The sequence below is a fragment of the Micromys minutus genome, assembly GCF_963924665.1.
Source record: "Micromys minutus genome assembly, chromosome: 12".
In the NCBI taxonomy this organism is placed as follows: domain Eukaryota; kingdom Metazoa; phylum Chordata; class Mammalia; order Rodentia; family Muridae; genus Micromys; species Micromys minutus.
The window spans coordinates 15507428-15579516 of record NC_137981.1 but is presented as its reverse complement, the minus strand read 5'-3'; the positions used below and the strand labels follow the sequence as shown (position 1 = coordinate 15579516).

Sequence of the window (72089 nt, the reverse complement as noted above, 5' to 3'; positions counted from 1 at the left end):
CTGCGGATGTCCATGTTTTGCCTATTTAAGCAACATTGTAGTGCCATTACTCAAGGAAGTTGAATGAGGTGAACATAGATTTTTAAATGTAACAAATAACTTTTTTATGTTCCCCTCCTCTTTCCCCTTCCCCTTCCCCCTTTGGAAAAGTGTCAGGAACTAGGTGTTCAGGATGAGCCACTGAGAGGATTAAGAGGGTGGACTGTACAGAGCTGGGCTTCTTTGTGCTTCGTCATAAGGCATGCTGCTGACCAGGCGATGTTAGCACCCCTTTTACAAGAAAACCTCGTGGAAGAGACAGGTGGCAACTTTGCATACAGGACCACAGAGGTGACACTCTGAGGATCCTGGCCATGAGGTTGGATACCTCATCTTGCTGAAAAGACACTGGACCTAAATGGCGCAGTATGACTTTATTCCTGCTTGGCTAAATTTCTCAACGCCACAGTCAGCTAAGTCATCTACAACCACCTTTGATAAACACGGAGAGCACCTATCCCGTGGAGAAGGTAGATTTGGAATAAACCGTCGTCGACATAATTCCTCTGATGGCTTTTTTAACAGCGGATCTCTACGGACTACAGGAGACCGTACCAACCCTCCCTATTCCAACATGATTCTGTTAACCCTAGTGTCGCTAAGGGAGCATATGCTGGAACCTCTGGGAATCTATCTGGTTGGCATGGCTCTTCCCGAGGTCACGATGGTATGAGCCAACGTAGTGGAGGTAGTACAGGAAACCACCGACACTGGAATGGCGGCTTCCATTCCCGGAAAGGCTCTGTCTTTCAAGAAAAAACACCAACTGAGATTAGGGAAAAAGAAAGAGGATAAAATAAAAAAGTTACAGTTCAAAGGGGAAGACTTCCCTTATTTGAATCCAGAAACTGGCAAACAGAATCAGCCATGCAGACTTATTGGGACCCCTTCTGGAGTGTGGGAAAATCCACCTAGTGCCAAGCAACCCTCAAAGATGCTAGTTGTCAAAAAAATTTCCAAAGAGGATTCTGCTGCTGCCTTTTCTGCTGCATTCACCTCCTCAGGATCCCACCATGCCAATGGGAACAAAGTGTCAACTATGGTCCCAAGTGTCTATAAGAACTTGGTTCCTAAGCCTGCACTACCTCCCTCTAAACCCAGCGCATGGAAAGCTAACAGAATGGAACACAAATCTGGATCCCTTTTCTCTAGCCGGGAGTCTGTTTTACCAATCAAGTTTCTGTTACTAAACCAGTGGTACTAGCTGCTGGTGCAGTTCTCAACTCTCCCAAAGAGAGCCCTTCCAGTACTACCCATCCGATGGAGATCAGCTCCTCTCGCCTGACCAAACTGACCAGACGAACCACGGACAGGAAGAGCGAGTTCCTGAAGACTCTGAAGGATGAACGCAATGGAGACTGCTCAGAACGTAGAGACTCTGACAAGCTGGAGGGGCTAAGATTGGAGGGCAGCCACATACCCAAACCAAAGGAAAGTGGAGAACAAGGTTGTCTTCAGAACGGTCTTTCTCTGCCCATGGTAGAGGAAGGGGAGGTCCTGTGACACTGTCTGGAAGCAGAGCACAGATTATTAAAAGCAATGGGATGGCAGGAATATCCTGAAAATGATGCGAGTTGCCTCCCACTCACAGAGGATGAACTCAAGGAGTCCCACACGAGAACAGAGCAGCTACGAAGAAATGGGTTTGGAAGGAGTGGCTTCTTCCAAAGCCGTAGTTCCAGCCTGTTCTCCCCATGGAGAAGCGCTTGCACTGCCGAGGGTGAGGACTCCGACACGGAAACAAGCAGCAGCGAGACGTCAGATGACGACGCCTGGAAGTAGAAATACGAATGTTCACGGTTGACCTGCCCCGCTGAGCTCAGCCTTGTGTTTAGAGAATATAAAGTGTTCTTTTCCTTATGTTGTTGAATACTTCGTGCACAAGGGAAACAATCATATCCCAAAGAGAGAGCAATTGTCTTGCTTAGCTTTTGTTGTTCTTCCGTTTTCTGCTTAATAGACATTTGTGTGGTGGGATTTTTTAAGCACACACACAGTAGCTGTTGGGCTGTGCACAAGTGGGAGCTGTCCCGGCAAAGATGCAGGGAGGAGATGCTGCTCTGCTCAACGGCTTCTACTCCAGCCCTTGGGCACTCAGCCCTGTGCTCAAGCAATCCTTGTCAAAGACAAAGTGACTATTGAAGCTATAATTGTATTAAATTAATGCTAATCATTTGGATATTTTATTTTATTTTTGGCTGCTGGGGTAACTTTGCCCTGAACCGAGCATATGTGGTTGGTTTTGTTTTGGGGTTTTTTGTTTTGTTTTGTTTTTTTGTTTTTTTTTCCTTTTTGGGTACAGCTGTAAAATATTTGGATATAGGAAATGTTATTCTTGCAGCCTTGATATTCAGGGTGGATTGTAAAATATGAATTTTTGTGAGATTTCAAAGATTAAGATTATTTTGATAACATTATTTACAGATTTAAAAGATGTGGGTACCACAAGTCTGTTGAGGGAGAAAAACTACTGCATAAAATAACTAACATGGAATAAATATTTTGCATCAGTTAAAAAAAAAAAAAGAAAGGTCTCAGGTAGGCGGAGGGTGTTAACGAGCACTGAGAAGGGCTGTTGGGGAGCTAGGGTGTTTATTGAGTTATTAACCTCATGGATACACAGACATATCCACAACTATTTGGAGGGACTTGGAGAGAGCTCAGACTTTAGCAGGCAAATCAGAAACATGGCTGGGGCTATGAGGACGGGATTCAGGTTCTGTGTGACAGAAATAAGAGTTACTTCTTATACTGTTCTGAGAGTGAGTGTTTTACAACACAAGACTGTAGCTAAGGTCTGTGATCAGGCAGAAGGCAGGGACAGGGTAGAGGGTAGCCATTAACATGAGTTCACTTCTGAGATCCTGTTATGTCCAGACTTACTAACAGTGCCTCAGTTGGGTGCCTGTTGGTACGCATCAGAAAGAAAAGCTGCTTCTGGTAAGTGTTGTAGAAACATTTAATCCCAACCTGGGATTTCTACCTCACCTTTGACCATTTAGTCTCCAGATACGGGTGCGTGTGCGCACGCGCGCGCACACACACACACACACACACACACACACACACACACACACAACTTTTATGTTTATTTATTTATTTTTGAAAGGTCAAATTCTTATTGTCCTTGTAACCCAATTGGCTCAAAACTGGCTCACTTGATGCTTTCTCTTGTCGCCTCCCAGTTCAGAATGCTTGCATCTCTTAATAGCCAGCATCTTCTTAGGTCTGCAGTTGGGCTCAACGCACTCCAGTCTCAGCACGATTTTCTTTGTCGTTTTAGCCTTTTTTGTGGAAAATGGACTTAGTCTGCCCACCATAACCACTCTGTTTTCTGCCATAATGCCGCTTTCCCTGGGCAGACAGAGAGTCCTTGCTCTTCTTGTACTGTGTCCCCTTGTGGGGTTGGTGTTTTCACATTTCTTGCAGAACGTCTGGTGGTTCTTAGGAACATTCACCATGTTTGCAGGAGCACTATTGGCTCAGAAAGAGGATAGAACAACAACAGAAGTTTATAGGTGGTCAACTTTATAATAAGCCTTAATCAGCACAAGAGCTGGACACATATCTATCCTCTTATTGTCTATTTCCCAGCCAATGATCCCATTATATACTATGCCATCTTTTGTTTGGGCTGCTCTCCAGTAGCCAAACTACATGGTCATTATTTTATTACTCTCCAAATCCAAGGCAGCTTCCTCCTCTGTCTTCTCCCCTCCTAGCATACAAACAAAACAGACATGCTGACCAATGGGATGTAACAGAAAAATGAACCTGCTGGTACCTAACTTTTGACGAAAGTGCTAAAACATGTATTTAGGGAAATGAAAAGATGCCACATCCAGTAAAGGTGAATTCATGAATTCTCTTCTGACCCAACGCCTGGAACTGTAAAATGTCTCTTTTGTCCAGCTGTTGGCTGTCGGCATCTTTATTCATGAATCAGAAATAACTTGGGGATAAGGTCACATAGCATCACTTAGGACTTGCCTTTGGGGCAACCAGGTCTTGGGGGCCTACACTAAGCATTACAATACAACAGACCAAACCTCCAAAGGTATGTATTGTGGCTTTAGCAGCAGCTGAATTTTTAACACTTCATTCTTAGATCTAGAGAAGCCACAATTCAACAGGAAGTAACAAGACAGAGATTTTCAATGTCTCTAACCCTAATCCCTAGGCCCTTCAAACTTCTGTTCTTATTGTATACAAACTTTTCAAAAGGCCTGAAAAAGTTAGAGAACCAAGGCTTCCTATGAAAGCAGTTTTTAAGCCCAGACCACAAGGTCAACTGCAACTCCTGCTGCCCAGGAAGTAGGGGAAAAGGCTGCCTGACAAATGTCACAAAATATGAATTCCACACTAACCAAACATGTATTTATTTATAGTCTATTAGTCCTTAGCCTAATATTTGATGCCATCTTTATCATAAAAGTAAGCCACATATTCCTAATCTCAGTGTATTAATGACTTGTCGATTAGTGTGATAAAACACCATGACCAAAGTAACTTACAGAAGGAAGGTTTCCTTTGGAACTCACAGTTCAGAGGGGCAGAGTCCACGTTGCCAGAGTGGAGGTACCAGGCAGTATGTAGCTGAAACACCTTGAATCATACACAGGAAGCAGAGGACAAACTGGGGATGTTATGTGGCTTTTGTGAGAGGGAGAGACTACAGAGGTTCCTATATCTTGTCTTGCTGAGGCCATTTCAGATTTAACTAGAATTTGATCTCCCTGATGGGGGATTCTGTGGAAAACTACCCAGCTCCATTCTAGGAACCCAAGATCAAAATGCCCTAGGCAACTTATCTGTTAAATTGCCTGACTGCACTTAACCCCTTCCAGCTAACTACTTAGCTTCTGTTAAACTGCTTTGCTTCTGGCAACCTCCTTTGACTCTGCTGACCAAGATGCCAGCACATGGTTTCTGTTTTCAAAAACCCTGTGCTCTAGACACTCCAAGATATACTTAGGATCTGAACACCCAAGATGGCTGGAATAAAGACTTTGGATTGGCTATAGTGTCTCATCTTTTGTGGGGTCCCCATAATATTTTGAAACCCCAAAGCCTGCTCACAGAGACACACTTCCTCTAAAGAAGTTACTGTAAGAAAAAGATGACGGGGCACCACCAATGAAAGGAAAAGTCACTGAAAGTCACAGGACACCAATGTTGTGAAAAGATGACGATCCGAGTCACAGCACCAATGTTAGGGGAAGGATGAAGAGAGTGGGGGGGCATATGGCCCATGGAGGTGCGGTGAGGCCTGGGGGCAAGGGAGATGCCTCTGGGGGGTTCATGTTGGGAATCCCTTCCCTGAGGGACCAGCCACACAATGGTATAGTACAGAATAGAGAGTTTATTCAGATCGATCATGGGAGAGTTAAGAGAGGCAGAGAGAGAGAGAGAGAGAGAGAGAGAGAGAGAGAGAGAGAGAGAGAGAGAGAGAGAGAAGAGGAGTAGAGGCTGGCCATGAGCACGTGGGAGAGAGGGGGGAAGGGAAAGGGAAGAGGAGGGGTAGGGTGGGAGAGCAAGGCTGCAAGAGCACAAGAGCAAGAGAGAGAGGAGGGGTCAAGCAGCTCCTTTTATAGTGTCAGGTCACTGGGGCGGAGCATACCTTGCCACTGCTGGGTAATTGAGGGGTTGGGTATACCTGGCTGTTGCTAGGTAACTGAGGTGTGGGGTTACAGAATCCCAGGAGTAACCCCCTTTAAGTTTTTTAAATAGCCACTAACCAGGGGTCAAGGATTAAAATGTTTAAGACAATTCAGTGTTGTTTTGTTCCAACTACTACACTTAGATAATCTGTTTCTGTAGGGGAACAATTTCAAAATCATGTTAGATTTCTTATAATATTCTAAAGACTAACTTTCTGGTCAGAAGGACCTATGGTCATTAACACTCGAGATGTATTTGTGTTCTATTGCTGTGATCAATGCCATGACCAAAAGCTAGTTGTAGAGGAAAATGTCTATTTCAGCTCAACTTCCAGGTCATATGTAGTGTGTCATTCTGGGATCTCATGGCAAGAATTAGTTCGGAGACCACGTAGGCATTCTGCTTCCTGGCTTTCTCCTGATGGTTTGGTTAATGTGCCACCACCTACTACCTGCCAAGTGGTGGCACCACCCACAGCGAACGGGTCTCTCCCACATTGTCGATTGTCCTAAAGTTGTTCATATTTTAATGTTAATTCCATTTCCTGAAGAAGGGCTGTCTAGTCACAAACTCATGAGGTGACTTTATCTGAACCTCCCCATTTTAATTAGTAAAATAAAAGAAAGCCAGTGACTGGGCGGGGTAAGGGAAGTGGAGGAGAGGTCAGAGGACAAGAGGGAGGTTCCAACATGGAGGTCCAGAAGATGAGCTAGATCCAGGTGGGCTTAATTGGCTTTAAATAGCTATGAACATGAAGGATTTTATAGGTCTTTTATCTCATATAGAAGGGCAGTTTGCATCTTTGTCTATTTGATGCAATCTGGTTGTGTAGAGGGCTTGTGAATTGAGAATTAAACTCATAAACTTGTTTGAAAAGCTATCAGGCTATAGAGCTGTGTTTGTGAAGGACAAAGGCAATAGGGAAGGCAGAGGAAAACGCCAAGGGAAGGGAGTTGTGCGAATTGAGTGAGACCCATGTGGCAGCTCGGACCAGGCGACAGAGGTGCTTGGGGCTCCGTACTAGAATCTAGCCCGTGGAGTGGTACTGTAGGGTCGATAAAGAGATAAACCTTTTAAATTTATTTTTTAATATTTACTGCAACACCACATAAAGACAACGCCCCAAGATTTGCAGACATGCCAGTCTGACAGAGGTATTTTTCTCAGTGAAAGTCCTCTTTCCTCAAATGCCTCTTGGCTTGTGTTATGTTGACAAGAAACTAACCAGCACAGTAATTTAGTCACTTTTATTAAAGGACAGTCCACAACACAGCCTGTTTCCTGGGATTAGGGAAAGCACAAGAAATCAAAGGAGCAAAGCCTGCAATATTACATGTATGACATACTTTGTGCGTCTCTGTCCCGTTGTCCGATATTCGTGCTTACATCATTCCATGGGTGGTGTTTTTCTCGGAGAGAGAAGAATAACAATGATGTAATGCCCAGCTGGTTGCTACTGTTACAATCTAAAAGTAGAAGGATGGGGAAGAAGACTTCTACCATCATTTACTTAGCAGACGAAATGATACCAGTTCCCCGATCTCAAACAGGCTAATCCTGTTGTTCAGTAAGCATGAAAACTCCCAGTTTTCTGGAAAGATCTTGGCAGTGTGCAGAGAACATACAATGAAATTCTGCGCTCTTACACTTTCACCATGTTTGCTCTCTGTTACGCGATGCCAATTTTGATATCGGAACTTACTTCACTGACTTACTATGTAGTGTGTCTGAATGTCCTGGTGATACAGGATCAAAGAGGACTAGTGCAAGCAGTGCAGCAGGAAAGAGCTGTCCACTAGGTGGCGCAGCATCTCTGCTCCTGCAAACTCACAAATGGACTTTTTGGTTGCCTTCTGTAAGAGCAGCCTGCAGTCTGTCAGCAGCCTTCTGTGCAGACAGCTGAAGAAGCCTCAGGGCCTTGGAGGACAGAGGAGGTGAATTGATCACAGAGGCATCCTGCCTGGCTGAAGGCACCGTCCGGAGAGAGAGCCATGAAGACAGTGACTGGACCTTTGTTCCTGTGCTTGTGGCTGCAGCTGAACTGTGAGTGAGCTTTTGGGAAACAAGATGTTAGTCAGTGTTCGTTATCCGTCTGTGCAGCAGACTGTTCTTCTCGAGATTGTCTGAAATCACTGTTTAAAAACAACAGGTAAAGTCTGGAGAACAGTGACCGATGGTCTTCTGTTTCCTCTTGCACAGGCGTGAGCCGAGGCGAGCAGGTGGAGCAGCGCCCGTCTCACCTGAGTGTCCGGGAGGGAGACGGCGCCATCATCATCTGCACCTACACAGACTCTAACAATTATTACTTCTTCTGGTACAAGCAAGAGTCGGGGGCAGGGCTCCAGTTGCTCATGAGTGTTTTCTCCAGTGTGGACAGAAAAGAAGAACAAGGACTCGTTGTCCTACTCAACAAGAAAGACAAACGACTCTCCCTGAACATCACAGCTGCCCGTCTTGGGGACTCAGCCACGTACTTCTGTGCAGTCAGGGCACAGTGCTCCCCAGACACCTGCTGCCTGCACACAAAGCCTGCGTGGGGATGGGAAGAAGCAACTTAAAAAATGCTTCAGATAGATTCTTCCACTTTGTATTTTTAGTATATGAGCATTCTAAAATACCTTGAAAGTTAGCTTCAATTGGGCCTGAGAACATTTTGAAGGACTTTTTTTTTTTTTTTTTTTTTTTTTTTTTTTTTTTACTGAGAATGATTTCTTTTATAAAATACAAACTTTTGTCATTTTATGTGTATGAGTATTTTGCCTGCATATGTCTGTCACTTGTGTGTCTAGTGCTGGCTGAGGCCAGAATAGGAAAGAGCATCCCTTGGAACCGGAGTTATAGATGGTCGTAAGATGCCATGTGGGCTCTGGGAATCAGACCTGGGTCTTCTAGAAGAGCAGCCAGTGCTCTTAAACCTTAGCCGTCTTTTATTCTTTAATGATATTTCTGTTAAATATTTTTATTCTCTTTTGAAGGCCAAATGATTAGAATACAACAAATGATAAGCTGCCACGTGTTCCGTGACAACAGCGGCTAAATAAGTGTTTTTGAGACAGGGTCTCACTGTGTAGCCATCTTTGGCCTAGAACTTGTTATGTAGACCATACTGGCCTCAAACTTAGAGATATCCACCTGCCTCTGCCTCCCAAGTGTTGGAATTAAAGTTATGTCTTACCTGGCTAGGTACTTTTATAAAATTAAAAAATGTTATTTTGGATAATTTTGAGCATGTGTACAATGTGTCCATTCCCCCATTCTTGCTCCCCCAATGCCTAACACATGTTCTTCCTACCTTCATGTCTTCTCTTGTTATTTGGTTATCTTCTCTGCCAGTTTCTGTTGTCTGCTGGGACAGTGACTGATGCTGACTAGATCTTTTGCAGGTGACCATAATTCAGTGATTTCACAAGTGCAGTGGCCAGGACATGTCAAGAAGACAATACTTCAGAGCACTTCCCCATGTCCTCTGGCTCTTACATGCTTTCTGCTCTTTCCTCTTAGATGTTCTCTGAGCCTTGGGCAGCCATTGATATAGATGTTAACTTCAGGAATGAGAACTCTCGGCACTGACCAGCTAATGGTATCTGCATTCATTTCTGTTTATTGCAGAAGGTGCTTTGCTCAAGTCTAAGAGCAGCACCAACTTATGGATATAAACATAAACATAAATATTTAGAAGGAAGTTTGACTTGTCGATTCAGTTAAACAAAAGTAGTAGATTACCCACCCTTGAGGGATATGACCAGGTTTAAAAAAATAGGCAGGAATTCTCTGCTGTAAAGCAAATCTCAAATCTAGTTAGAAAGTGGTTGGTTACCCCCAGTGTTCACTCCACTATTGCACCATGAACACTTTTGACTGGCAAGTTGATAGTGTAACGTTTAAGGTTTACTGTTGGGTCGTGCATACACACTACAGATGACTTTTCTCCCCCAGCAGCCGTCATAGGCAGCAGAACGGAACTTACCAAGTCAGTTCCAGCTTGATTTCTTTTTGCTTCGCAGCTGAAGTGTATTGTGTCTTCAGCAATGGTATCTCACTATAAAGATATGGTGGGTGTGACAGTATTATTATTTATTTTCACCTTTGTGGGACTTTGTGTCAGGCTGGGTGCCGAAGGCCCCACATGGAGATCTCTGGTCAGGGACAGGAGTGGCTTCCACTGCCTCCGCTGCTGGATCTGACCCATCCCCGTTTCTGCCACTGCAGTGAATCACTGGGCGGGGCAACGCTGAGCCAGTGGTAGACTCCAGCACAGGACGCAGGAAGCTTCGGGAGAGAAAATCTCTTCCCAAACGGTGGTGTTACAGCTCTTATGACAGAAGCTCTCAGATGACGGAATGATTCTTGCACATCTTTACTTTGGATCCTATATACAGGTTTTGGGATGGTTCAGAGTCTGACAACAGGTGCTTCCTATTGGCTTGGCCTAAGGGCTTGGGAAGACCTAGTCTACATATTTGAGGGGTGGTCCTTCTGCTTCTGTCCTGAGTGTGGTTATGACCTCACCTGTGGAGCAGGGACTTTGGGGCATGACTTATGCCACTTTATGGGGGGAGAGTGCTGTGGGCCGTGTGAAGAACCTGGTTTCTTGGGAAACTAGAAAGCACCTGCCGTCTCCTCTTAAGTTCCTGGGGCTTCACTTATCTTCACGGAGAATCTCCTTGGTGGCTTAATTGTCCGACGACCTTTATACAAACTGCAGTCATTGGGAAGAGTAACTACAGGTCAGTTAATGCTTTCACCAGATTACCACACAGGCAAGTTTGTGGGAGCACTTTCTTGATTAATGATTGATTTTGGAGTGACCGACCCACTTTGGCTGGTACCAACCATGGGAAGGTGGTCCTGAGTTGTTTGTATAAAGAAGCAAGTGAGCCACAGTGAACAAGCCAGTAAGTAAATTTCCTTTCATGGGCGGCCTCTAATTGATTCCTGACACCACGTTCCTGTTTTTAGTTTCTGTCCTGAAACCTTTTTGTGTTTATTGTAGCAATATAAAGCAAACCAGCACAGAGGACAACCAAGAGAAATGGTAATAGCCCATATTTTTATTCATGGAGGTTCTCTAGTGCTTATTCGACTCATAACTTTAAGGAGGTACCTACCATTTAGTACTGAGATTTTCAATGAATAGCTCATGTCTTGAGAGAAAGCGTTGTCTATTCATGAAGAGTATCTGTGGCTAAACTACTTTAAAAAGTATGTTTTAAGTTTAATGTTATAGTTTGAATGATAAATGTCCCCATAAAGAAAGTCTAGCTGGAGCAATTATATAACTTGGGGAGACTTTGAGGTTGTATCACCTACCCTCACATTCTGCACCCCCCTTCTGTGTATGGATGAAAATGTGATCAGCTAACATCCTGTTCTCACCTCACACACTCTCTGATGATTGCCACGCTCTTCTTGTCAGGATGGACTCAGTCACTCTGGGACTTTAAGGCAGAATAGACTCGTTCATCCTTATGCTAGGTTGGATCCAGTGTTTTATTATAACCACAGAAAAATGACTCGTAAAAATAGTAATTTTCTACAGTTATCTTTTATACATCCTTGTTCATTCCAAGTTATTTTGTTTTGAAGTTGTTGTGAATAGGATGGTTTTCCTGATTTCTTTCTCAGTAGAAATGTTCGTCATTATTATATAAGAAGGCTAATGACTTTTGTCTATTAATTATGTATTTTACTATTTTACTGAAAATGTTTTAAAGTTTTAATGTTTGAGAGTTTTTAGTGGACTCATTAGGACTTACACACACACACACATATACATACTTATGTCCAGAGATATCAACTTCTTCCTCTCTTAGTTGTATTTCTTTTGTCTTATTTGTCTTGTTGCTGTAGCTAAGTATCTCAGTGCTGTATTGAATAAGAATAAAGAAAGTAGATGTCTTTGTCCTGTTCTTGATTTTCCCACAAAGGATTTGAATTTTTTGCCTATTTAACATAAGTTGACTGTAGATTTGTCATATGTAACCAGTGCTATGTAGAGATATGCTCTTTCAATTGCAAATTTCTTCAGGATGTTTTAAGAATAAAGGATGTTGGATTTTTGTCAAGTTTTTTCGTGATTAGTGAGATAATATGATTTCTATCCTTGAATCTATATAATTTATAACATTTATTGATTTATGTATATTGAACTTCCAGTAATATTGTAAAATAAAACTAACTTGATCATGGTGATTGATTTTTTATGTGTTTTTACTTCAGTTTACAAGCTTTTTAACTAAAAATTTTTGTATCTTGGTTTATTAAAAAATTATCTGACATCTTTATTTCTTATATATATCTTTTTGGTTATCATTTTTATTTGTTATTATCTCTTTTTACTTATTATTTTAAGTAACCTTTAGATTTAAATATGTTTTGATTGTATTTTCCTCACTTCAAAGTTCCTTCAAATACTCTCCTCTTTACCCACCCAATTATAAATCCTTTCTTAAAATACAAACCAAAACCCAATACAACAACAAAACGCCTAAAACCTAGAAAATAAATTACTTGAAAAGAAAAACAAAACAAATCAAAATCAAAATCAAGACAAAGCAACAATGTAACAAAATATTCCAAACATAGGAAACAACTCATTTAAAAAGCAAGGAACAAAAATCACTCCGTAACCCCACAAAAACTCTGACAAAATTAAAGCGCGTGCGCATACACACACACACACACACACACACACACACACACACCCCATGTATATTACATTATTTATTGATCAAATACTACTGAACATGAGATCTTCCCTGGAATGTTTGATATACCCAGTGTCATCCCATTGGAGAAAACTAATTTTTCTTCTCCCCATAGGTATAATTGATAATTCTGTTGTTAACCTTTACCCTAGTGGCTACATTTACATCGATAATTCATTCATTACTTTAAAAAATATAACGACATAAAATATAATAAGACAAAACAAAACCTATCACACTGAAATGAGACAAGACAGACTAACAGAAGAAAAAGAGCTCAAGAAAGAGCAGAAGAGTTAGAGACCCATTCATTCTCACACTAAGAAATGCCATGTAAACTGGAAGCCGTACTGTCTACCCAAAGAGCTTGTGCAGACCCATGCAGGGCCCTGTGTATGCTGCCTCAGTTTCCAAGAGTTAATTGGAGAGCCTTGTTTCTTGGTATCTCCCTGGCTCTTAAATTCTGCCTCTTTTTCCATGGGGATTTTTTGAACTCTGAGGGGAATGATTTGGTGGAGACTTCCTATTTAGGGCTGAACATTCTAAGACTTCTCATTCATTGTGTGATGTCTGTTGTGGGTCTTTATGTTTGTCTCCAGATGCTGCAGGAGAAAGTTTCTCTCATAGCAAGACATCATTATTTCATTAGGAGCTATTTAATTATGACATTTTCTTTCCTTTTTCCTTCCCTCCTTCCTTTTCTCCTTCTTCATACCCCTTTACTCTCTCTCTTTTTTTTTTTTAAGTTTAGTATTATTTGTTTTTTTTTTCTTTTGGTCCCTGAGCTATCTAGTCTCAAGTTCATGGTTATGCAAATAGTGTGATGTTTGGGTTTCATCTCCTGGAGTGTGCCTCCTGTCAAATCAGATATTGGTTGGTTACTTTTACAAGCATTGTGCCACCATTGCCCTAGAATATTTTGCAAGAAGTACACCATCATAGATAAAAGATTTGTGGCTGGCTTTGTGTTCATTTTTCTTTTTTGATAGCATGCAGAGTACTTTATCATAATAAAAAGGATGAAACATAGTGGGGAAGGCTATATGTAGGTCCCAGATGCACAGCTCAATAGTCAATGAATTGTGTTGTCTTCAGAAATAGAACCTTGCCAACAGTTTGTTAAGAGCAACATAGAGTCTTGGCAATAGCCTGGGCTGTTTAGGGGATTCCAACGGGGTCCCTGTGGCCAACAACTTAATTAGATGAAACCTAAATCCCACAGTGGAGCATCGTTTGGTGACAAGATATAGTCATCTGTGTCTTTGTCTTTCCCACTATTTGGTAATTTCATTTAGATTGCCTTAGTGTATGTACTTATTTTAGGATGTTTCTATTTTATGTTTCCATGCTATCCCTCAAATGCTCATAAATTTTAGCTATGCCTCTCCACATTCCCTTCTAATACTCCCTCTCCATTCTCTATCCCCTTTGTTTCTCTCATTCCAAACCCTTTCAATCCTTAAGTTTCGATTCTATTTTCTTTTCCTAGTGGGATCTGTCTGTTTCCTTTAGGCCATTATTCTCTCTATATATAGCCTCTGGGGTTCTATGGGTTTTAGCTTGGTTATTATTGCCTTAAAAGCTAATACCCCCATGTAAATAAAAATATACCAATATTTGTCTTTCCGAGTGTCGGCTACCTCACTCAGGATAATTTTTTCTAGTACCACATTTTCGTTATTCATTTTTCTACTGAGGCCTATTTGGGTTGTTTCCAGTTTCTGGTTATTATGGAAGAGCTTCAGTGCTAGTACTGAAGGGAGATTTGAACAATGAGAATTGTTGTAGATTTAATAGCAAAAGGAAAAGATGGCCAGATGTACAGTCATACAGCAATTCATGGAATAGAGTCAATGGTTTGACAAAAGTATATTTAAGGCTCAAATTTTTTTTTAGATAGAATTTCTCTGTGTAGCTCCAGCTGTTCTGATACTTGCTCTGTTAACTGCTTGGGCTTGGACTTGGAGATCACCTGCTTCTGTGTCTTGAGTCCTTGAAGTAAAGGTATGTGGGTGTGTGCCACCACACCAGATATGACTGAGAATATTAATAATTAAGAAGTAAAGTTGGAAAAATAGGGAGTTAAATATAAAAGAGAAAGTATATATTACAGGTATAAAAGCCAATAGATAAAATATACAAGATGCAGAGGATGGAAGTCCCATGGTAAAGCCCATGCACAAGAGATACAAAATAAATCAAAACAACTAAACAATTGAAACACAAACCATAAATAAAATATATAAAAATAAATGAAGAGAAACATAAGGAACCATAATCTTAGCATTTCTTGAGATGCCGAGATGAATGAATGTTGCTTGTTTTTACCCTTGAAACATTGTCAACATTTCACTGAAAGAAAAAAGTTGGGTTTCATAATAATAATATTAATAATAAAAATAATAGCAATAATAATAATATCATCATCGTCATCATTATTATAAACAAATGGCTTAACTAAAGACATTCATGTCTCAATTCCAAAACACAAGTTACATTAAGAAGTCTTGGATGAGATGAATACCCCCAACCACCCCTTTGGACACCACTGCAAGGAGACATCCAATGATGGAGAGATGGGAGTGATGGAGGAGAAGAGTGATGTGTGCACTTGGAGGACAGAACTGGAGCAATGACAGGGGTAACTGGAGAGAGATAAAGGGCTGAGGTTGATGGGGGATCATCTTGTTGCCCCATGGGGTTGATGGGATGGTATGTAGCAGCCTGAAGCTTAAGCGGATGCAGACTCTGCCCTAGAACAAGCTTCTACAGGGTCTCCCTAGGTCTGGGCAGTAATAGAGATGTGAGAATAGGAATAGTCCACTTTCTTGATTAGATTTCTCTGAAGAACCACCATGTCCCATGATACTGCTGAGGGCTGTGTGTGGGCCAGTGGTTGCGATGTGGCCAGGGTTCAGGTTGATGTCTGAGGACCATGTTGTTATCTGCTAATATGGGGATACTCATGGGTTGCACTGTGGCCTGAGTCCATGTTAATATTCATCAGCTGTGCTGCCACAGGAGGCTGTTCTTATCTGGGTGGTCTGTGCTTCCACCTGGGGCCATGGGATGTTCAGGCCCAAGCTGCTGCTCAGGGCTGGGGCTGGGTCCATGTCTTACTACAGCCACAACTGTGTTGGTGGCTGTGGCCTGTGCTACCACCAAAGGCCACATGGATGCCCGTGGTCTGTGCTACAACCTGAAACTTTATGTTGATGTCCATGCTCAATGCTGCTAGTCGAACGCATACTGATGTGGTGGGCCTGTGTTGCCGCCTGGGGCCATGAGATGTTCAGACACATCATGGCTTCTAGGGTCACTTTTCAGTCTGTGGTTGATGTGTGTGTCTCATGTTGTTCCCAAATGCTTGGCAGATATTTGTGGTCTATGCTGCAACCGGGAGTCATGATGCTGTCCATGATCCCAGGTGCATCAGAGGGCCTTATCTGGTTCTGCAAGCCCTGTTTGTAGTACGTGCTGATGTCAGAACCTACATGTACGACCATGATCTGTGCTCCCATAGTCCATAAAGAGCAAACTTTACTGCATCCTCCAAAGCCTGTAAAAACCAAAATATTAATAACTTAGACAGGAAGTCATTGGAAAGAACTCTCAAAATGTGTTGTGGTGTCGACTTCTACAGCACATGTCTTCCAGCAGGGATGTGGGAGTGGAAGGACTGATCTCTATTTAGGAGCAGGCCACACCCCAGTGAGTATATAGAGAAAACAAATTATAATTTTTCCCCCTGTAGAGAAGGTCACAAGGACAGAAAAGGACTGAAAAGCAAATGTGACTGGATGTATGATGTAAAACACTCAAAGTATAAATAGAAATATTATGTTGGAAAAAAAGTAAAAACACATAGAACCTAAAAAACAAACAAAAACTTAAAAGCAAAAACACAACAAAACAAAACAAAAACAAAAATTTGGGTGATGTTTCCTCCAAAAATTATCAATTCCACACTATTGGCCATCAGTGACACTAATTTATATAACATTGTAGAGAAATAATACAAAATAATGAATATCTATTAATTTATCGATAATGAATATTTTATTCCAGATAAATCAAAAAAGACACAAACACGCAAACAAAAACTTTTGGATGAATTCTGAGAGAGGAAAGACAGCTGAGTGGAGTAACAAATGCTGGGCATAAAATTTGAACCCAATAAAGAAGTAAAATTACTAAGGAACACCAACCTGAAACTCTGGAAATTAAAAAAATCCATATGGCACATAAAAACTTAGTGGAAATCACTAATACCATGAGGAGGACAGAATATCAGAACCTGAAGGAAAACCGAAAAATTGGAATGAAGATAAAAGTTTAAAAATACATGAACAATCTTTAAGGCATCAAAAATGGCCAAATCTATGCAGTATGGGCATAGAAGGAGAAGCATTCCATACTAAAGGCATAGGAACTATTTTCAATAAAATTACTGCAGAAAATTTGTCAATCTAGGAAAATAGACTTTGTCCACATAGAAGAGGTTTTTTTAAGAACGCAAATAGACAAAAACAGAAAAGAAGCTTCTTTATGTTCTATTATATTTTAAACACTAAATATATGGAAAGAAAATATGGTGAAATCTGAAGGAAAACCAAGTCAAATATAGAGGGAGAAGATTCTGAATACTAGTGGATTTCTCAACAGAAGGATCTGAAGCCAGGAGAGCTGCCAACCAAGACTGCCATCAAAGCGGGGTGTTATAATAGGGCGAGCAAGAAAACCTCTCTATAAAATAAACAATCTAAAGGAATTTATGACCATTGATTGAGCTCCACAAAGGAGACACAGAATGAATTATTTAAACCAAAGAGAAAGATAAACACAAGCAGAGATTGAGGAATGGGATAAACCACACTATAATAGTAGCTGAGTAAACTAATAGGAAAATATAAAACATTACAAAACTTACAAAATGACATATATAATTCATACCTTTCAGTAAAACCTTTGAATTATTAATCAGCTCAACTCAACTATTCCTTAAAAATATCCAGACCAGGAGATGGTAATAAACAATAGGATCCGTATGTTTGTCAGCACCAAAAATCTCAAGGTCAAATAAGTCACCCCTTAAGGGGGAAAGGATGGAAAACAAGGTGTTTCAAAGAAATGGGACAAAAACACAAATCAAAATAAAAACCAAAACCAAGCATATGTTGCTGTTCTAATATCTGATAAAATAGACCTCAAACTAATATAGGTAAGAAGCGATAAAGAGTTATTTTATACAGCTTAGTGGAACTTAGCATGAGAAGGATCTTCCAGCGCTTTCATGGAACCAGAGAGCACTGTGTTTCTGTGGGACTGGAGAGTACTGTGTGGCAAGGCCTCTGGTCCCAAGGTTCTCAGAGGTCAGTACAGTGTCTGCCTCATTTAGGGTCTGACCATCTGAATGAGGACATTTTTCCTGTTCCTGGGAGCACATGGCTCTCAGCTTATGCCCTTCTCTGATCCTGTTTGTTTCATTCAGATCTGTGTATCTCAGGCTTCTTTATTAAACTGCAAACAGTGTCTCCTGTTTTTACATATGTTCTTACTATTCACTTTCAGTAAAACTTTAGTAAATGCTTTTGAATTTATTTTGAACTGAATTACAGAAACCTAGTAAGTAGCACATGATAAGAACTATCAGCTAATTTAGAAGTTTAATCTACACGATGCATCACTTTTAAAAATGGTTCACCTTTAACCAACACTCCATCTAGACCATTATGTCTTCTGATCATCTTGCATTTCCTTAAAGGAACTAAAGGGGGGAAAGCAGTTGCTTTTCTGTGATTTGTGGAATTAGATGGTCAGAAGTCACTTTTGCTAATACTGTTGGTCCACTAGGGGGCGCTGCAGGTTTCCCAGAAGTGACTTTTTGAAATGCCTAAAGCAATTAAAGAGCAATTCAGCAGGGCAGGAGGTATGGGATGAGGAACAGTTAGAGGATGGAAATGGAGGGAGATAACGACTGGACTGTAAAAAAAAGAAAGAAAGAAAGAAAGAAAGAAAGAAAGAAAGAAAGAAAGAAAGAAAGAAAGAAAGAAAGAAAGAAAGACTAGAGAGCATGAGAATCTGTCAGGTCACAGGCAGCAAAGTTTATTCCTGTTTGTTAGCTTTGCTCATCTATAGTACTATTAAACTCATAGAGCCCAGAAATCCACAGTGAGGACTATTCTGTGTGGAGACATAAGGAAATAGAATTTTACTGGTCAACTTGAGGACTGAAGTTCAATAGGAAACATCTCTGCTGCATTGCTTCAGTTTTTAAAATTTTATGGTGGAAATTCCCAACATTCACTGAGCCAGAAATTATTATAAAACTGGTGATAGCCAAAGTTTTAGCTATCTTCTCATGGACTAGCAGAAACAAGATCAAGCAGCCGAGAGGAGGAAAAGTAATAGAGAACAAACATAAAAGGAGAAATACAGAGACCACAGAACTTGTGTGAGCCTACAGGGTGCAGGGAAGGGACTGGAGAAGAAGGAGAGAGGTAGGAAATGAATCAGAGTGAATGTGGTGTGCATAACCTGCTTGTTTTGACAAGTGATTGTTTTATAGAAGATATTTTCTTTGCAGATGGTGATCCGTTGATTTCAAGAAATCTTAGGCACACCTCAGCACACATTGCACTCTATCAAAGACTTTTACAAGAATTTTTATATGACTGATTTCTCAAATACTATTGAATTAAGGAATTTAAGAAGTGGTTCAGCTACTGACTGTCCATCCATCCATCCATCTATCCATCCATCCATCCATCCATCCATCCATCCATCCATCCATCCATCCATCTATCCATTTATCCATTCATCCATCCATCCATCCAACCAACCAATTAACCATCCATCCAACCAACTAGCCATCCAGCCAACCAGCCAGCCAGCCAGCCAGCCAGCCAGCCAGCCAGCCAGCCAGCCAGCCAGCCAGCCAGCCAACCAACCAACCAACCAACCAACCAACCAACCAACCAACACCCTCTTTACTTTTCATGCAGTTGGTGTCATGGCTTTCTCCTTCTCTGCATGGTTTCCATTCACAGCTAGGGGAGCAGTTATTGTGAAACCTCGCTGAGCTGCTGTGGGTGTGGTTTTCCATCAAGATGAAAAAGCTCAGATGTTATTGGTGCCTGGTAAGTGAGAGAAATAAAGAGTCTGCTGCCTGTTGGAAGTAAGCTACACACTTCCCGGAGCTGGGGTGAAGGCACATTAGCAGTTTGTTAGGATCCATGGCGAGGAGCCTGGGAACTGTTCTGGGGCTGCTGTGGGTGTGGCTTTGCTGTGAGTTGTGGTTTTCCCACATGGGGTTAGAGGTGCTTTAGAGAGACCAGTGGGATGGACAGAAGACAAAGCTGACCTCATGGGTATCTCCTGGGCTATTAGACAGGGGCAGAAACTAAAAATAATTGTTCTTCATATGGTTTTTCTTTTTTTCCCTCTGAGCAGGGGTGAGAGGAATGCAGGTGGAACAGAATCCTCCAGTCCTGAGTCTTCATGAGGGAACTGGCTCTGGTCTGAGATGCAATTTTTCTACCACCGTGAGAAGTGTCCAGTGGTTTCGACAGACTCTCACGGGAAGCCTCATCAATCTTTTTTACCTGGCTCTGGGAATGAAGGAGGATGGGAGGCTAAAGTCAACATTTGATTCTCAGGAGCGCTACAGCACCCTGCACATCAGGGATGTCCAGTTGGAGGACTCGGGCACTTACTTCTGTGCTGCTGAGGCACAGTGCTCCCATCAAGGCTAGAGCCTGGCCCCAAACTGCAGCTGGGTGTGCAGCTAAGGCCCCACCTCTGTGAGACAAGCAGCAGCCTTCCCACAGCTGTGGGCTTCCAAGTTTATGCTGTACCTCTGTCACCTCTGCTAACACCAGACAGTTCAGGGTGTGGTTTCACGTCACTGTACCTTTTCCCTCACAGATTCCCATTGTCAAGAACAAATTCTTATGAGGACAGTTGCAAATTAGAAAGACAACAAAGTTCAAAGTACTGTCGGATCTGTTGGCACCATATTAACTGCTCTTAACTTAATGTTTAACAAAAGGCTTTAAAGAGACATGTTGTTCATCAAACAGAAAAAGAGATGACACAATGTTTCAGTCAACGGAAGATCTTTTGATTATGTAGAAGAATGAGGCTGTTAGTAGTTCTTTGGGAATTTCATATGTCGCACTCTGATCATGTTTACTTCTCTGGCAATTCTTACCAGGCCCACCCCTCTTTACTCACCCAGCTTCTCTCCCTTTGATTTTGGAGAAAGAGAGAACCTTCACGTACAGCTTGTGCCGTCTATACCCCTTAAGGCCTTCTCCGAAGAGCTGTTGAGGCCATAACTGTAAAGATAAGATTGCCCTTTTCCTAGCGGCTATCAGATGCCAGTATCTTCTTGGTTATATGTAGAACTGCCCACCCCCCCCCCCACATGCTGGAAGTTTGTGTCGCTTGAGCTCTTGTAGGTTTATTTATTTCTTTCAAATAACCTTAGTTTTATTTAAATAACCTTCAGTGAGAACACAGTAGTCTAATCAACTGTTTTCTCATCCTCCAATTCACCTCACAAGGAGGTGTGCAGACTGCCTCTCAATGGAAGCTGCCCTGGCCTCTGTCCCGGGCCAGCTGCTGGACCTGGAGCATCCACAGTGGAGTGGGGCTCTTGATTGCCTCATCCATGGACTCTATGAGGCATACAGCTTCCCACACAAACACCTGGATATTATCAGTGATGTCTTCGTTGTTGATGTCTACTCCATACCACATTTCCCCCTGTGCATGTCGAGCCCACAGCTTGTTGAAGGTGTTTGTGGCATCAAAGCCAACGCTGTCACAAAGCTGCCATGGAATAATCTCCAGAACCTTGACATATGCCCCAATCTATAGCCGCTGTTTCCCTGGAATGGTCATTGAGTAAATTCGCAGGTATTTGGAAAGCTCCATCTCAATGGCTCCACTGCCAGACCCCATAGTTATTCTTGATGGCCCTCCTCACAATCCTGTTGGCATCATGTAGAGATGCCTCTGTCTCCTTCATAAACTGCAAAGCTCCACCACAGAGGATAATGGTACATGTCTAGGCCTTAGGGCAGCGAGTAAAGAAATTGTATCTCTCTCCTCCAATTTGGGTCTCTTCAAACACAGGGCAGCAGCCCAGCACTTCTGGAATTAGAGCATCCACACTAGTCTTTATTGAGCCTCCACAAGCCCTCACTGGCTCTTCAGATCCTCCTAAGCCATGCAGCCAGCACAGAATATGTCCCTATCAGCAAACTACTGGTGACCACATCCCAAATAGAGAGGTTAGACAAAGTCATCATGGAGTAACTGGTTTGGGCATCATCTTGGAAGCAGCTTCCGGTACCAGAAACTCGTCTGTGTTCATGTAGGTCTTGTGGATGCTATTCCAACTACATTGAGTTAATGTAAGTTAATTTTCCTTCTAATTGAAGATTCAATAATAAAATGAACAACTAAAATTCTGAATTTCATGCGAATTATGATAGTTTGAATGAAAGTTGCCCTCATAGGCATGCTTTATCCCTCATTGATGAACTGCTTGGGAAACATTGCAATATTTGTGGATTTGTTGGATGAAGTGTTGGATGTATGTCACTGGAAGTAGGCTTTGAGGTTTAAAAAGCCCACACCAGGCCCAGTGTCACTTTCTCTGTCTACTGATCCGGATGGAAAAGTTTCACCAGCACCATGCTGCTCACTAACATGTTCCTGGCCATGGTGATAATGAACTAATTCTCTAAATCTCTAGGCACGTTCCAATTTAAATTTTGTTTATAAATTGCTTTAGTTATGGTATCTCTTCACAGCCAAAACAGTAACTAAGACACAAATCATAAAGCCACTTTTACTTTATCAGATCTCCACACCTTACAAAAGAAAGTTTGAGGAAGTATTTAATCACTATTAGGCAAGTCCACCACTATAAAAGTTAGTGTTTATAACAAAAGAAGACTTACACAAAACTCAGGTGTATGAGTAGCTAACTCATTTAAAAAATGTTCCCCTGTAATCATCAAGCTTTGATTTAAGAAAGTGTGTGTCAGCAGCTAACTCACTAGATGTGTCTGCTGATATCTTCATAGTGCACAACACAGCCATAAGAGCTCATGTCAGCTTTGTCCTTTCTAAAAACCAGAAACTGTCAAAAATTCAGTTTAAAGTTTTACATTTATAAAGAGCATCTGACATCATCCAATTGTACAACTTGTAAAGAAAGTTGCTAGAGGATAACATTTGATACACCAGTGAGTAGTTGCACAGAGCCAAGCAGGACAGTTAAAGGATGAACACACTGCTGCATCAAATCCCAAGATACAGCAACAGAGCAATGCCACTTACTTTTTATTACAATTTTATTATTTTTGAATTTTATGCAATATATCTGATTCTAGTCTTTCTTCTCCCTCATACCCTTCCAGGTCCACTTCACCTCATGCCCAACTCAATGTTCTCTCAACTAACCCTCAAAACCAAGATAATTAAGAAGACAAAACAACGCCCATGACAACAGCACACAGAAAAGCATTCCCATTGGTCTAGTAATTCTGAACTTGAAGCCTGCCTTGAATGTGGGGATATCCCCATTGTCACTCCATTGGAGAAAACTGATTTTCCTCTCCCATCAGTTATCAGAGCAGAAGGCTTCTTGGTTAAGGGTGGGACTTTATGTGCACTTGCCCTTTGCTGTGCTGGGGTTTTGTATGGCTTCAGTTTTTTCAGGTCTTGTGCACGATGTTACAGTCTCTGAGAGTTTGTATGTACACCAGCAACATCTTCAGAGATCACTGCTCAAAGACAAGGGAGAAGTTGTCAGAATTGAAATGATCTCACACTGGCAGTGCTGGCCTGTAATATCAGCACTTGGGAAACTGAAGCAGAGCAATCACAAGTCAAGGGCCAGCCTAGGAGTCATAACAAGAATTGCGTTAATTCAGTGAGATGGAATGTGTTAGCCCCTCCAAAAACAAGTAAAAGGCAAGAGGCCATGAGAAGGGTTCTGCTGCACCCTAACTTGATGCTATCTGAATGTGTTCTCACATTGTTAAGCCTTTCTGCAATGTTCTCTGTAGGGCTTGTGTTATCCATGTATTAGCTGGGGCTAGGCACACCGTGGTCAGTTGTTCTAGGCACACCATTGTCAGCTGTTCTAGGCACACTGTGGTCAGTTGTTCTAGGCACACCATTGTCAGCTGTTCTAGGCACATTGTGTTCAGTTATCCTAGGCACACAGTGTTTGTTCTAGGCACACATTGTCAGCTGTTCTGGGCACACCATGGTCAGTTGTTCTAGGCACACCATTGTCAGCTGTTCTAGGCACACCGTGGTCAGTTGTTCTAGGCACACTGTGGTCAGTCATTCTCTGCAGCATGACTAGGAGTGTTTTTCTTTTATGGTCTTCTGCTGCTGTGAAAAAGACTTTTACAGAGGAGGCACACTTATGAAAACATAAAGATAAGTATTTAAAATGCAGTTAGGAATTGTACTGGCTTAGGAAAATGGCAACGGGAGATTCTTATATACAGTTCATGACCTCTTTCTTTATCCATGGGTATCTGGTTAAGTTGACAATAGCAGGAATGGATTTCTTCCCATTGAGTCTGATAAAAGTCCAATTCAATGATTGTTGGTTTCCTCCAAGATAATAAGTGCCATTATTGAAGACTTGGGTTGTTGGTCATTGTTGTGGTTTATGGGTTTGACAGCTGATAGGACTAATGATACCTTTTGCCCTTGGCAGCTTTCTGAATATCTTTGGATACTACGAAAACTAGGTCTCAGGAAAAAGATTTCTAGATCAGTTGTATCCCATTCTTCCAAGTCCTAGGACCAGAGTATATTGTAAATGCCAGAGTTCAGCCTCGGCATGGTTCTGGAGCCTGAAGACAGATATTTGGTGTTGATGAAAGTGAAGAAACTTATCACTTGTTAACTTTTAAGTGAGTGGACCCAAATAGAGTGTCTTTATTCATACAGCCACAGTGCTTCTCGCCTAAGCAACGGCACCATTGTTATTTTATTAAAAGAAATAACATCAACATTATAAAAAGCTCCACAATTATGAGCCCCCAACAGTTTCCATTTCTCTTTTCCACTTTCTGCTGGGTCAATCCCTCCCTAATTTTACTTTGCACTACAAAGTACAATTTCACCAAGCGAAAAATAAATGTCAAGTCAGGCATGCCCTGTAGAAATGAGTATACACACACACACAGCTGGTAACAAATATGGTTATATAGTTATGCAAGGTGAAAGACACAGTAAACAAGTCTTAGCTTCAAATTTTTGGAGTCAACTAAGGGCAATAGCAACAGTCTGTGTTGTTTTGGGAGTCTCGTCTTGACATGTTCTGACCAAACACTTGAAATGTAGTTTCTCATCCCTGGAGTTTTGCTAAATAAACTATGGCTTTTTCAGGAGCATCATTATCCCAAGTGGCATAACATTATTTTCATTATTCATGTATACAGGTGTATTTATATATTTTTTTATGTAATCTTGGGTAAGTGTATATAATGTGATTGCCTTTAGCTTTTTTCAAACACCCTTAATTTTACTTATTGCCCCTTTCTCCCTCTCCCCATTGCATTGATCTCTGTCCTCACTGTCCAGTTAAAACCTTCTTCACTTTTCCATTTTCCACTTCAGAGCACCTGAGTCCTGCTATTGCTGTCTCAGGAAGTCCCTTCCCTATCCCCTCTTGGTCCCTCTTTACTTTCCTGGTTTCTTAGCTTACTCTCCACGCTACACAATCTAAAGATTTGAACCTAAGAACCATAAATAAGAAAAAAAATATGTCTAATTTGCCTTTTTGTGTCTGGATTACAATATAATATTTTCAAGTTTTTGAAAATTTTACTTTTTTAGTTGAAAATACCACTGTGTATATTAACCACATATTAAATATCTATTCTTCAGTGAAGCACATTCAGGTTGTTTCTATTCCCTACCTATTGTGCGTAGAGCAACAATGAACATGGTTGAACAAGTATTTGTGGAGTAAGAATTTTGGTCATTTGGATATATGTCAAGGACTGATGTAATGGTTCATATAGTAGAGTTAATTTTGGTTTATTTGATTTGCCACACTGGTTTCAAGAGTGGCTGCAGCAGTTTGTACTCCTATCAACAATGACTGATGCTGTTGTAAGACCCCAAGGGGGTCTTAGCTCAGGAGCATGACGCACCGAACACAATTAGACGATAGATCACTGCAATGGTAAGAGATTTTATTCCATGTACATGGGGTTGCTCATCCTTGCAGGGAGAGTCAACCCCAAACTCAAAAAACACACATCTTTTATTATCATCAGTGGGTAAACTTCAGCAACAGGGTAGTTGTCTTATTCTCATTGGTGGATCAAAGGACCTTTTCAGGCATTGACTAACCTGATTAAGGGGCTGTTTTGGCTTGATTAGTCATTTTCTCATCTAGACCTGTCCCTGGCCTTGGGAAAGGGCCATTTTGGAAAGTCTCTAAGAGGAGGGAGGAACTGGGTGGTCAGGCAGGGTCAGGATGACTCCTGGTGGTTTTTCTCGGAGTTTATCACAGGGAGGGGTAGAGGGTCTTTTTCTGAAAATTGTTTTGTCTTAACTCAGTTTAGTCAGCATAGCTTGACCTGTACACTAAAACTTTGTTTATATATTCTCAATAACTTTGAGAGGTTTAAGCTGATGATGATGCATATTTGGACTTTTCTATGAGATCTTGTGGCTGTCAGCCAGAAAATTCTGTCCTTGCCTACTTTCTCAAGAATGAGGTATTTTGGAAAAATTTTAGAGTCCATAAAAAAAACTTTATTTTTTATATTTCAAACATGTTTACATGTCTTCCTACATGTCTCCTAGCCAACATTTTTTTTTGTGGTTTTTACCTATTTTGACTGGAGTAAAAAGACATCTCAAAGTAGTTTTAAGTTATATTTCCCTAATTGCAGAGGATGATGATCACTTTTTGAGATAGTTCTTAGTCATTTTCATTTCTTTTTTTCAGAGAAACTTTGTTCAGATCCACCATTTTCGTGTTTGAGTTCTTTGTGTATTCTGGCTGTTAGTCCTCTGGCAGATATAATGCAGGCTGAGATTCTCTGGCTTCCTTTACACTGGATATGATATTAGCTACACAGAAGCTTTGTTGGGTCCATTTGTCAATTTTTAGTCTTAATTCTGGGGCATATGGAACCCTATTCATAAAGTCCATTCTACATCTATGTCATGCAAGTAGGTACTGCCTATGTTTCCTTCAGTTTCAGGTTTCTCACTGAGGTCTTTGACCCTTATGGAGTTAGTATTTATGTGAAGCGATAAGTATTCTTCTGTATGTGACACCCAGGCTTTTAGTACCATTTGCTGAAGGTGTTATCTTTTTCCCAGTGTGTGTTTTGGCATCTTCATCAACGATCAGATGGCTGTGGTTGTTTATACTCATGTTTGTTTATTCCATCGATCTACATGTCTGTTTATGTGCAAGTGCCATGCTGTTACTTTTATTACTATATATCTGTAAAATAGCTTTAAAGAAAGTGTAGTTTCTGGAGCATTGTTCTTTACTTTCTTAGGATTGTTTTGGTTATCTTGAGCTTTTTATGGTTTCACATCAATTTTAGATTTTTTTTATTTCTGAAAAAAAGTGGAAATTTTTTATTGGAATAGCATTAGGTCCATACACAGTTTTTGGGAAAATGATCATTTTCACAGTATTATATATAATAATTGATGGTCCTAGGAGGCCCTTTTAGTTTCTGTGTCTTTCTCAATCTCTATCATTAGAAATTTCATTGTAGAAGTCTTTTCTTCTATGTTAAATTTATTTCAAGATGTTTTATTTTTACTACTTTTATATAAGACTGTTGTGAATGAGTCTGTCCCTGATTTTTTTCTTAGCATTTTTATTATTGGAATTTTGAAAGTTTTTCCTCAAATTGATTTTATATTCTGCCACTTTTCTGAAATTATTAATTATTTCTTGGTGTTATATCATAGAACTTTTGTGGTCTCATATATGATAGCATATTATCAGAATATACAGATAAATTGACTTGTTTTCCTATTTCTATCCATTTAATTTTTTCTCTCATTGCACTAGCTTGTAAACTTATTTTTTTCAAAACCTACTTTAATTATAATTCCTTAATGTTTTAATCTCCCTTCTAGCCCACTACCCACCAGAGAGGTAAGAAAAAAGAAAGATTAATAGGAAACGTTGGTTGTAGATCTGTTTAGAAATAGTAATGTGGGGTGGTTCTAATCTTTGTCGTCAGCAGTCCAGTCCACTAGAAAAACATCAATCAACAGTGGCAGTGCAGTCAATTTGGCAAACACTAAACAAAAATCAGTAGCAGTGGCTAGATCCAGAAGAAGCTTCGAGGCTCTGCCAATTAGCATGAGTCTGTGGATACAGCAAGAAGAAGCCAGAATACTGCCAGGAGTTCTTTGGTGTATTTCTCTCTTTGAAGTCACAAGTGATGATCAGTGAAGAAAGTAAGGCGAACAAATGCAAGAGCATCATCAGCGAAGACCAGTGTCAGCACAGCCCAATGAAGACCAGCAAAGGGTGTACTCTTCAAACCTCACACGTTTTCTCAAGCATCCACTCCAGTAAAACATCATATGCCCTTTTAGTGGGCAACTTCTAGGAAAATACCACTTGTCTGCTCTCAGCAAAACATCCTCTCATAAGACAGTTTCCAGACAAACATCACATGACAGAACTGAGTCTCAAAAAACCCCAGAAATTCCCACTTCAGTGAGTGCTAACAGTGGGCAGTCTTAACTCATTTCTGGTTTTAATGGTCTGCTTTGAGTTTTCTTCATTTAGAAAACCATTGGCCAAAATTATACATAATTGTTACTTTATTAAGGTATGGTTCCTCAGTCCTACTTTCTTAGGGCTTTTATCATGAAAAGTTGATTAGATTTTATCAAAGAAACTTTTTACATTTGTTGGTATGATCATGGTTATGAGGGATATTGAAAACCTATGTCTTTGTTTAGTTTTTTCCCTAATTTAATGCTGTATTTAAATAAGGAGTTTAGAAGTGTTCCTTCTGTTTTTATTTTATGAATCATTTGAGAAGTTTAGTTTAGTTTTTTTTTTATTGTTAAAATGCCTTTTATTGAATTATTTTTTTTTGTCTTCAAAACAAGATTTATTTTTTTTTAACATGAAAATACATGGAAAATACATTGGTCTCTTATCTGTTACAAATAAGACTCAAATTATTAATCATAACAAGAAGTGTTTCTTGAGATATTTCCATCTACACAAAAGACTAACAGCTTGTTATTTTTTAAAAGATTTTAAACATTTTTTGCTTAAAATTATACATTTTTGTCAGTACTGTTTTTTCAGACATTAAAATAAATTTTACATAAAACCATGTGAATATGTTTTTTAGTCAGTACTTGATTTTTTTCAAGGGCTTGACAGTATGCATTGAAAACGTATTGCAACTAGTTTAGTTTTTTAAAGTCTGGCAGAACTCTATTTAAATCCATCTGGGCCTGAGCTTTTTTTTTGTAGAAAGTCATAATCACTGTTTCAATCTCCTTAATTAGTTTTTATCTGTTTAAGTTTATGTATTTTTGATTTAATTTTAGTTGGTTATATGAATTTGTAAATTAGGCCATTTTCTTTATCTTTTTCAGTTTTCTGCAGTACAGTTTTTTTTTTAATGGTGGGAGGGGACAGTATCATTCTATTATTTATCTGGAGCAAGCCATGCTATAAAGTTGATTGAAATCATAATCAAGTAATTCATTCATGATCTAAGTATGCCATCCCATCGTTAACAAGGCATCCGTATCATAGATGTTTTAGTTGGTGCATGGTAAAAATACACTTTCTTTAGGTTAAGAAGAGCCTAACCACCTATCAGGGGTGGCTCAAGCTGTTCTTTTTTTTTTTTTTAAACAACTTTATTTTACAAAACAAAGATAAATGTACAGATTTTAAGCATTGTTTGCATAAAATTATACAATATATTTTTGTCAGTACTTTTTTCATATTTTAAAATAATTTTTACATAAAACTGTATGAATATATTTTTTAGTCAGTACCTGATTTTTTTAAAGGTTTGATAGTATGCATTGAAAACTTAATAGTTACAATGAGCATAAAGTACATGTAAAACAAAATGTAACATGGAAATAGTCAAAGTTTTCTTGTTTTGTAAATATTTTGTTTTGTTTTGTTTTGTTTTTTTTTATTTCTTGGACTTCATACAGTCTGTGAGTTGTTTCTGGGGGAGTGCAAGCCTCTGGGGTTAGCATCCCACTTTCAGTGACTGAACATTATGTCTGTTCTTTTGTGACTGGGTTATCTCACTCAGGATCATATTCTCTAGATGCAGCCATTTTCTTAAGAATTTGGTTGAGTCATTGTTTCTTGTGGCTGAGTAGTATTTCATTGTGTAAATGTACCACATTTTTTTTTTATCCATTCATCTTCTGAAGGACATCTGGGTTCTTTCCAGCTTCTGGCTATCATAAATAGAGCTGCTATGAACATTGTGGTGCATATATCTTTGTTGTCTATTAAAGTGTCTCTGGGGTATATGCCCAGAAGTGGAATAGCTGGGTCTTTAGGTAGTATTATGTCTAATTTTCTGAGGTATCGCCAGACTGATTTCCAGAGTGGTTGTATTAGTTTGCAACCCCACCAACAGTGGAGAAGGGTTCCTCTTTCTCCGCAACCTCGCCAGCATCTGTTGTCGTCTGAGTTTTGGATCTTGGCCAATCTGACTGGTGTGAGGTGGAATCTCAGGGTTGTTTTGATTTGCATTTCCCTGATGGCTAAGGATTTCGAGCACTTCCTCAGATATTTCTCAGCCATTCGATATTCCTCAACTGAGAATGTTTTGTTTAGCTCTTTACCCCATTTTTTAATAGGGTTATTTGATTCTCTGGTGTCTAGCTTTTTGAGTTCTTTGTATACCTTAGATATTAGGCCTCTATGTGATGTGGAGTTGGTAAAAATCTTTTCCCATTCTGTTGGCTGCAGTTTTGTTTTTTTGACAATGTCCTTAGCCTTACAGAAACTTTGCAATCTCATTAAGTCCCATTTGTTAATCTTTGACCTTAGAGCTTGAGCCATTGGTGTTTTGTTCAGGAAATTTTCTCCTGTGCCTATATGTTCTAAAGGTTTCCCTATTTTCTTATCTAATAGTTTCAGTGTATCTGGTTTAATGTGGAGATCATTGATCCACTTACACTTGAGCTTTGTACAAGGTAATAAGAAAGGGTCTATTTTCATTCTTTTGCATGTTGAGTGCCAGTTGGACCAGCACCATTTGTTGAATAGGCTGTCCTTTTTCCATTGAATGTTTACGGCTCCTTTGTCAAAAACCAGGTGACCATATATGTGAGGGCTCATTTCTGCATCTTCTATTCTATTCCATTGATCCACATGCCTATTTCTCTACCAGTATCATGCAGTTTTCAGCACAATTGCCTTGTAATATAGCTTGAGGTCAGGGATAGTGATTCCCGCAGAGGTTTTTTTGTTGTTGAGGATGGATTTCGCTATTCTAGGTCTTTTGTTATTCCATATGAAATTGCACATTGATCTTTCCAATTTCATGAAGAACTGTGTTGGAATTTTGATGGAGATTGCGTTGAATCTGTAGATTGCTTTTGGTAGGATGGCCATTTTTAAAATGTTGATCTTTCCAATCCATGAGCATGGGAGATCTTTTCATTTTCTGAGATCCTCCTCAATTTCCTTCTTTAGAGGTTTGAAGTTCTTGTCGTACAGGTCCTTCACTTGCTTAGTTAGAGTCACACCAAGGTATTTCATAGTTTTTGTGACAATTGTGAAGGGTACCTTTTCCCTAATTTTCAAGCTGTTCTTTAAGAGGTAGTATTGCAGAATAGATAGAGCCTGGACTTCAGGGTCTGTGAGATTTGAATTTTAATCAAGATCTTCCTGCCATGAACTGTGGAAGCTGGAGCAAATCCGTGTTCTGCCTAAGGCTTTGATCTCCACGACAGAATCAGAACAATGCTATGTTCCGTGGCGCACTGAGCACAGATACCAAGGCTCTGTGCACGCAAACCCCCACACACCTGGCAGACATCCAGGAAACATTAGTTTTCTTCTTCCCCATTTTGTAGGGAGCATTGTTTTTCATGGAATTTCACAATACTATTTTTTTTTAACTGTAGTCTATGTGTGTAATTTTCTTCTCCTTTCCTCAGGCCTTCTGAGAGCTAGTGCTCCTGAGACATATCGTCATGGTGGAGGCTGGTCAGAAGTTTTAAGTTGAATTCAATGGCCGACATCCTTTGCAGCATCTGCCCCCAATAGTGAGGGAACATTGCATTCCCAGCTCCAAGCCTTCATCTTGACATTCAAATTCTTGTCGGTTATCACTCTTTGAGCAACGCCCAGAAACTGACTTTCTTTAACTTATCCTGAAAACGGATTTTGGATAGGGTGTTTGCAAACCTATTCCTGGTGCTGGAAACTATGGAAACTGTTCTAGATGCTCTAGCCACAGGAGACTTCACTATGCTGTCATGGGGCTCCAACTCCAACTCAAATGTCTCTATATCGGATGGTTACCAGGTACTTAGACTTGCAGAAGAAAGCCCAGCTTGCACCCTCTGTTCACGTGTCTGGAGCAGCTGAGAAGAAAAGCAACAGCAATCTCAGATCTCAGATTCTGGGGCTCTCTCAGTGTGTGAGTCCTTCTCAGCTTTGCAGACTGTTCAGAGTTCTTCAAGGTAGATGGCAGAGTCTTGTAGGGGTCTCTTAGATGGTTAGCGAACTCCCAGTGGAGGAACGAGAAAGGATTCAGTTTCGCAGGCACTGTAAAATCCTTAATGTTCATAGCTATTTAATGCCAATTAATATCACCTGGGTCTAGCTGGTCCTTGGGAAGCTCCATGTTGCTATGCAGTACAGGTTTTTAAAGTGTTCTCTTACAACAATCTGAGTTTCTTTGGTGTCTTCTTATCTCTGATTCTGTTAATGAGTGTCATATCTCTTTCTTTTGATTAATTAAATCAAAATTCTGTCAATCTTCTTTGTATTTTGGAATAATCAACTCTTTACTTTATTTTTTGTATTTTTAAATTCTACTTCATTGATTTCTGCCTTAATTTTTGTTACCTTATTCTATCTATTGGATTTGTTGTTTTATTTTTTTCCAAATTTTTAAATTGTATCTTTAAATCATCTATTTGTATTTTAGATCTCTATTTAAAATATAAGTCCTTAGAACTATAAAGTCTTCTAGTCTGCTTTTAATGTATCTCAGAAGGATGTGTGTATGTGTGTGTGTGTGTGTGTGTGTGTGTGTGTGTGTGTGTGTTGTCATTTTAATTTCATTACAGGACTTTAAAAAAATTTCTCCTTTGACCTATTCATTATTAAATAAGGGGCAATTAAGTCTTCAGGAGCTTGTATAACTATTAGAAATTTGTTTGTTATTGATATTATATTGCAGTCAGAAAAGATGAACAGAATTATTTTAGTTTTTCTGAATTTGTCAATATTTATCTTCTGTCCAAGAATGTACTCTATTTTAGGGAACCTTCCATGTATTATTGAACAGAATGTATATATATATATATATCCTTTGGTGTTTGTGTAGAGTTCTGTAGATACTGCTAGGTTTACTTGGTGTATGATTTTGTTCAATTCTAATGATTATCTGTTTACTTTCTTTTCATGATTTGTCTATTGGAGAAAGTAGGGATATTGAAACCACCTATTATTACAGAACTGATATGAATCTGTGTCTTTGAATCCAATAGCAGATGTTTTTTTCATACAAAATTGGGTACCCCTGAATTTGGAGCCTATATGTTTAGGATTTAATGTCTTCTTGGTTAACTGTTTCCTTAATTAAAATGAACTATCTTTCCTTCTCTCTTCTGATGAATTTTAGCTTAATGCCTATTTTGTGAAATATTAGTGTAGGATCACCTGCTTCTGTGTCCTGGTATTAATCCAGGTAATTTTTATTGGAAAACATTGCTGTAGAACTGATGGGTTTTGTGGGAGTCGGGTTTTCTTGACTTTTCATATTTGCTGTGATTTGTAATATGATCTAGGCATGTCCACTTCTTTCATTGTGTCTGATATTGTATCCTACCTCTCTTGTAGATGACTTTGTTCCTGCTTTTGATGTTTATCAAGCTTGTTTGTTTCAGATCAGCTTCTAAGAGTTGGTAGGTCATTCCTCCTGCTACAGTTCCTTCTTATTGCTTGCAGGGATGAGAGTTATTCTAATTCAGTGATAATCAAGAACGTGTGTAAATATGATCCAGGCCTGGTCTCTGTACTGGTTCAAAAGATGTCCAAGTTCAGCTGTGCATGGGAGTGTGGGGATGGTACAAGAAATTTCTAGGAAATGTACTCACCTAGATTAGTATGCAGGTTTCAGGACTCAAGGCTTTAGGCTTTATGGGAGTCTTGGGAAGAATGTGAGTGGATTGAGATCTGTGTTTCTCAACTGGATGGGCTGGTTTACAGGCAGAGTAGCCACAGATAGGCCTGGGAACATGGAGATGAAGTAGGCTAGTTGGTATCTGAAGCACTCACCTGGTCATACTGGCTCACTGGCTACTTGACATAGTTAGGTCTGAGAATGTGGTACTAACATGGGCGACTAGAAAATTAAGACACTCTCCTGTTTAGGCTGGTACATAGTCTATATGAGCACAGTTATTTTTTGAGAAGTAGAAATGGCACTCCTGGGTATGCTCTTTTAATGAGATTTCTTTTTTTATGTACTAGTCTTTCCTAGAGTAAAATGAAAAAAAAATTAGGGAAATGACATCTTTAACAATAGTAACAAACAATATAAAATACCTTGGTGTGACACTAACCAAGGAAGTGAAAGATCTGTATGACAAGAACATCAAGTTTTCGAAGAAAGAAAATGAAGAAGATCTCAGAAGATGGAAAGATCTTCCATGCTCATGGGTTGGCAGGATTAATATGTAAACATGGCCATCTTGCCATAAGCAATCTACAGATTCAATGCAATCTCCATCAAAATTCCAATTCAATTCTTCATAAAGTTAGAAAGAGTAATTTGCAAATTCATTTGAAATAACAAAACACTCGGGAAAGCAATTATTATTCTCAACAATAAAAGGACTTCCAGGAGAATCACGATTCCCAATCTCAAGCTGTATTACAAAGCAATCATGATAAAAACTGTATGTTATTGGCACAGAGACAGGCAGGTAGATCAATGAAATAGAGTTGAAGACCCAGAAATAAACCCACACACCTATGGTAACTTGATTTTTGACAAAGAAATAAAAACCATCCAGTGGAAAAAAGACACAATTTTTCAGCAAATGGTGCTGGTCCAACTGGAAGTCAGCATGTAGAAGAATGCAAATTGATCCATTCTTATCTTCTTGTACAGAGCTCAAGTTCAAGTAGATCAAAAACCTTCACATAAAACCCAATACAATAAAACTAGTAGAAGAGAAAGTGCAGAAGAGCTTAGAACACATAGGCACAGGGGAAAATTTTCTGAACAGAACACCAATGGCTTATGCTCTAAGATCAAGAATTGACAAATGGGACCTAATGAAATAGCAAAGTTTCTGTAAGGCACAGGAAGGACATTGTCAATAGGACAAAACAGCAACCAACAGATAGGGAAAAGATCTTTACCAATCCTTCACCTGATAGAGGTATAATATCCAATATATACAAAGAACACAAGAAGTTAGACCCAAGAGAATCAAATAACCCTATTTAAAATTAGAGGACAGATCCAGACAAAGAGTTCTCAACTGAAGAATATTGAATGGATGAGAAGCACCTAAAGAAATGTTCAACATCCTTAGACATCAGGGAAATGAAAATCAAAACAACCCTGAGATTCCACCTCACACCAGTCAGAATGACTTAGATTAAAAACTCAGGTGACAGCAGATACTGGTGAGGATGTGGAGAAAGAGGAACACTCTTCCATTGTTGGTGGGATTGTAAGCTGGTACAACCACTCTGGAAATCATTATGGCAGTTTCTCAGAAAACTGGACATAGTACTACTTCAGGACCCAGCTATACCACTCCTGGGCATATACCCAAAAGATGTTTCAACATGTAACAGAGACACATGGTCCACTATGTTCATAGCAGCCTTGTTTGTAATAGCCAGAAGCTGAAAAAAACTTAGATGTCTTTCAACAGAAGAATGGATACAGAAAAAATGTTGGACATTTACACAATGGAGTACTACTCAGCTATTAAAAATCAATGACTTTATGAATTTCTTAGGCAAATGGATGAAACTAAAAAATATCCTGAGTGAAGTAACCCAGTCACAGAAGAACACACGCGGCATGCACTCACTGATAAGTGGATATTAGCCCACTTATATGTATCTTGGAATATTTAAGATACATTTTTCATATCACATGACACTCAAGAAGTTGGAAGTTCAAAGAGGGGATGCTTCCGTTCTTAAAAGGGGGAACAAAATATTAACAGGAGGAAATACAGAGACAAAATTTGAAGCAGAGACTGAAGGAAGGACCATCCAGAGACGGTGGGGATACATCCCATATACAGTCACTAAACACAGACAATAATGTAGATGCCAAGAAGTGCATGCTGACAGGTCTCTGATATAGCTGTCTCCTGAGAGGCTCTCCCTGAAACTGACAAATACAGATATGAATGCTCTCAACCAACCATTGGACTGAGAATGGGGTCCCCAATGGAGGAGTTAGGAAAAGGACTGAAGGAGCTGAAGGGGTTTTCAACACCATAGTAAGAACAACAATATCAATCAACCAGACCCCCAGAGCTCCCAGAGACTAAACCACTTACCAAAGAGTACATGGAGGGACCCAGGGTTCCAGCAGCATAGGATGGCCTAGTCAGGCATCGAGAGGAGAGGTCGTTGACCCTAAAAAGGCTCAATACCCCAGTGTAGGAGAATGACAGGGTAGGGAGATGGGAGGGAGTGGATGAGGGAACACTCTTATAGAGACAGTGGGAGGAGAGATGGAATAGGGGAATTCCAGAGGGGAAACCGCGAAAGGGGAGAACATTTGAAATGTAAGTAAAGAAAATATCCAAAAAAAAAAAAAAAAAAAAAAAAAAAAAAAGCCAACTAGATTTCAGTAGTTAGACGTCGGACCACAGGGTGGCAGTGCACCTCTGTGAATTCTGAATGAGCGAGCTTTTTTCTTATTGGCTGGGCCAATAACTCAGCATGTGTGATTCTTATAATGACAAAGGCCAATCTGAACTTGAAAGTGGCTCATCTGGATACAGACCGAGCATCTCCAGTTGATTTGAATAGGAAGCGCAATGAAGACAGCTATCCATGCTTTGTTTATTTTCCTCTGGCTGCAGGAGAACTGTGAGTTGAGGGTGGGCGCTGGGTGAGTGGGGGTACGCGGGGATAGAGTATGCTAGATGGTCCTTAGATGGTTCAGAAAATGGCTTCATTCATATTTTCTTTCCTTGCTATAGTAAAAATATAACTAAAATTAACGATTTGACCTTTCTCTCCATCTTTCTGTATAGGGAAGAGCCGAGGTGCGCGGGTGGAGCAGCCTTCTTCCTCCCTGAGTGTCCAGGAGGGAACCAGTGCTCTCATCAACTGCTCCTACACAGACAGTGCCTTCGTCTACTTCCCTTGGTATAAGCAGGAGCCCGGGAAGCATCCTCAGTTCATCATTGACATCCGTTCAAATATGGAACGAAAGCAGACCAAAAGACTCACTCTTTTATTTGATAAGGAAAGCAAACACCTTTCCCTGTACATCACAGCCACTCAGCCTGGAGACTCGGCCGTCTACTTTTGCACAGCAAGTACACACTGCTCCTCAGGCACCTGCAGCCTGTCTTCAAACCTGCTTACAGGGCTGGAGTGGCGCCTTTTGCTGTGTCAGACATCCCACAAGAGCATTTGTCACCTTATTTGTGAATGGAAAAAAAACCCATAAAGATATTAAAGTATTTACGATAAGACCCAAGATGACTCAGGAAGTTTAGAACATATTGTTAATTGCTGCTTAATAACCACTTAAAATTTATATTTATTGTATGTGATAAACATGTATTGTGCACTAAATTTTTATTGTACACACTGTGTGTGTGTGTGTGTGTGTGTGTGTGTGTGTGTGGTATAAAAGTGATTGACTGTGTACCTAGAGTGTAAGTTGCTAAAACTTTTCTTCAAACTAGAGTAATATGTTGGATCAATATATTCAAAAGTTATGTTGTACAATGTCAACACTATATTTAGTTAAACTATAGTGTACAATGGATTTTTGTTAAATAAGCGATTTTAGCTGTTTTTGTCAAACACCCAAAAAGTACCTGAAAAGAATGATGGGCATATTGATTCACTCCAATGTGATCGTTTGATTACCCACATGACTCCTACACACTGTTGTGAACCTCAAATATGTGCAATACAACTTATTTTAAAGAAGCCCATGGCTTTCCTTTTATGTTTCATTAAAGACGCAAGCTCTTCAAGAAAATAAACTTTATTTCTACACACTTTCTTTTTGTGGCTGCTTTGTCTTCCCGGTGTTTGTGAAAGTGTGTTTATCAATCACCTTACTCCAGTCTTCAAGTGGGTAGAGAGGGAGATGGCTTCCTAAAGAATTGTCCGTTTGTCCCTGTGGAGGTTTGATGCCCCAGCATAGGGACATGCTGGTGCAGTGGGGCAGGAGATGGTGGGTTGGTGGGGAAGGCACTCTCAGAGAGGCAAAGAGGAGGAAGGCAAGGGCAAATGTGGGGTAGGGCTTGTGGAGGGGTAATTGGGAAGTGGGATATCGTTTGCGATGTAAACAAGTGGGACGTTTAATTTTTAAAAAAGGAGAAAAAAGAATTCTCTGCTTGAGACTGAACCACCAACCAAAGAGTATGGGCTGGACCTATGTTTCCCGTGCCCCACATATGTAGCAGATGTGCAACTCGATCTTCAAGTGGCTCACACAACACCTGGAGTGTGGGCTGTCCATGAATCTGTTGACTGTTTCTGGATCCTGTTCTAACTGGGCCACCTAGTCTGGCCTCAGTGAGAGAAGATGTACCCAGTCCTACAGTGGCTTGGTGTGCCAGGTTGGGTGATACCCTGGGTGGGCTGTCTCTCTCAGAGGAGAGAAGGGAAGGGGGAAATGAGGGGACGAGCTGTGTGAGGGAGGAATTGGGAGGAGGGAGTGCTGATATTAGGATATAAAGTGAATAAATAAGTTAATGAATAAAAGAGCTCTCTGCTTTATCTTCATGGTCTGAAGGAATCACAAATTAAGTATAATTTAAGGTGTACTTTTGAGTGGTTGATAAATCAGTGGCAATAAAGTTGTGTAAAAAAATAATTCCTTAATACTCCAACTTCTGACGAGGGATGTATCATTTCAAGGGCATCTAAATTGAAAGAGTAGATATAATTAACTTTTGTCTTGTTGAATCTGACTCACTCTTGTGATAGTCGACTACGCACCGACTTTCTCATTTGTCCATTTCTACTACCAGGTATTTTATGAGAGAAGCAAGATTACTGTTGATGGTACATTTTTCCTACAGATGACAATGCATGTGGCATGTGTGCCCAGGGGTTTGGAGCCAGCTCTCACCTTCTGCAGTGTAAATAGATTTGCTGGAGATTAGTTAAGATTGGTTAAGATCTCAAATTCCATTAAGTTTCTGGTTACTGTCAATTGTGTATGAATGATGTCATACTAGTTGGTAAAATGCAGTGAAGGATGAACTTTTTGCTTTGTCTGCTGATTGGCTGAGAACAGTGTCAATGAGGTAATTTTCACAAGGTTCAATGGTGTCTTTTTCCTGAACTGATTTTTTAACCACCATCTCTTTAGCATGCAGATCACTTAAAGAACAAGAAGAAAGAACAAATCCTTGGCCTATTGATGAAGGGACTGCCCTTCATTAATTTCTCTAGCTAAGTCTGTAGAAGGATTCCAATATGTGTTGTGACAACCTGAATGTGCAGGAATCTCTCTCCTCTTATGCTGACATTGATTCCTTCAAGAGTATACACAAGATGATATAGTGAAGCCACACAGTAATTCTGTATTTAGTTTTTGATAAACCTTCATACTGATTTCTATAGTGGCTGCAAGTGTACATTCCTACTAGCAATGCACAAGGTTTATTTTTCTTACTAACATTTGTTGATCTTTATTTTTTGGAAATATCACATTAATCCAAATAGGTCAGATACACAAAGACAAATATTGAATATTTTCTCTCATACGAGGAATCTAGATTTGCAAACAAAAAGACATGAAGATAGAGAAATACTATTTGGGAAGACTAAGACTAAGGGTAATATAGTTAATGAGAGGGTAGGCAAACGTGGGTTAGTTATAGGGGATGGGTTTTATTAAAATCCATTATACATACATTATACATATTATTTGTCTAATTAGTATACACTAAAGAAATAAAGATATGTATGATTTGAAGTTCTTGTTAGTGACTAGCCACGGCAAGAGTATGTAACACTCTCTAAGGAGGAAGAAAGCAATAGGAAGGAATTCTTTGCATAGCCCCTGGGGTTCAAGAACAAATACAAGGACTAATCAAGGCCTTTGCTTGTGGTTCTGGGGATTGAATATAGAGTCTCAGAAGCACTCAGTAAGGGTCCTATCATTGAGCTATATCCCAGCACAATACAATAATGACCTCCAGCTTTGGTATACCGTTTCTGTTTTCTACCTTTCAGAGGACAACAGGTGATGAAAATTAAATTTCTGAATGAGAGTCAGGTAGAACCTCACTGGTCCAGGAAACTTTTCTTCATAACTAGAAGGATTATAGGTGGAGAACACAAAATGAAACTAAAATTTTAGCCATTCTGAGAGAGTGTCTCTATTCCTATAGAAAGCAAAGATAAAAACAAAAGCAGTAACAGAAAACTAATTCAAACTTATAATTCTGCCAGGAAATATAATTTTACAAAATCACTGTGGAGATGTTTAAATAATCTCTTGGGCTGAGTTCTTGCTGACACATCAGCCTTTTGGTTTTTATGAGATCTTTGTCATCTCAAACAACAGAACTGTACTCTCTTTTTGGGACCAGCAATAGTGCTTGGATTTGGTGACTGCATATGTGGTGGATCCCCAGGTGAGGAGGCTTCTGAGTGATCCTTTCTTCAATCCCTGTTCCTCTATTTGACCTTACATTTCCTCCCATGAGAGTTTTGTTCTCTTTTCTAAGAAAGACTGAGGCATCCCCATTTTGGCGCTCTTTCTTTTTTGAGCTTCATAATGTCTGTGAATTGCTTCTTGGGTATTCCAAGCTTTCTGGGGCTAGTATCCGCTTATCAGTGAATACATACCAAGTGTGTTCTTTTGTGACTGGGTTACCTCACTCAGGATGATAAAGAGATGTTAAAAAAATGTACTCTCCTGCTATTCTAAAAAGTGCTCCCCACAAACAAGTACCCTGAAGCCATTCTGTCATTGCCACAATGAGGGACTTTAGCAAATACCCGCTGGGCATCATCTCATCATTGATCATATTTTCTTTACTCATGATACAAACCAGAGGTTTCTCTCATTTCCTTACAATACTGTGAACTACATGTTAGATGCTGGTGTTTCTGCAGTTGAGATGGACTAATGATCCTAGCTCATACATTTTGTTGTTGTTGCTTTAAAATGTCCTTTCTAAAAAGTGTGAGTCATAAGAACATGTTTAAATTACAGTGCTTATCTACTAAGGTATTGCCCTAATGTTCCTAATTTCAATAATGTCTCTTTTGTTGTAGGTGTTTTTTTTTATGACACTACTTTGTCTCTTGTGTGTTTTTTGACACTACTTTCCCCCATAACCATAATATTACTTTGAATAGTATTAAAATTTCAAATCATTCATTCATTCATTCATTCATTGGGATATGTGGGATACATATCCTAAAAAAGTTCGGAAATATCACTATCACTATAATACATGAAAGTTTTAGACAACAAAGCGTTTATCCTGTCATGCATATATTTTGTAATTTGACATACCCAAGATGGAGTCATAAGTTTAGCATCATGGATTAATTTTGCTTTTCTTCCATGATAGGATTTTATAGTGGAGTCAAAAGTATCCATTGGCGTTATCCTCATCCATGTGCAGTATGGCACATAAAACGCTCCGGGAGTGGTAGTAGCTCACATACCTTGGTAGTTATCATCTACTCTATAAGTAGACTTGAGAACTTCTCAAAAAGAGGGATACCATGCTTGGATTTGGACACCTAGTTAACCTCTTGGTGCTAGTGAAGTTATGGTTATTTAAGGAGAATTTACAACAATGGATTCATTAATTCAGCACAATCATAATGCACAATCTGTAAACATTTGTCCTTATATACACAAATAAGTGTAGTTTTCACCCATCACCAAGGAAACCCCTCTGTAATGAATTGTAACCTTTACAGTTGAGTCCAACTTTGGGGCAGTGGACCAAGAGAGGAGAGGCAACCTGGTCCCACATTGAGCTAAGGCTTGGAGACCATGAAGGGACAATAGCAGCTTCATCTGCTCCCGGGCACCAGGCCCCTGCCACTAGCCGCAGCCCCACATGGATTTGTGGCCATCAGTCACATAAGGGTAATGCCCCAAAGTCCAACAGGTAGATGAGGAAAAGAATGTGACCTGTGGTCGTGTAGGCTCAAGACAGATCTCCATGCTAATGAGGTACATAGAGGCCTGTGAGTCTTAGGCAATAAGCTTCCTTCCAAGACACTCCTCCTTGCAAAAGGCATTTAATCTTGGGCCCACACTGAGAAGTAGGGTATGGTTTTATTCATTCACTATTCTGCCATGACAATAAACACCTTAAAACCATTGACTGTCTCTTTTCATTGGGTGAGGAGCCTCGAAGATGGTCTTTGCCTACAGATTGCAGTCTAATCTCCAGTAGAAGGCCTCTCTGCATTCCTAGATATGACTGCCACCAAGCTCAAGCCAATCCTCCTGCTGGACAAGCCAAAGACAATCACAGTGGGATCAGATGGAGCTCCCCTTTTCCCACACCCCAAAGACCAGATCCAGCCAGCAGGCCTAGTTTCTGTTCTCAGCTCTTTCGTGACTTCTAGCAGCACCTGGATGTCCAAGAGCCTTCAAACTCCACAGCCCAGTCCAGTGGCCCCTGAGCCAGCTCCAGCTGTCCAGCACCTCACACTGTGCTTTTCCACCCCTGAAAGCTGTGTCCTGGGATTTCCCTATGGCCCAACACCTGCCTGGCAATGGTGTGGTGTAAGCACAGTCAAACTCACCAAGCAGACAAGGTTCTTACTTGTCCCTTCAGGGTCTCCAGGACTTAGTTCAACTGGGGACCAGGCTATCTTCCATGGTCCACTGTTCCACAGTCATACTTACTGTAAAGGTCTCCATTTTTACAGAGGAGTTTCCGTGGTGAAGGGTGAAAACTACACTGATTTGTGCATATAAGGAAAAATGTTATAGATTATCTGGGAAGGAAAGCTTATTGGCTAAGCCCTCCAGGCCTCTATGGACCTCATGGTACATAGCAAGGAGATCTATCTTGAGCCTATGGGGGCCACAGATTGCATTATTTTTCTCATCTACATGTAGGGGGCTAGAGGTGTTGCCCTTATGTGACTGATGGTCACAAATCTATGGGGGACTGAGGCTACTGACAGGGACCTGGTCATACAACCAATCCAAATGCAGATTTGTAGAACACAGTCCCAGTGGTTACATCCTCTTTCAATTTTTAACAAGGATTTATTAATTAAATACATTACACGTGTGTGTGTGTGTGTGTGTGTGTGTGTGTGTGTGTGTGTGTGAAAACTGTTAATTAAGGTTGAAGTACCATGACTGGATAGCTCAGTGCAAAATGAGAGACTCCCTTGTTAGCAGGATTTTTCCTTCTCTGTCCTTGTCCAAGGGACTCTAAGCCCCCACACTCGCCTGTACCTGAGGAATATCACATAGACTTAATTGGTTTATAGGGTCAATTTTTTTCCTGCAAAAACATGTTCTAGCAGCACCTGAGATTCTTGAAATGGCTCTCCATGTTAAATAGTTATGCCAGGTACCCTAAGCACCCAGCCAATGACCTTTGTCCATCCTAGATGTCCCTATCCTTAGTTCCCCCAATATTTTAAAGCCTTGAATCACCCTAATAAAGTTGATCTTCCTACTGACAAGAAGTACTAGTGTGGTCATTCCCCATGTGTACCTCCAGAGCTTTCGAACTACCACTTCTCCCCAACCCCATCCTGCTAGTTGTCACTGCTCCCTTTGTCCTTGTGGACCAAATAAGCAGATGATCTACTAGTGTGGGGAGATGTATGTATGTGTGTGTGTGTGTGTGTTTGTGTGTGTGTGTGTGTGTGTGTGTGTGTGTGTGTGTGTGTGTGTGTGTGTACCACATGCATGCATGGTGCTCATGGAGCCCTGAAGAAGGCATCATATCACCTAAATCTGGAGTTACAAGTAGTTGTGAGCTGCTGTGTGTGTGCTTGGAATTTAACTGAGGTATCCTGCAAGAGCTGCAAATGCTCTTAACTGCCAAGTATTTTCCCTAACTATACTTTTTAAAAATTTTAAGATAAGACCTACTAAAAAGGACTCTGGAGAGGTCTGTTAACAATTAAGTGATCTTGCAGAGGACTGGAGTTGAATGCCAAGTACCCAAATCAGGAAGCTCACAACTTTCTGTAGCTTCACCTCTAGGAAATCCTAAGCCCTTCTGCCTCCATGGACACCAGCATCCCATGCACAGACCCACACACCGACACACAAGCATACATCAAACTAACAATAAGAAAAACCATTCCCTTTTTTTATGAGGGCTGGAGAGGTTGTTAAGCAGCGAAGAGCACTGGCTTCTCTTCTAGAGGGTCTGAGTTCAATTCCCAGCACCGACATCTCAGCAGCTTACAATTGTCTGTAACATCAGCTTCAGAGGATCTGGCACCCTCACACAAATATTCCTGCAGGAAAAACATCAATGCATGAAGAAATTGTTGAAAAATATTTTATAAATCCCAATTTAAATTAAGTTGAACATGGCAGTATCAAGACATTATAGAATAGACATGGCTACTTCCAGACTGGCTGAAGGAGACTTGAGAGCCCCTTGAAGGAGAACAATAATGGACTTGTATTTGCAGCCCTCCTACCCTGTAGGTACATGTAACTGTAAGAAGAAGATAAAGTCCCACAGTCACAGTGGCAGGAAGACAAGGACAATAGGCTCTGACTATTATAACTGGCCTTGTTTCATTTCTGATAAATTATTCTGGGACAAACCAGTTTGGGTAGTGCCCATACCAAGAAAGTGTACTGCCTTCTTGTCTCTCATAGATAAATCTTAGCTTTGAATGTTCAGACTTTTCTGTTTAAAGTATATAAGGCACAATATATCACTATGAGAGTGCATAGGTTTTTATACAAAAATTTCAGATCCAGGTGTGTGAGATCTCCATGTGAGTTATTATTTAGGGAGGTCCCACAGGTCTCCAAACAACATTGGATGCTTCCTTTGTCTTGGTATGTAATTTAACTAATTAAGAAGATGGGATTGCTGAAGAGAGCATATACTTTGATGTAGCATGCAAAGATATCAGGTTTGAGTAGAGATAGAATATTTTCTATTAGGTAGAGAGAATTAAGAGAGGTACACCATTTTTGGAATTCCTAGCTGTGGATACTGTGTGTTAAATGACTAACCTGATAAGCAACATGTGCCCACTGGTGCAATAGTGACATGATTGTTTTTGGGGGCCAAGCAATTACTTTATCATTAGATTTTAGGTCTCCTCTGTGCATGATGTAAACACCCAATCTGTCAATATGTTCAAAATTCCATGGCAATAAAGAAGAAATAAGAAAGAAAATGTGGTTTTAATAAGTGATTCTACATCTTACATAGGAAGACAGTCTGAAGAGCACATTCTGAAGGAACTGCAAGAGTTGTTGGTGGGAAAAAACAGACAGGCTGAAAAAAAAAAGAGAGCTTCCCCAATCATTACTAAGATTCTGAGCCAAAGGCTAGCATTGAGAGAATATGTGTATCCTTTAAAAATATTAAGAATCAGAAAACAGACGAGGACAGGGGTGAGACAGAATAGCTTTATGAGAAAAAAATCTGTCAATGAGGAAAAATTATTAAGACAAAAAAGAAACTTCCACAGAAGCATGGCAGCCACGCAAACCAGACTCGTGAGTAGAAGCTTTGGCATCTAAAGGAAGAAGCTTTTCTGAAGACAGTTATGTGAGCTGGCTGCTGAGGATGCCCTATTCAGTTCTCCAAGAAAGAGTTACACATGTCTCACCAATCCCGCCTAATCGTCAGCTTTGTGTTTCCTAACAAATGCTACTGGTCCCAATGACATTTTAAGAAAAGAGCTAAGAAAAAGTTCCAGCCCTACCTCAAATGGAGAATGTGACATGTTCCAACCCTACCTCTGATGGAGAATGTGACATGTTCCAGCCCTACCTCTGATGGAGAATGTGACAAGTTCCAACCCTACCTCTAATGGAGAATGTGACATGTTCCAGCCCTACCTCTGATGGAGAATGTGACAAGTTCCAGCCCTACCTCTAATGGAGAATGTGACAAGTTCCAGCCCTACCTCTGATGGAGAAGGTGACATGTTCCAGCCCTACCTCTGATGGAGAATGTGACATGTTCCAACCCTACCTCTAATGGAGAATGTGACATGTTCCAACCCTACCTCTGATGGAGAATGTGACATGTTCCAGCCCTACCTCTGATGGAGAATGTGACAAGTTCCAGCCCTACCTCTAATGGAGAATGTGACAAGTTCCAGCCCTACCTCTGATGGAGAAGGTGACATGTTCCAGCCCTACCTCTGATGGAGAATGTGACATGTTCCAACCCTACCTCTAATGGAGAATGTGACATGTTCCAACCCTACCTCTGATGGAGAAGGTGACATGTTCCAGCCCTACCTCTGATGGAGAATGTGACAAGTTCCAGCCCTACATCTAATGGAGAATGTGACACAACATGTGAGTCCCATGTGCCAGTCATACTGTTTTCTTTGCTGTAGACGTTCTTTGCAGTTGATCTTAAAATATTGTTTCAACAAGTCAGTGACCTACTAACCAAATAATCCTGTTATTTGAAGTTTCTAGACAGTAAAACAGAGCAGGTTGTAATGATTACACACTCATAGGGCTTATTCATAATTACTAAATTTTGCAAATTTTTGAGAAAAATTTGAAACTTTATTTATTCTACTTTATGTGCATGAATGTTTTGCCTGCATTGTGTTTATGTATTGTATGTGTGCCTGGGACCAACTGAGGTCATGAGAGGGAATCAGTTTTCCTGATACTTGTTGTGATGGTTGTGAACCATTCTTTGGGTTGAGGGAATTAAACCTGGGCCCTCTGCAAGAGCAACAAGTGCTCTCAAGTCTGAGCCAGACCCACATAGTATCTTACTACATATTTATATCAGTGAAAATAAATTGGTAGAAATCTTTTTGCCATTCAGTTTGTCATATGGAAAAATCCAAAGCAGAAAACCCATCAGTTGCTCTACTACAATACTTTCATGCCTGGTAGAATCCTAAGAATGATGGTAGCCAATAGGTTAATGGTCAATACTTGTACTCTTCAGATGAACAAGAGACCTTTGAAATCTGATATGTGCCTTACAAATGATTTTGAGGACTGAAGTGCATTTCTGACTTCTGGGACATATGCCACAGACTTTAGTTTAGTCTCTGTCCACTAGAGGGTGGAGTTTCCTAACACATGATCATTATCTGTGTGAATTATAAGTTTCATAGTTCATCATTTGATGTCATTTATCATTTCGTTATATGAAGAGTAGAGAGCATCCCTCTGGTGACACTAAAGATGAACTCTTCTCTAGTTTTAGTGACTGTGATGCTGTTCGTGCTTGGTAAGTGAAGTGACTTAAAATTTGCACTTCTTCTATGATGTTAGAATATATTTAATCATCTATTAAATTTGCTCTGAATGTGATATAATTATTCTATTCTTCCAGGGAGGACCCATGGAGACTCAGTGACCCAGAAACAAGGTCAACTGACCCTCTCAGAAGATGACCTCCTATTTATAAACTGCACTTATTCAACCACAACATATCCGACTCTTTTCTGGTATGTCCAATATCCTGGAGAAGGTCCACAGCTTCTTTTGAAAGTCACAACAGCCAACGAGAAGGGAAGCAGCAGAGGTTTTGAAGCCACATATGATAAAGGGACCACGTCCTTCCATTTGCAGAAAGCCTCAGCGCAAGAGTCAGACTCGGCTGTGTACTACTGTGCTCTGAGCGACACAGTGGCAGAAACCACAGGGGGAGCTGAGCACAAACTCTGAGAAGCAAAAGGAGGTTTGATATTTGATCACCCTGTTTCCCACACAGTCTGTTCTGTGTGCCCCAGTATTTCTCTGGTTGTTAAAAAGTCATACAAATGGTCAGAGCAGAGCAGAAAGCAGATGAAAAGTACTGCTGGATTTTCATACAGGAAACTAAAATTATGGGAGGTCAATATTTCTTCATGAAAGGTAGCATGTGATTTCACAGTAAAGCCTGAAAACAAAGACATTATCAGTTGCCTTCACCTCCATATGCCAGCATTTATCTTCATATTGCTGCTTGTCACCTGTGGCCTGACATAGAGGGCCAAATATGCCAGGAAGAGTGGCATTTAGATAATGTCTAGCTAATACTATGGAAGGACAAGTTATTAGAGGGCTACATATTTTCATATCTCAAGATTTCTAAGAAAGACATATCAGGTCTTGGCATGTTTCAGTCTGTATGTCTGTCATGAGAAGCCATAGGTAGTTTTTCCAAGCAGTTTTCTCATACCAAAGTGTGTGACTCTATCTCATGAAATACTTGATGGACAAGAACATGTGTGTTCTTAGGCCCTGGAACTACCTCTTTGGTTGTGACCTAAAGGATGACTAAGATTATATTTTGAAAGTGGATAGGGATAAAAATGAACACAAGAAATCATTAAGAACAGTCAGTTTAGAGGCAGGCAGTAAAAGATGAATCATGTGTTGTAGAGGCAGAAGCCATGAACTATAGAGGCAGTTCAATTAAAGTCACACTGGCAATTTTGAAAATGTGTGTATAACCAACACTTTCTGTCGGGGGCTTTGAGATAATATTGCCTATGGTCTTAAGGTTGAAGTGTGATTCAGGGTTTGCTCATATTAGTGGAAAACACCTAGTAGTTGCATAGGGAGATGCAAAGTCAGAAGTTGAAGAGGATATAAAACTCTTTTGTCTAAAAAGTTTTCTGCCCCTGAAGATGGTAACAAAGTTTCACAGAAAAAAGTAAGACTTGATAAAAATGATAAGAATTATGAAGAAGATGATTTGAGTTGGAAAGATCAATGTGTAATTTCATCAGGAATAACAAAAGACCTAGAATAGCAAAATTCATCCTCAACAACAAGAAAATATCCGCGGGAACCACTATCCCTGACCTCAAGCTATATTACAAGGCAATTGTGCTGAAAACTGCATGGTACTGGTACAGAAATAGGCACGTGGATCAATGGAATACAACAGAAGATCCAGAAATGAGCCCTCATGTATATGGTCACCTGATTTTAGACAAAGGAGCCGTAAACATTCAATGGAAAAAGGACAGCCTATTCAACAAATGGTGTTGGTCCAACTGGCACTCAGCATGCAGAAGAATGAAAATAGACCCTTTCTTATCTCCTTGTACAAAGCTCAAGTGTAAGTGGATCAAAGATCTCCACATTGAACCAGATACACTGAAACTATTAGAAGAGAAATTAGGGAAAACCAGAACACATAGGCACAGGAGAAAATTTTCTGAACAAAACACCAATGGCTCAAGCTCTAAGGTCAAAGATTAACAAATGGGACTTAATGAGATTGCAAAGTTTCTGTAAGGCTAAGGACATTGTCAAGAAAACAAAACTGCAGCCAACAGAATGGGAAAAGAGCTTTGCCAACTCCACATCAGATAGAGGCCTAATATCCAAGGTATACAAAGAACTCAAAAAGCTAGACACCAGAGAATCAAACAACCCTATGAAAAAATGGGGTACAGAGCTAAACAAAATGTTCTCAATTGAGGAATATGGGGTGGCTGAGAAACATCTAAGAAAGTGCTCGACATCCTTAGCCATCAGGGAAATGCAAAACAAAACAACCCTGAGATTCCACCTCACACCAGTCAAATTGGCCAAGATCCAAAACTCAGATGACAGCAGATGCTGGCGAGGTTGTGGAGAAAGAGGAACACTTCTCCACTGTTGGTAGGGTTGTAAACTGATACAACCACTCTGGAAATCAGTCTGGCGATTCCTCAGAAAATTGGACATAGTACTACCTGAAGATCCAGCTATTCCACTTCTGGGCGTATACCCCAGAGACACTCCAATATACAGCAAAGATACATGCACCACAATGTTCATAGCAGCTCTATTTATAATATCCAGAAGCTAGAAAGAACCTAGATGTCCTTCAGTAGATGAATGGATACAAAAATTGTGGTACATTTACACAATGGAGTACTACTCAGTCATCAGAAACAATGACTTAACCAAATTCTTAAAAAAAATGGTTGCATCTAGAGAATATCATCCTGAGTGACATAACAGTCACAAAAGAACAGACATAATATGCTGTCACTGATAGTGGGATGCTAACCCCAGAGGCTTGGACTGCCCCAGAAACAACTCACAGACTGTGTGAAACTCAAGAAAAAAACAAAACAAAACAAAACAAAACAAAACAAACAAACAAACAAAAAAAAAACATTATGCTCAATCCTTACACACCAAGAAAATGTTGACTAATTCTGGGTTACATTCTGTTTTACATGTACTTTTTGCTCATTGTAACGAGTAAGACCTTAATGCAGAGTATCAAACCTTAAAAAAAAAAAGCCTGTCATTTATAATTCTTAATATCAAATAGTTTCAATTTCTAAATAAAAAGCCACCCTAATCAAATGGTTAAAGGACAGGACACATCCTTCTGCTGCATCCAACTAACACACCTTAACATCAAGGATAGACATCCCATAAGGGTAAAAAGATGGAAAAATGTATTACAAGCAAGTGGACCAAAGAAGTAAGCTGCTGTAGCCATTTTAATATCTGACTAAATAGACATCAAACCAAAACTTTGCAGATGAGATATGGAAGGATACTATATACTCATCAAAGAAAAAATCCACAAAGAGGACATTGCAATTCTTAACAGCTATGCACCACAAAGAAGGGCACTCCAGTTCATAAAAGAAATAGCACTATACCTGAAATCATGCACTGACCCTCACACACTAATAATGGGAGGCTCCAGTGCTCCAGTTTCACCAACAGACAAGTCATCAGTACAAAAACTTTAGAGACAAATTTTTCAGCTGACATCATAAACCAAATGTACCTAACACATAACTAGGACCATTTCACCAGAATACAGAATAATATATCTTCTTCTCAGAACCTCAAGGAACACTCTTCAGAATAGACCATATGCTTAGACACAATGCAGGTCTCAACATATATAAGAAAATTAAAATAACCACCTCTACCCTTTCTCACTACCATGAAGAACACTACCAGCAGAAACAAAAGAAAGCTTGCAAACTCAAGGAAACTGAAGAACACATTGCTACATGAAAAATGGGTCAATACAGTAAATAGGAAAAAAAAAACTTTCTGCAATTGAAGGAAAATAAAAACTCAGCATACCCAGGCTGATTGGACACAAAGAATGTGGTTCTAAGGCACTATGTGCCTACATAAGAAAAACAAAAAAACCAAAAAACAAACAAACAAAAAAAACCTAGAGAGATCTTACATTAGCATCTTAACACACTTAAAAGCTGTAGAACAAAAAGAAATAACACCCACAGGTGTAAATGGCAAGAAGTGCCCTAATTCGGCTAATTGAAGTTTTGTTAAATAGTTTATAGCTGTGTGTGTGTGTGTGTGTGTGTGTGTGTGTGTGTGTGTGTGTGTGTGTGAGGTTATCAGCACAACTTACTTTAAGATTGTGCATGTGTAAGTGTATGTGTGTGTCTCTGATTGTGTGTGTGTGTGTGTGTGTGTGTGTGTGTGTGTGTGTGTGTGTGTGTAATTTTAGGTGAACATGGAATAATACAATTCAGAATAATTCCTTCACAATTTATCAAACATCATTTATTCTGTTTTTCCTCCCTCTGCTTCTGTATTCACTTACCTTTCCGTCTCCAGATAAATCTCCCTCCTCTTCACCTTTTCCATCTTCTCCTTCATATCCTCTATTTCCTGATGTTCCCCTCTCTGGAGCTCCTCTCACTTGGTCCCCTTTTACTTTACTGGTGTGTATAGTTACTTCAGCTTATAATTTACTTCTGAAGATTTTGAGCTAGAAACAACAGATCAGAGAGAACCTGAGAAATCTGTCCTTTTGGGTCTGGGTTATTTTTGAAAGGTGTGTGTTGAGTTCATTTTGCTGTATTTTTACTGTTTGCATTCTTAGTCATTCTTTGGGCTACAGTAATGACCCCTTCACTTGTTTTCTTCCCATAGTTTCTTGACTACATTTATACACCTGTTCAGCCTTTAGTATTGCTTCCAGTATTCTCTGAATGAATGGTCTCATGGACTTGAGATCTTTTAGGCTGTTGTAGCATGGATACTGTATCTTTCTCCTTCAACTACACAGATGGTTTTGCTGGGTGCTGCCATCTAGGTTGGCTTGTATCTTCTTTTAGAACTTGGCATACAATACTCCAGTCTCTAACAGCTTTTAAAGTTTCCACTGTGAACTCGTGTGCTCTTATGACAGTGTTTTCCTTTATGTATAACTTGTGTTTTTCCTTTTGCAGCTTTTAATACTTTTACTTAGCACTTTATGTTTAATGTTTTAACTATTATATTTTGTGGGGAATTTATTTTCTTGTTATATTTATTTGGTATTTGTGTGCCTCTTATATCTATATGGATGTTTTTTCCCTTAGTTTGGGAAGTTTTTTTTTTTTTTTTCCTATGATCTTTTTGGAGAGCCATTCTATGTCATTGCTCTGGGATTCGTCTTCTTCATCTATGCTTATAATTTGGAGATATGAATTAAATATTTTTATCATCATCATTTTTCATCGGTGTTGTTACTATTTTTATTCTTATTGTTTTATGAGTATGTTGTTTTACCTACACGTGTGCCTATGCAGAACATGTGTCTGAAGCCCGAAGAGGCTGGAGATTATGTCAGATCTAAAAATGTAGTTATAGTTGACTTTGAGCCATTATGTTGGGTGCTTGGAATTGAACCCAGGTCCTCTAGAAGGCACTTTTAACTGTCAAGCTTTCTCTCAATCTTTATCAAAACTCAGCCTATTTTTGGTGTCCTAAAGTTCCCGAATGTTCCTTTTTCATGTTTGAAAAATGTTTTCCATATTTCTTGCTTTATCTTTGAGTCCTGATCTTCTAATGTTTTATCTTCTGTTGATCCATTGTATATGTGAGGCTTCATCTGAGTTTTCTCAGTAGCTTATTAAGCCTTTTAACTTCATTTTTATTTTAGCTTGAGTTGTCTTCAATAGTTCTGTCTCTCTGTTTGGTTATAAAAATCCCGAATTGTCTTCATTGTTTCTTTCAGGCTTTTGTTTTGTTTCTTGAGCATCACTCAAACAATTATTTCTTTGATAATAATTTTATTTCAATTCATGGAGCTGTGTATTTGTGTCATCTTTAAACTCCTTGAATTATTTATTGAATTTTTTGATGGTTCTTTTAAGTTCTATGTTATGAGGTTCAACTAGGTAGTTCTGGTTTTGGGGGGATGGTGAACTTACTGGCTTGACCTGTCGTATTGCTTTTTTAAAAAAAATTGGACTTGGACATGTAGATTTCTTTAATTGGTGTCTTGTGATGATACACTAGGCTGAGCTAGAACACAGAATTTGACACCTAGACAAACTCAGAGGTTAGGTAAGACACAAGTGAGACTCAGCAGTCTACACTGGGTCTTTGGTTGTGGATATCGGGTAGATCTGAAGATTGGGGAGTGTATAGAAAGCATCAGGCATAGTTGGCAGACTGTGCTGATGCATAAAAATTAGTCTGGGCCTAGAGGTTGGATTCAACACTAAGACTTTTCTACAGAAGATCTTTCACTATACCCTCAATGAATAAGCTAGTAAGTAGAAAGGCCACATTCTCCAGTTTATGCTTGATGTCAGGATCACAGACCTCTCAACTTAAATAACAATTTAACAGAATGTCAGACTGTACATCTGTGGACATCACCAAGACCTTTGTTTTCTCTTTTGCTTGAAGCTGAACCAAGGGGAGTCTCCTCTCGCCTACTGAGTTTTCAGCACTCAATATTAAATTTTTAGTTACTTCCAGAAGCTTATAGTTTAATAATTTGGTATTTCATTGTATGTTGGTTTGAATATGTTTATCCTAGGGAGTGGTGCCATTAGGAGGTATGGTCTTGTTGGAAGAAGTGTGTCACTGTGGGTGTGGGCTTTAACACCTTCATCCTAGCTGCCTGCAAGTTAGCCTTTGCCTAGTGGTCTTCAGATGAAGATGTAGAACTCTCAGCTCCTCCTATACCCTGTCTGCCTGGATGCTGCCATGTTCCCACCTCGATGCTAATGACTGGACCTCTGAACCTGTAAGCCAACCCCAACAAAATGTTGTCATTGTAAGCATTTTCTTGCTTGTGCTGTCTGTTTACAGTAGTAAAACCCTGAGACAGAAGTTGTTATAGGTCTGACCATGCTTCTATTTGGTTGGTTGTAGATTTTGGGACTTTAGACTTGGAAAGTAGTGGAATGCTTTAAGTGAGGGAAGAATAGGCTATCCTAGTAGGAATATGGAAGACTTTGTTGCTGAGCTTGATTTTAACTGTGGAAGCCTGGCTCTAGAGATTTCAGAGGAGAATTTTAACATGTGACTGAAAACTGTTCTCATATTATTTTGCTAAAGAGTGTGGCTGCATTTTGCTATTGTCTAAAGAGTCTTCCTGAGCCTATTATGAAGACATTTTGATCAATTGCATTGTAAAAGGAAGTCTCAGGAAAGCCTAGCATATACTTCCTACTCTGGTTCACTCTCATGAAAAGCTTTTTGATAAAACATAGCAAGTTCAAAAAGAAAAAAACATATAAAATATATGGTTCAAATAATAAAGGGTCAGCAGGAATTGAAATGGAGCTGAATCCTATGTTTAAGGAGATAAACAGATTAAGGAAATGGTGACTTAGGGGCAAGACAGCACACAGCTAAGCTTAGGTCCAAGCATGGTGTCACACATCTTTAATCCCAGAAGACAGAGGCAAGCAGATCTCTAAGTTAAAGGACAGCCTGTTATAGAACAAGTTCTAAGCAGAGAAAAGCTTAAGTCCAGGTGTAGTGGTACATGCCTTTGATCCCAGCTTTCAGAATGCAGAGCCATACAGATCTCCGAGTTCAATGTCAATTTACAGAACAAGTTCCAGGACAGCCATGTTCAGGTAGTGCAGGAGTTGGAAAACAGAAACCTGATGATAATGTAGTAGGTAAGTGGTGCCATGTTCCAGCCCCAGCAAGCAGCAGCAGCTTTGGCCATGTGACTCTGGCTTTAGAGTCAAGAATGGAAGGGACTACTGGAACAGTTGATGCTGAACTAGGAAGTTAGTGGTGATCAAGAAGAGACCAGCATCACTGAGGTGAAATCTTCTGGGAAGTGTTTTCTGAGAGCACAAAGAAACTGTGCTTCAGAGATAGCAAAAGTGGCACCTCATGCTGCAGCTGGATTGGGTAGTGTGTAAGAGTCACCCAGGTGGTTTGGTTTTGAAGGGGTCATGGATAACAGGGGAGGCTTGGGATTGTGAGAGGAGGCCAGGAATTGCTATTGGTGAAGGTGAAGCCTTAGTTGTAGTTGATGGTCTAGGACTGAAGAGGTCATGCAAAAGATCTGAAGCTTTGCAACATAATGGGAGTCTATGAGAAGATACTGGTGAAGCCTGGCTGCATCAAAAAACCCCAGTGTACTGGAAATGCCAGTACCATGCGATAATCACCAAGATCAGCAGTAGCAGAGTAATGGAGTCCACCAGAGTCTAGAGTGCTACAGAGGGCAGAGCTGGAGATGTGACCCAAGCCCTTTTGAGGAGCCCAGTCATAATTGTGTGTTGACCCCAGATATTGGAATAAGAAACTACAGGGTTGAAGTTGCCTTAGATATCCTAAGAGGTTAGAGATGCCAGAGCTGTGGGATACCTGGCAAGAAAAGTTGCTATCAGGGAGTAGAAACAGCCCCAGAGAATGAAGTTTAATGTTGCCGAATGCCAGATCTTCCAACAGCAGTAAACAAAAATGGAAGAAGTTTGAGATCTGAAGAGTGCCTTGATACTGGACATGAAGATGTGGAGTTTGCTCAGCTGGTTTTATGTCTTGCTTTGGTCTAGTATTTTTGATTTTATCTGGGATTACAGTTAAGAGATTGCATGAATCTCAGAAGAGACTTTGAACTTTTGACTTTTAACACTGTTGAGACTGCTATAGACTGTGGGGATTTTGAAGCTGGACTAAATGTATTTTGCATTATGCTATGTTTAGGTATGGTCCCCATAGACTCATGTGTTTGAACAAGCCTATGGGGGCCAGGGAATGAAATGTCGTGGTTTGAATATACTTGGCCCAGGAATTGGCACTATTAGAAGTTGAGGCCTTGTTGGAGTAGGAGTGCTCCTGTTGAAAAAAGTGTGTAATTGTGGTGTTGGCTTTAAAACCCTCATCCTAGATGTCTGGAAGTTAGTCTTCTCCAAGTGGCCTTCAGATGAAGATGTAGAGCTCTCAGCTCCTCCTGCACCATGGCTGCCTGGAGACTGCCATGCTCTCACCTTGATGATAATGGACCGAACCTATAAGCCTATAATCCAGCCCTAATTAAATGTTGTCCTTTATAAGAGTTACCTTGGTCATGTTGTCTGTTAACAGCAGCCAAACCCTAACTAAGACAATCTGACTCTGTGGCTTACTTCGTGACTCTCATACTTTTACATATTGAGCTCCTCACTTAGTATCTACAACCTGATGTTTTGTTTTAGGTCCACAGTGATGTAGTGCTATGCATCTCCCCTGGGGCTGTTTGCCCACAGGGGTCAGGAGCACAGGACTGGACAGGACAGAACATGACAGGACAGGAAAGAACAGGATTTGGACAGTGTGAATACGGAAGGATTGACTTCTGGGTCTGCCTCAGAGAGACAGTTCAATTTTATTCAAGGTGAATAAGGGCTATATAGACCTTGGGGAATGCATAATGATTTCCAGGGTGAATATACATTACTGGCTAGGGCAGGAGGAATTATATGAATCTTCTGGGCACGTTATTATTGGGAAAGAGGAAGTTGAAACTCTAATGTGGCCATAGGCTTAGCACGTGACTTTCCTTCAAGGTTATTTTGGGAAGGGATGATTAGTCATAATACAGTAAGTACTTAATTATCATAAGAGAAGAAGGGTTGAGTGCTAAACTGTGTAGTGCTTGCCAGATGCTTTGTGCAGGGTCATCCTCTAGATAAGGTCAGGCACCTGTTCTTAGAAACACCCGCCAGGTAAGAGCAAGCAAAGAAGAGGAAGCCCCATGGAGGAAGGGAGTCCTCCCTTTTCTGTGAGCTCAGAGAACTTATCTAGACATATGGACTCTGTCCTTAACAGCAGTGTCTTCCAACAGAGGTGTGCATTTTACAGACTGTGTCAAGCGGTTTCCTGCTTCTTTTTGAACATTTTTCCAAGGCTATGGCACTTTTTTAAAATTCTTCTTATTCCTTCTTTTGATTTTTTGAAACAAGGCCTCCCTGCGTGTCTAAGGGTTCCCATAAACTCACATCCTCTTGCTTTAGCCTCACAAGCCTGAATCTCCTTCAGGATTTTAAGCATGTGCCACTGTGATTATCCCATTCTTCAGGTTTGATATTTAGTGAGAAATGAATATCATTTTTATTGTTATGAATTCAATGTACTCTTGAAGAAAACAGTTTGAGTATAAACATCTTTCCGTCATTCTGTTCCCTTTGTACTTGTTGATGGTAATGGAAGGGTCTGATCAAAACATGTTTTGTCAATCTGATTACATGGCTCTTGAGTAGGATTTAGTCATAAGCTTCTGTAAGATCTCAAAGCCCAACATGGGGCAGTTTTGGAGGCACAGAGTTCCTATTGCTCCCAGATGTCAACAGGGGAACCTGGAATGTGAAAACACAGAGGGTTGGTCCTTAAAAGGAAGGAATAATTGATAATCTTCTATGTGCACAGAAGTCTGGGAGCAGAAGTGGTTCATACCCTGGTGACCTTTGCACCTCAATTACTTTCCCAGCTCCATACTGTTATCATAAGCTTGTTTTCTTGTCTACTGAATCCATCTTTACAGAAGGTGTTCCAATGATGTCATGTCCAATCTTTACTTAGCTTACTTTGTGCCTCAAACAGATTTATTATGCTTTATTGTATACACATAATATAAGTTAATAATCACCTGTAAAGTTTTCACCAAATTGCCCTCCTTAAATATGCCTAAAAATAAACTACTTAATATGAGACCACTGAAGCATGAACCTGCTACTTAGCTGTGTTGATCCAAACTGCTTTCTTATCCCCAATCTGCAGGCTGTGGGGTCTCACAGATTCCTGCAGGATAGTTATTTCTTGATTTGTTTCTGTGTGGACCTATTGCAGCTCTGGCACAGATATTTTCCTGGTAAATATAGCTTGACGACTATGTTTGAAAGGGGGGTGAGATAAAGTGAAAGGGTTAGGGAAGAGGAGAGAGAAGGAAGGAAGGGGAGAGATGGAGAGGGGAGGAAATCACAAAGAGGGAGGGAGAGAGAAATGAGATCTAGAATTTTCACAGATCAATACCTACTCAACAGGACTTTATTCAAAAAAGAGAATAAAATAATTAGTCAAATGAACAAGTTCCCTAGGTTTTACTTTGAATTTAGGTGCTCAACACAGCTCCACCTCTCCTGCACCAGCCCAAGTTAAGTTTGTTTACACATAAGTGTATTCTTGGCTCCAACTGGGATGAAAAAATCCCATGCCTTTCTAGGCTCTGGCCTAGATAAAGTCTGTGCAGTCATTTGTAAGCCTTGAAGATGGATTTGAATGGGCCGTGACAAGGGTTAGAACTGTGCTGTAGATAAGACCCTCGCTTAGATTTCCATGGCTGATGTTTCATAGTGATTTCCAGTGCACATAACTGACTGACTGCATGCAGTATTATTACTGAGAAATAAGACAACATCTGCTGGGTGTGTACACACAAGCTCACCTCACTCCCAACCCTGACTTGGGGTAAATGTGTCTTCAATACTCCAGCTGAACTGTCAAGTACTTTACTTTTTCATAGTTACATTAGAAGAATTTATAGTCTGACTCTTTTTGATCACTACAGTGAGCCCACAAGGTGGCAGTGTTTTATAGGAAGCCTGAGCAAAGTGGGAGAGAAGGTGAAAGAGGGTTGTGCAGGAAGAGGAGGGAGGAGTAGAGAGAGGGCTGGAGGAAAGGCTTGGTGCTGCTTAGGTGGTGAAGAGTCACTGTTCGGATTGCTGGCAAAGCTGCTCTTCACATTTGCTATAGGAGCTGTGGGGACTTTTGTATATGACTAGATGAGTTTAGGGTTGAGAATCTGAATCCTAGGTGAAGAGGGGAGAGAGAATGAAATCCTTGAGTATTCCACTAGTGGTCCTGTGGCTCCAGCTACACTGTAAGTTTGGGTATTTCTTCTGGGTCCAGGAGTGAGATGTAAAGTTGCTGCTATTCTGGGCTAATAGTAGAAACACAGATGTTCTTAATCTGTAGTTAGGGATGGGAAACCCTTGGAAATGACATTCTGGAATGTTAGCATCCATATACATCCAGTCTTGATTGTCTGACCTTTGTCTTTCTGCACAAAGGTGAGCAGCCAGCAGAAGGTGCAGCAGAGCCCAGAATCCCTCAGTGTCTCAGAGGGAGCCACGGCCTCTCTCAACTGCACGTTCAGTGATAGTGCTTCTTACAACTTCAGGTGGTACAGACAGCATCCTGGGAAAGCTCTGGAGCTGCTGGTGTCCATTTTCTCTGACGGTGAAAAGGAAGAAGGCAGATTCACAGTTCACCTCACTAAAGCCAGCCTGCATGTTTCCCTGCACATCAAAGACTCCAAACTCAGTGACTCTGCTGTCTACTTCTGTGCAGTGAGCACACACTGCTCCCCAGGCACCTGCAGCCTGCACACAAACCTGCTGTGCCCCATTAAGGCCTGCAGTTGAGCACACACTACCCAGTGGAGACATTCTGTTTCTATTCTGTATGCAATAGGAATTAAGAGTAGGAGTAGAGAGGGCTTCATTGATTGGAAAAGCTTTTTGACATTTCGAAATTAAGTAATCCTGAAGGGAAAGGTCCACTTTGGTTCGGTTGAAATATTTTCCACTTTTCTCTTCTCACATGCTGATGGTTTTACAAAAGTGTACACACTCTTAATGTGCATGTGTTGGTGAGTTGAACGACAAGCACAGGGACATGGAACTCACCACGTGCCATCCTATAAGGACCACCTTCACCTCTACAACACCGTGCCTTCCTTGACTTTTCAAAACTTTCAATTAAAAAAATACTTGCTTTCATTTTTAAAGCTAGTTTGCAATGTGGCAGGTTTCTCTATGGCAACTTCATACATATTTATTTTTGCTTAAGCCTTCTCCATGCTATTCCTCTCTGTCCTCTCCCTGCTCCCTATCCGCACTTACACCTTCTTGTTCCCAATGTCCCCTCTTCTACTTCCATGTCACGTGTTCTATTTCCTTTCCACTCATCTTCCTTAATGCCTTTCTTCTCTTGTGGGCACTTCTCTAGTTCCATGGCATCTACACAACTCATATTCATATGAATACGCATTGCAAGGGTCCATGATTCACAGAAAAATGATGCTATGGACTCAAATAGTATGTCAATGCAAAGGATGTTTTATTCTGCAGAAGTCCAGCATGCTGGGGTCTCCCACCACCTACACAGAGAGACAACCGAGTGAGCTCACAGGCCTGATTTAAAGCACACCAGAATTCTGGGGCATGAAGGCTGGAAACTGTTGCTGAGGAATTCTGGGATGAATAAGCTTTTTTTTTTACTCCATTTCTAGGGATTTCGGAACCATTATTGGGGCATGAAAGCTGGAGCCTGTTTGTTTGTTTGTTTGTTTGTTTTTCTCTATTAGTAATTGATTTACTTGGGCTTGCCTGGACTTGCCCGGTTCTTGGGCCTAGTGTCCTTAACTGCTGATTTGATGTTTGTCATAAAACCAGCCTAGCCTTCTCAAAATAAATAAAAATTAGAAGCTTATGTTTGCATATATCTATCTCTCTGAATTTGACTAACCCAGTACAGTATTTTAAAATTGTGCATTCCCATGCAAATTCTGTAATTTCATTTTTTTACTTCTGAATAATATTCATTTATTTATGTCTATCTATGCATCTGTGTATGTATATACGTACATACGTAGGTATGTATGTATGTATCTGTTTAGAGATAGATATATATCTCTACCAAGTTCTCATTATCCATTCTTTTTTTGTTAAACATCTAGGATTCCTTCATTCCCTAGCAATTTTAAATAGAGTAGCAATAAACAAGTTTGAGCAAGTCTCTCTGTAGTAAAATACAGTCCTTCAGATATTTACCCAGCAATTACATAGCTGAGCTACATAAGACTTCAGCTTTTAGGTCTGAGAATGCTTTACAGCCATTTCTATCATTTTATCCTCAAGGATTGAATTTTTATCCTGGAGTCAAGAGTATTTGTTGGCATTATCCGTGTCAATGTTCAGCATTGCACAATAACCATCTGTGATTGGTAGTGGCTGGTATACCTTGGTAGTAGTCAACTGCTTTCTAGTTGGACTTGAGTTCTGCTCAAAAAGAAAAATATCACTCCTGGAACTGAACACCTAGCTAACCACTTGGTACTAGTGAAGTCATGGTTTTAAGGAGAATTTACAACCTCTGATTTGCTATACTAGCCTAGTCACTAAAAAAATTTACAAGCAATTTTTCTTATGTTCACAGGTAACTGTAATCTTTTTCATAATCAAGGGCATGCTCAATCAAAATGGAGAGTTGTGGATCCCAGTCCCATTGGATATACCCTCTTTCAATCTTTTAACAAGGTTTTATTAGCTAAACATTGTGTGTGTGTGTGTGTGTGTGTGTGTGTGTGTGTGTGTGTGTGTGTACTCATGGGGGCCAGAAGAAGGTATCATATCCCCTGGATCTGGAGTTACAGGTACTTGTGAACTGCTATGTGGGTGCTGGGAATTTGACTCTGTTCTTCTACAAGAGCAGCAAGTGCTTCTAACTGCCAAGCTATCCCCAACCCTACTCTTAATTTTTGAGATAAGACTGATTAAAAAGAAATCTGGAGAGATGAGTTGATAGCTAAGAGGACTTCCTGCTCTTGTAGAGGACTGGAGTTGAATGCTCTGTCCCCAAATCAGGAAGCTCACAACCTCATGTTGCTATACCTTTAGGAGATCCAAAGACCTTATGACTTTATGCACACCTTTATTTCTGCCCAGACCCACCCACAGACCTTCAAGCATAACAATAACAGTGGAGGAAACCCTTAAAATCATTTATATGGGTTGGAGAGATGGCTGAACAGTGAAGAACACTGACTGTTCTTGAGGACCTGTGTTCAAATCCCAGCACCCATATGGCAGCTTAGAACTGTCAGTAACTCCAGTTGCAGAGGATCTGGCACCCTTGACCTGACATGCAGGCAGAATACCAAAGCACAGAAAAACTAACAAATCATTGAAAAAATCTTTTGTAAGTCCCAAATTAAAATTGACATGGTAATATCAAGATATTATAGAACAGACACAGTTACTTCCTGATTGGCTGAAGTAGTTATGAGAGCCTCTGAAGTGAAGTATGTACTGAATTTGTCTTCTATTTATAGCCATCCTTTCCTGTAGATAAGTGTAACCTAGTTTTAGAGAGGTTAAAGTTATATAGTCAGAGAGGCATCAGATTTGATGGAGGTGTCAGCACAAAGTCTAGAGGTGCTTCAGTCAATTTAGATAATTCTGAAATTGTTTGCAGATAAGGATAACAGGCTTTGACTATTATCCTGTTCTTATTTGATTCCTGTTGCTATGATAAATTATTCTAAGCTAAACAAGTAGGGTAGTGCCCACACTTATAAAGTACACTGTCTTGTTATCTCTCATATATAGATCCTAGCTTTGAATATTTGGAATTTTCTGTTTAAAGTTGCAGAGGCCAGGAAACTACAATAAAGCCATTAATGGGAGAAAGACTATTTTAATGGAGGGTGAATAGGACAACATGTACCACAATGATGATAAGTATTCATACGTTCTTAAAGAACAATGTCAGAGCCAGGTGTGTGACATCTCCATGTGAGGTATTGTCCAGGGAGGCCCCATAGATATCCCAAATAACACATTGCCTTTGCTCTTGGTTATGTAAAGTAACTAACTGATAAGATCCTGTTGCTGAGGAGGCCATAACACAGAAAAACCAAGTCATAACTGAGATAGAATATTGTCTTTTATCTAAAAGGCTGATGCGACAGGTATATCATTATTGGAATTACTATGTGCTAAATGACTAACCCAGTGAGCAAGGTGTGCTGGCTGGTGCATTAGTGACAAGGCTGTTTTTAGGGACAAGCAACCAATTTCTCCTTGGATTTGAGAAATTTGAGTGGATGATGTACACACTCAATATGTCAACAGGTGCACAAGTGAATAGACATGACATTGTCAAAATAAAAAGGGAAATAAGAAAGAAAATGTTGTGCTTCATCTGATATTTATGCATCTTATATAGGAACTGATTGTGGAAGTTCACATTCTGAAGCGACTACAAGAGTTGCTGGAGAGGGAAAACCAGACAGGCTCAACAACCATTACCTTGAACTGTAAGAGAAAAAGGTTCTGAGCTAAAGGCTGTCACTTATAGATTACATTTATGACTTAAAACTTGGAGAATTAGAAAAATGATGTGAATAAAGGTGAGAAGTAATGGCTATGTGCAAAGATAAGTGCTGTTAATGAGGAAAAAGTTCTAAGGCCAAATTAAAGGATTGGGGAACTCTCACAGGAATATGGCAGCCATGATGGGGGAACTCTCACAAAAACATGGCAGCCATGAAGCCAGACTCAAGAGTGGAAGCTGAAACACTTGAGGGATAAATCTTTTCTGAAGACCCTTATATGGGCTGGCTGCTGGGGATGCCCATTTCAGGACCTGAAGAAAGAGTCACAGGTGTGATCCCAAATGATTATCAATTTTCTGTTTCTTACCAGCAGGTACCACTAATTACAGTGACACTTAAAAGAAGTGCTAAGAAAAAGGTAAAAGCCTACATTTGATGCAAAGTATGGTCCAGCCCGTAAGTCCTACATGCTAGTTACAATTGCTTTCCCTTTTTTGTGGCTGTTCCTGTGCTGTTAATATGCAAACATTGTTTCAAGACACCAATGACTTCCTAAGTGGGTATCACAAACCCATATCTCATATTTCAACAAGACAAAAAGAGCAGAATACATATATTAAGGGAGGTCATAGTTAATCTATTTCATAAAACGTTAAAGAGATGTTTAAAAACTTATTTATTCTATTTTGTGTGTGTGTTAGCATTTTGCCTGGATGTGTGTTAATGTGCTGTTTGTGTGCCTAGTTCCCACAGAGGACAGAAGAAAGAGTCAGTTCCCATGGAACTCTAGTTACAGGTGGTTGTGAATTACTGTGTGGGTTCGTGGAAGCAAACCTGGGTCTTCTACAAGAGAAATATGTGATTTTATATGCTGATCCATCATTCCAGGTCCACATAGTATCTCAAACTTGAATCACTGAAAATAAACTGATAAGATCTGCTTCTTGATGTTCAATTTATTATATGTTAAAAACCAAAGCAGAAATTTCATCAGTTGCTCTACTAAAATACTTTCATGTCAAGTAGAATCCTAAGAATGATGACATTCAGCATGTTAATGGCCATTGTCTATGTTCTTTAGGTTGACAAGGGTCCCTTGAAGTCTGACATGTGTCTTAAAATTGATGTTGAGGATGGGAAATTTTTGACTGCGGAAAACACGAAAGAGACCCTAGTTTAGTCTCTGTCCACCAGGGGGCAGAGTTTCCCAACGGATGGTCATGATCTGTGTGACTTAAAAGCTTCTGAGGTTCATCATTTGGTATCATTTTATCATTTCATGTGAAGAGTTGACAGCATCATTCTGAAGATGAACACTTCTCCAGCTTTAGTGACTCTGATGTTGTTGTTCGTGCTTGGTAAGTAAAGTGACTTAGAATTTGCACTCTTTCTTCTAAGATGTCTAAAAAAGATCAACTGATCATAGGTGTGTGGGTTCATTTCTGGGTTTTCAGTTCTATTCCATTGATCTATCTGCCTGTCTCTGTACCAATACCATACAGTTTTTTTTTTTTTTATCATGATTGCTCTGTAATACTGCTTGAGGTCAGGGATGGTGATTTCCCCAGAAGTTCTTTTATTGTTGAAAATAGTTTTTGCTATCTTTTTTTTTTGTTATTCCAAATGAATTTGCAAATTGCTCTAACTCTATAAAAATTGGGTTGGAATTTTGATGGGGATTACATTGAATCTGTAGATTGCTTTTGGCAAGATGAACATTTTTACTATATTAATCCTGCCAATCCCTGAACATGGGAGATCTTTCCATCTTCTGAGATCTTCTTCAATTTCTTTCTTCAGAGACTTTAAGTTCCTGTCATACAGATTTTCACTTGCTTGGTTAGAGTCACAGCAAGGTATTTTACTCAGGAGAGGAAATACAGGGACAAAGAGTGAAGCAGGGACTAAAAGAAAGGTCACTTAGAGACTGCCCAACCTGGGGATCCATCCCATATGCAATCACCAAAACCAGTTACTATTGTGGAAGTTAAGAAGTGTTTGTTGACATGAGCCTGATATGGATGTTTCCTTCAAGGTTCTGCCAGAGCTTTACTGATACAGATGACGATGCTTGCAGATAACTATTGGACTAAGCATGGGGACCCCAGTGGAGGAGTTAGAGCAAGGACTGAACGAGCTGAAGGGATTTGCAACCCCACAGAAAGAACGACAGTATCAACCAACCAGAGTCCCCAGAGCTGCCAGTGACTAAACCACCAACTAAAGACTACACATGGAAGAACCCATAGCTCTAGCCACATATGTATCAGAGGATGACATTGTCTGGCATCAGTAGAAAGAGAATTGTGAAGGCTCATTTCCCAGTGTAGGGGAATGTTAGGGTGCGAGTGGGAACATCTTCATAGAAGCAGGGGGAGAAGGAATGGGGTAGGGGGAAAGGGGGGAAGGGGATAACATTTTGAAATATAAATACATAAAATACCCGATAAAATGTTTAAAAATATTTAATTAATATAATTAAGAGTTTTGTCTTTAATGTGACACAGATATTTTATTCTTTCTCCAGAGAAGACACATGGAAATTCAGTGACCCAGAAGCAAGGTCCAGTGACCCTTTCAGAAGCGGAGTTTCTATTTATTAACTGCACTTATTCAACCACTGGGTACCCAACTCTTTTCTGGTATGTCCAATATCCTGGAGAAGGTCCACAGCTCCTTTTGAAAGTCACAACAGCCAACGAGAAGGGAAGCAGCAGAGGTTTTGAAGCCACATATGATAAAGGGACCACGTCCTTCCATTTGCAGAAAGCCTCAGTGCAAGAGTCAGACTCGGCTGTGTACTACTGTGCTCTGAGTGACACAGTGGCAGAAACCACAGGGGGAGCTGAGCACAAACTCTGAGAAGCAAAAGGAAGCCTGACTTCTGATCATCTACGTCTGGATCACTCAGTTTTCTTCATAGTCTGTGCTGTACGTCGCAGTATTTCTCTGGTTGATGAAAATTATACAAGTGACCTGAGCTGAACAAGACGGCAATGTTACTACCGCTAAATTTTTATAGGGGAAACTGAAACCACAGCACATCAGTGGTTCCTCATGGAGGGCAACAGTGATTTCACAGGAAAGCCATGCAATCAATGCCAGGTGTCTTCATCTCGAAATTCAAGTTATTAATTTCATATTGTTGCATGTCACCTCTGGCCCAAGTTTTTCACAGAGTACCAAATATGCCAGGAAAGATGTCATTCTGATAATGTGTAACTAATACTATGGAATAACAAGTATCAGAGGGCTATATCCCTTCCACATCTCAAGATTTCTAATAAAGAAATATGGGTAGAAAAGAAAGGGAAAAGGAAAGCTGGAGCAGGTAGGCAGACTTCAGGTTTTCAATGGCTCACCTCTCTTCTAAATCCAACACCTCCTAGTCAGCCCCAGCACTCTAGCAGACTACCAGCTTGGCCTATTCTCCATGTTTTCCCTATTCCTAGAGCACTAGATGGATCCTGATGACTCTGATTTCCTCCCTGCTGTTGATGTCCTCACTCCACAGCCCATCTCCACGTCCAATTGTGAGTACCCAATGGAAAAAAGCCACATTCTGTCTGGAATTAGAGTGTCCTTACCTGGCAGGATCTCAGAAGCACTTTCTACCTGCCTACCCACAGCCAACCAACTCTTCTAAGAACCGAAGAGGACAACAGAAACCAAGGAGCAGAACACTTATTCAACAAAGACAAGACAAGGTATCAGCACTGAGTGCTACAATGATCACAAACACAGGTGCCTAGATTCCAGCATAAAAAACAATAACAGCCAGGATAATACATTTCCATTAAAGCCTAGAAATCCCACTCCAGTAGGCTTTAAGAAATGCAATATAACTGATGCACAGGACAAGGGCTTTGAATTAGACTTAATGAATATGTTAGAGGTTTTGAAAGAAACAATGAATAAATTCTTTAAAGAAATTAATGAAAACACAAACAATGGGATGAAATGAATAAAGTAGTTCATGACTTGCAAGTGGACATAGAATCAATAAAAACGGCAAAAACCTACAGAAAACTGAAAGTAAAAATTTTAGAAACTCAAACAAGAAGGCCAGAGAAAGAATCTCAGCAATTGAAGACATGGTAGAAAAGATGGGTAGATTTGCAAAGAAAATGTTAAATCTAAAAATATACAGTCATATAACATCCACAAAATCTAATACACTTTGAAATGCCCAAACCTATAAATCATAGGAGTAGAGAAAAAAGAAGGCATCTAGAGATACAAAATCACAGCCAAACATTGGATTGATCACAGGTACTCCAATGGAGGAGTTAGAGAAAGGACCAAAGTTGCTGAAGGGGTTTACAGCCCCATAGGAAAAACAACATTATCAACCAACCAGACTCCACAGAACTCCTGGGGACTAAACCACCAACCAAATAGTACACATGGTGAAACCGATGGCTCTAGCCACATATTAGCAGAGGCTGTCATTGTCTGGCATCAATAGGAGAAGAGGCCCTTGGTCCTGTGAAGGCTAGATGCCCCTATAGGGGAAATGTCAGGGTGGCAAGGTGGAAGTAGGTGGGTGGGAAGGGGAGCACCCTCATAGAAGCAGGGCAAGGATGGATTGAATAGGGACATTCTGAAGGGAAAACCAGTAAAGGGGATAACATTTAAAATGTAAATACATAAAATATCCAATAAAAACACTTTCACTCATTGTAGATGAAGAAAGACAATCATTAAGAAACCAAATTAATCAGAATCTATCTATAAACCCAGTCCTACAGAAAGCACTAAAGGAAAACAACTTGAAGAGGATAAACATACTCAAGGAATAATTCCAGACCATCAAATCAAGGGAATGGAGAAAGAAACCTACCACTGCAACAAAAACTGGCAATGAACAAATGCTGTTTGTTGATAGTTCTCAATATTAAGTAGCCCCAGTTTTCCAATTTAAAAACACACACTAACAAGTGGTTAAAAAACAGGATCTATCTTTCTTCTGGGTCTAAGAAACACACCTTCACATTAAGGATAGACATCACCTCAATGATAAGAATGCAGAAAGATATCCCAAGCAAATGAACCTTAAGAAGAAGGCCAGTGAAGCCATTTTAATATCTGATTAACTATATCCTGATCCAAAACAAATCTAAAGAGATATGAAAGGACACTACATAGCCATCAAAGAAAAACTCCGCTTTCTTGAGCTTAGAGCAACAAATGAGAAATAACATGAGATATTTGTCTTTCTGGGTCTGGATTATTATAGTAACGTGTGTATTAAGTTCAGTTATTTGGTTGTATTTTTATTGTTTTTATTCTTAGTCATTCTTTGTGGAAAAGTAGTTATCACTTCATTTGCTTTTGCTACAGTTTCTATGCAATGTTTATATTTCTGTTTACTCTGAAGTATCGCTTCTGGTATTCTTTGTATGAATGATCTTATGAATCATTCTTGTAGGATGTGTGTACCATGGGTAGATTTTCTTTCTCTTTCAACTATGGCAGATAGTTTTGGCGACATTGTAGTCTAGATTGGCTTGTGTAGTCTTGGCATACATTGCTCCATACTCTGATAGCTTTCAAAGTTTCTATTAATATTTATATTTTGTGATTTTTTTTCTATTGTACCTTTTAATGCTTTTGCTTTGTTCTGCATGCTTAGTCTTTTCATCATATGCTCTGTAGAGGATTTCTTTTATTTTCTAGTTTATTTGGTTTTTAAATGCTTCTTATATCTATATGGGTGTATCTTTTCCTAGTTTAGGGAAATTTTCTTCTGTGATCTTTTTGAAGTAGTCTTCTATGCCATTGATTTTGGATCTTCTTTATTTATGCCTATAATTTGAAGACAAGTTTTTTTTTCCTCAAATTACTACTACTACTACTTCTATTACCACCACTACTACTAGAACTACTAATTTTAGCAATATGTGTGTTTTACTTGCACATGTGTCTGAGCATTATATTTATGCCAGGTTACTGACAAGATCAGAAGATGATGTCTTATCCCCTAAAACTGGAGATAGAGCTAATTGTGAACCAATATAGGGTTGCTTGCAATTGAACCCAGATTCTTCTGAAGAGCTGTTAGTGCTCTTAATCATTAAGTTATCTCTCCAGATTCAAGACATGGTCTTTTCATGTTATCTCACTATTTCTACTCTCTCTCTCTCTCTCTCTCTCTCTCTCTCTCTCTCTCTCTCTCTGTGTGTGTGTGTGTGTGTGTGTTTGAGTGAGTGTGTATGTGAGTATATAAATATTCTTTGTTTTATCTTTAAGCCCTGATATTTGATCTTTTGTTGATCCTTTATATTAATTTGGCTAACCCACATGAAAAGTTTTTATTAGCTTATGGAAGTTTTAATTTCCATTTTCATTCAGCTTGAGTTTTCTTCAATATTTCCATTTCTCCATTGAATTTATGTTGGATATCTGGCGTGGATATGGGAGAAGGTGCAGGAAGGGCCATGCATACTCAACAGGTATAAAAGAACTGCTGGGACTTGAGGATGGATATCAACTATCTTTTTTTTTATAAGGTTGTAATTAAGAATTTGTGGGTACCTATACATACACATATGTATATATGTAACAATAATATAGAAAAAGAAGTTATTAATTTGAGGAGATAGGAGAGAAACTGAAAGGGGCTGTAGGAAAAAAAGGGGGTTGTGATAAAGTTCTATTCTAATTAAAATATATTCCTTTTTTTCCCTTTTTTCTTGATCTTCACACAGTCTGTGAGTTGTTTCTGGGGTGTTCCGGTCTTTCTGGGGTTAGTATCCCATTATCAGGGACTACATATTATGTCTGTTCTTTTGTGACTGGGTTATCTCACTCAGGATGATATTCTCTAGATGCATCCATTTTCTTGAGAATTTTGTTAGGCCATTGTTTCTGATAGCTATGTAGTACTCCATGTGTAAATGTACCACAATTTTTGTATCCATTCATCTACTGAAAGACATCTGGGTACTTTTCAGCTTCTGGCTATTATAAATTGAGCTGCAATGAATATTGTGGTGCATGTATTTTTGTTGTATGTTGGAGTATCTCTGGGGTAAATGCCCAGAAGTGGAATAGCTAGGTCTTCAGGTAGTATTATGTCCATTTTTCTAAGGAACCACCAGACTGATTTCCAGAGTGGTTGTATCAGTTTACAACCCCAGCAGCAGTGGAGAAGTGTTCCTCATTCTCCACATCCTCCCCAGCATCTATTGTCATCTGAGTTTTGGATCTTGGCCAATCTGACTGGTGTGAGGTGGAATCTCAGGGTTATTTTGATTTGCATTTCCCTGATGACTAAGGATGTTGAGCACTTTCTTAGATGTTTCTCAGCCATTCAATATTCCTCAATTGAGAAATTTTTGTTTAAGTCTGTACCCCATTTTTTAATAGGGTTGTTTCATTCTCTGGTATCTCGCTTTTTGAGTTTTTTTGTATACGTTGGATATTAGGCCTCTATCTGATGTGGGGTTAGTAAATATCTTTTCCCACTCCGTTGGCTGCTGTTTTGTTTTCATGATAGTGTCTTTAGACTTTCAGAACTTTGCAATCTCATTAAGTCCCATTTGTTAATCTTTGACCCTAGAGCACGAGCCATTGGTGTTTTGTTCAGAAAATTTTCTCCTGTACCTATGAGTTCTAAGGTTTTCCTGACTTTCTCATCTAACAGTTTCAGTGTACCTGGTTTAATGTGGAGATCTTTGATCCACTTACACTTGAGCTTTGTACAAGGAGATAAGAAAGGGTCTATTTTCATTCTTCTGCATGCTGAGTGCTAGTTGGACCAACACCATTTGTTGAATAGGCTGTCCTTTTTCCATTGAATGTTTACGGCTCCTTTGTCAAAAATGAGGTGACCATATATGTGAGGGCTCATTTCTGGATCTTCTATTCTATTCCATTGATCCACATGCCTATTTCTGTACCAGTACCATGCAGTTTTCAGCACAATTGCCTTGTAATATAGCTTGAGGTCAGGGATAGTGATTCCCGCAGATGTTATTTTGTTGTTGAGGATGGATTGCACTATTCTAGGTCTTTTGTTATTCCATATGAAATTGCACATTGATCTTTCCAACTCAGTGAAGAACTGGGTTGGAATTTTGATGGGGATTGCATTGAATCTGTAGATTGCTTTTGGTAAGATGGCCATTTTTAAGATGTTGATTTTTCCAATCCATGAGCATGGGAGATCTTTCTATTTTCTCAGATCCTCCTCGATTTCCTTCTTTAGAGGTTGGAAGTTCTTGTCATACAGGTCCTTCACTTGGTTAGTTAGAGTCACACCAAGGTATTTCATAGTTTTTGTGAGTATAGTGAAGGGTATCTTTTCCCTAATTTCTTTCTCCACATGTTTGTCCTTTGAATATAGGAAGGCTACTGATTTGTGTGAGTTAATTTTATATCCAGCTACTTTGCTGAACTTGTTTATCAGCTGTATGAGTTCTCTAGTGGAAGTTTTGGGGTACCTTAAATACACTATCATGTTATCTGCAAATAGTGATGTTTTTACTTCTTCCTTCCCAATTTGTATTCCTTTGATCTCCTTTTGCTGTCTTATTGCTCCAGCCAGGACTTCCAGTACTATGCTGAATAGGTAGGGGGAGAGTGGGCAGCCTTGTCGAGTCCCTGATTTTAGTGGGATTGCTTCAAGTTTCCCACCATTAAGTTTGATGTTGGCTGTTGGTTTGCTGTATATTGCTTTTATTATGTTTAGGTATGGGCCTTGGATTCCTGTTCTTTCCAAGACTTTTAACATGAAGG

The 72089-nt window shown here is 39.9% G+C and overlaps 2 pseudogenes and 5 gene segments (V, D, J or C); 6 read left to right on the top strand and 1 right to left on the bottom strand.

The window, feature by feature from the left end:
• Window positions 1-372: 372 nt before the first annotated feature.
• On the top strand, window positions 373-1821 carry LOC308428243 (vasculin-like protein 1; annotated as a pseudogene). Its single transcript has one exon. The product of its transcript is annotated as a vasculin-like protein 1 (transcript).
• Window positions 1822-3182: 1361 nt separating this feature from the next.
• Window positions 3183-3500, bottom strand: LOC308428244 (large ribosomal subunit protein eL42-like; annotated as a pseudogene). The gene has a single exon. The product of its transcript is annotated as a large ribosomal subunit protein eL42-like (transcript).
• Window positions 3501-6675: 3175 nt separating this feature from the next.
• LOC308428058 (T cell receptor alpha variable 5-like) lies at window positions 6676-8258 on the top strand. The segment is given in 2 exons: window positions 6676-6742; window positions 7900-8258.
• Window positions 8259-17700: 9442 nt separating this feature from the next.
• LOC308428057 (T cell receptor alpha variable 22-like) lies at window positions 17701-20161 on the top strand. The segment is given in 2 exons: window positions 17701-17779; window positions 19860-20161.
• Window positions 20162-36716: 16555 nt separating this feature from the next.
• On the top strand, window positions 36717-37357 carry LOC308428056 (T cell receptor alpha variable 13-2-like). The segment is given in 2 exons: window positions 36717-36768; window positions 36936-37357.
• Window positions 37358-47254: 9897 nt separating this feature from the next.
• LOC308428055 (T cell receptor alpha variable 9-2-like) lies at window positions 47255-47740 on the top strand. The segment is given in 2 exons: window positions 47255-47300; window positions 47406-47740.
• A 16916-nt stretch (window positions 47741-64656) lies between these two features.
• LOC308428053 (T cell receptor alpha variable 9-2-like) lies at window positions 64657-66209 on the top strand. The segment is given in 2 exons: window positions 64657-64705; window positions 65875-66209.
• The last annotated feature ends 5880 nt before the right edge of the window (window positions 66210-72089 follow it).